The sequence below is a fragment of the Poecile atricapillus genome, chromosome 1, assembly GCF_030490865.1.
Source record: "Poecile atricapillus isolate bPoeAtr1 chromosome 1, bPoeAtr1.hap1, whole genome shotgun sequence".
NCBI classification, from domain to species: Eukaryota; Metazoa; Chordata; class Aves; order Passeriformes; family Paridae; genus Poecile; species Poecile atricapillus.
In genome coordinates, this window is record NC_081249.1 from 94,782,369 (window position 1) to 94,854,457 (window position 72,089).

Consider the following 72,089-nt stretch of genomic DNA (forward strand, 5'->3'; position numbering starts at 1 on the left):
AGCACCGGCCCTCCCTTACTCTGGGTTGTAAAAAAAGCCTCCGAGATTTCTCTTTTAGCACTGACCTTCTGAGCTATCTAATGATGAAGACAGGAAGAGGCTGCAACCAGACAGTGGGAAAAAAAAACCCTTTTGCTAGCAGGGAAATGTGTGAGTAATATACACACTGTTGGACGGTGGCCAAATCACTCTAGTAACGGCTGTTAGTTCCCCTTATGAAGAAAATGATCAAATGAGAAAGAGGAGCTGCAGTCGGGTGTCAGAAATGCTGAGTCGCAGCGGGAAAGTGCCGCATCCGATGGAAATTTACCCAGGAGCCAGCGACCTTCACACGCTGGGGACGAGGACTGAGGGCTTGTAGGGAAATCCTGCCCTTGCTCACCCACCGCTGTACTACCTCCACGTCACCACCCAGGCAGAACACACCCTGGAAAAGCAGACCAGGAGACGAGCTCCAAGACAGAGTGAGCTGCCAGGACAGGCTCCATGGCATGAAACAGGGTACTGCCCTCCATAGTGTGCAAGGATGTCTGGCCCCACAGCACTGCCTAGTCCTTGGGATTACTTACCTCAGGTAATTAATTGCTGCTCATCTGGCTCCTCCCCTGCTGCTTTGGACACACGGATTTGAAATGAGACAGCTGGGTCCAGTTGACTCATAGCTGGGGCTTCCACAACAGGAGACAGCAGGGACAAAAGGTGACTTCATAACTCCCTGCTTTTAGGGCTGTGCCTTGGGTCAAGGCAGAGCTTCCCCAGTGGCTACATGCCCTGTAGCCATTTTCACGATTTCAGGCCCCTACTGGAAACACAATGCAGGAATACTCTGGCTTCACCCTTGTCAGAGGGTCTCAGGTTTGGGATACGACCAGAACATCTCATCCTCTCTCCCACATACCGAGGCATAATCAATGGCTTTCCCTGCAAGTTCTCAGACTCTCCCTGAAAGACGATGAGAAGTGGGGGAGGATGAGCAATAATGCCAGAGGACAATGGATATAAGACAGTAAGTAAGAAAAGTAAGTTGAAAACAGAGGACAACTACTCACATCGAGCTCAAAGATGGAAAGAAGAGGAGAAAGAAGTAGCTGGTGCTGCAATGATGGGGATGCTGGCTAGATGGTGCTAGCACATGCTCCTGTGCTTTTGTTGTGAACTAGTACAACATTATTACTGCTTTTCCTTTAGACAGAGGTTTTATTTCCATTGCAAGAGCTGGAGAAACTACTGTCTCTTGATAGTATTGCTAATAGAGAACAGGTAGTCCCCAAGGGACTTCTTGTCCCTGTCAAAGTTGAAGGGTTCCTGGAATATGAGAAAGATAATGCTCTCTTTGCAGCACTAGGGAATGATAAGCAGCCGTCTCAACCCAGTACTCCCATGTTGGCTAAACATGACACAAAATATGATATCTGCCTGGCGTCATCCCTGAAATCACCCCTTCTCGAGCTGTGCTGCAGGAACTCGTTCTTAATCCTCTGGACTACACTGGATTAAGCTCTCCTGGCTGTGCTAATAGAGCCGGCTCCAGTCACCAAGGCAACAGCAGGCTCCTCAGCCCCCGCAAGGAGCGTATCCACATGGTGAGGTGAAGATCCTGGCTCCAGCACACCCAGTCCTGAAATCCACACACCTTTCATTTGTGTGTTGTGCTTTTTATTTGACGCCGTATCCTGCTTGTGGCAGAGCATCTGTAGGGCTCTTCAGAAGAACCAGGGCCAGGTAGGAGAGATCCTGCTCCTCCCGTGGTGAAAACCAGTGGGCTTCTGGGACACCTGCTGGTGGGCTGGTGCTTGACACACACGAGGTCCTGAGAACTTCAGGCCTGCACAAGGACTATTTCCAAACTCCAGAGCTTGGATTAAATGTCTGCTAGGTCTCTTAGTGATCATCTGTGATGAACAACGAAGACTGAGGGTAAATCAGATCTGGAATATAGGTTCAGACTTAAAACAAACTCCCTATATATTATGGCTCACACAGAGCCCAGCCACCACTAGAGGGAACAGAAGCTCACAATGAATGACAAAATTACAAGATTTCTCTCTAAAATGAATGCAGTCAATGAGAAAATACTAGCAGATGTTCTCCATTAGAACTGGAGATGAAATATAGACATCTCCTGATCTGGTAAAAGGAGGAAGTGGCGACTGGAAATAGAGAACAAGTAGGTGTTTGTATCTTTGTCTGTCCTCCAAACCCCATCTCCAAATCCTGCAGGCAGAGGATTAAAAGTTGATACCTCACACCCAAGTCTCCTTGAAGCTGTGATAGGAAATTAGGCAAAGCTACAGGCTAGGACAGCTAATATTTGGTGGAAAAGAAGACATCACCTCTTTTATGTGCATCAAAAAGAGCTTACAAGCACCCCAAACTCTCTCTTTGCAATGGCATTTGTTGCACACGGAAGCAAAACCAGCTGGGTTAGCTGTCCTGTTAGCTCTCTTCTGGGTGCTCTGTGAACATGTAGCTCTGCTCAGGGCTGCACTGGCCAGCCAGCCTTGTCATGCACAACAGTGGAAAAAAAAATAACCAATATGATCTGGTAGAAAGTGGAAGTAAAATTTTTTTCCAAGAGGTTAGAAATAACCTCAGCTTCAGCAGGCAGTTATCCAAAACTGAGAGAAATGTGAACTAGCAATTGAAACTAAACAGTACACATCCTTGCAAGTCCTTGCATGTCCTCAGGGTTAGTAAGGAAAGGGTTTTACCAATCCCTGCTGCTGACTGCTCCTTCAGAGCTGTTCATGCTGCCATAGGTATCCTTTGGTATGTTCTGGGACAAGAGCAGGGTGCTTTGCTGGGTACCCTGATTCCAGGCACCTCACAGCAGCTCTTCTGCTGGCTGATGGCGCAGAGCAGCCAGGAGCCAAAATGGATACAGGGCAGAGCAGTCCTCACACAGTAATTCTCCCTAAAATTTAAGGTCTGCTGAATAGTAGTATGGGAAGAAATTGCTGCCCCTTTTGTCAGTCATTTCAGTTTAAGTCTTCCCTTTCCTAGCTCATGGATTTATGTGCCTTCATCCTCTGTTTTACTATGTCAGGTGCCCTGGCTTCCAAAGACTTGCTCCTGATTCACACTGCTACAGCCAAGAGGAGAAGGACTCCACATTATTGTTCCCAGGAATGAATCCTGAAGGTTTCTTGATCTGTGAAGCAGCTACAGGGAAATTCGTCGTAGAAACAGTCCCGTTACTGCCTTTTGTCCACATGACTCATATTGATCCTGTTAAGTGCGACTAATGTATTTCCTAAGAAATACTTTCTTAGCTTTAGGCCAAAACTCTCTAGTCCTGCCTCCTTCTTATGCACAAGTTTTCCTCTAATTCCTATTGATGCTACCCTGCCTGGCACAGAGTGAACCATCTCCCCTCATTCCCACAAGCAAGTCCCATGCAGCCCTGTGCAGCAGGTATCAAGAACCTGCTGGTCACACTGCAGTGAGAAACTCAGTCCAGAGGCCCTCAGCTGAGCAGCAGCCATAGCACAGCTCCAAAGCTAGCTTGTGTATGTGGTTCCTTTCCAGCCTCTCTTTTCCCCTGGAGGAAGAGGAAAACCTTGGTTTAAATATGGCTACAGTTACCATGGCTGCCTTGCACAGAAATCAATGGAAGGGCATGAAATCTAGTCCAGTCCCTGTCATGGCACTTTTCAGGTTGGAAGTTGCCTTTGCTCTTTCCTCCCATCCTCAGGGCCAGTCCAGCTACCCCATTGTCTGCCAAGCACGGCAGCAAGATTCTTACCCAGCTGCAAGAATTTCACCCACAGACTGGTTTAGATGTGCACACATACAAGTGTTACTGATGCACTCAGGGCCTGTCTTCCTCTGTCCTCATCTTCAAATGTCAGTCCCATGGAGGTTCCAGGGCTGACTCACTCCAAGCACAAACTCTGGCCTGCCCATGACCTGCATGTCTGAGCAATTCTCCTTGGCCAGCTTTATTTCAGACTTTGGCTGCAGACAGGAATGATGTGTCCGGGAATAAAGCTCAACTCCTTTGTGACTGACAAGGAGGCTTCTGGGTATCCTCTAACCTAATGCTGCTGCTGAAATGGGCTGATGCCACAAAACACAGCAGTTAACAACTCTGAGGTCAGGGAAGTGCCAGCCTGCAGTTTCACATCTTCTATAGAGGCAGAATGACCATATACCTCTGTCTGGATCTCAGTTAAGGCTTGGAATATGGACAATGAAAAACCAGCAGGGTAGTTGAATCCCAGACCTGGAATTGGGATTCTCCCTAATCTTTTCAGACAGATGCCTCAGGATTTTTCCACGGGACCCTACACTACCCAAAGAAGGTCATTATTGCCTCATCCATCAGACACATCCCACAGAGCTGTAAATTCTCTTATCAAATGTTCAGTTCTTGACCTGATCACCATGGGAAGCCTGTTTCTAGAACAAAAGGTGTTTTCACAGCACACAAGGGTAAGAAATGAGATTCTTCTGTGTAGCAGATTACTAGCACCTTAGAAAAAACTTGCCTGTCCAGACTTCAGTCATTTCTAGGATAGGTCTTATAATACTTTGCACCCTCAGATGTCACTGGGAACTTTGCTCTTGATTTCTGTGGGGACAGAGTTTATTTTAAAGGCATTTCATCTTATCAGAAATCAAAAGCACTTCATACACTCTGTGCACATGGGCATAACTAGCCATTCAGGGAAATGCTGTCTCTGTAGGACAACCATGGGCTGACAAGACATCCACATGCATATAAAAATCACCACATCAAGGCATTAATTTTTCTGAAAATTTTTGCCTCCAAGTGCTATGCAAATTAAGCAGTTCACCTTCACTTTCCCCTGGTGGAAAATAGGCTGAATCAAGAGAGGACTTACAAACAGGACTTGACAAAGTGTGTAATTCTTTAGAGCAATTAGGGTCCCAGCATGGGACAGGAGCTGTGCACTTCACCACTCTTGCCTGTGTTCGTATCTTTACGTTCACTTGAGAAGTTTGACATTGCTCAACTAACAAAAAATGGCCGAAACATTTGAATGAAGCAAATGCCAGACAAAAAATGAACTGTCTCACAAGTCAGCTCTGAAGCTCTTAAGCCAACCCTCTTTCCCTGCAGCCAGCCTGATGCCACAATATTGCCATAGTTTTGACAGGAAGTCCCACCTGAAGAAGGGAAAAGAGAAACTGTGAAGCCAGGCATTACCTTAGCAGAACCACACCGACGCAGGTAAGCACTGGGGAGGTGGGGAGCCCCTGCTTGAGATATGGAGAGAAACTTGCCATATGCCCAAGGGCCTCACAAAAAAATCATGCACTTTAATATCTGCACTGCACATAATCCCTGACAGTCTCTAATTTTGAAGGGATACATAAATATAAATCTGAACAGGGAGTGGGATATAAAAATACATATGTTATTTTACTAAATGAATAACCTTTTTCACACCTGTTACCTCATGAGCGTATCTTTACCTACAATGAGATAAGAGTTGTGGTGGCTGTCTGTTTGGAAGCTTCAGTAGGAAGTGCTTCTGTCAGACAGCTTTCTTCCCTCTGAAGTTACAAACCAAGGCAGCTGTGGACTGCAATGTGATGGTCAGTGAACCTCAACAAGCCATGAGATGGTTCAAGCAGTGCAGACTAGTGATTTAGCATTGAAAAACATCAGCCAAAAGTACAGCAAAAGAGGATCTCAGAGAGCAGCAAAACAGGATTCTGCTGCAAAGCTCTGGTGAGGTGCAGAATATGTCACACCTTCCATGGCAAACTACTTTCCCTTCCTACTCTTGGCAAATTCTCTTCCTTCCCCAAAAGATTTCTCTTTGCAAATGAACAACAGGGGTGAGGTTTACACAAGGGAAATTCTTGAGCATGAAATGCAGAATATAAACCACAACATCAGCCTGAAAAGTCCAGCAATCCATTATCATAAGCTTACATGAGCCATATTTTCCATGTTTCTAAAACACAACCAAAGTAGCTAACATCTCTTATGTGGCAGGAATCCAGAGAAAGAGGCAAGCCAAAGCAAGACTGGGCAGACCTCCAGCAGAATGGGTTAGCTTCAAAAGCTGAAGTGCACTTAAAACTTTAAGGGGGAACAAGAGGCCAGCTTTAGATGTTTTGTCAACCATACATGGATTTCCAAGCTGATGAGAATTTCCTCTCATCAGATTAATGCTCCACCATTAGGCTATAGTTTCCTACATAGGAATGATGCCATTTAAGTAACAGGAGAGAGTTTCATCATACTATCAAACAGCATAGCTGATATTTGCTATTTCCAGTATACTCCCTGCTCCACACACAGGGTAAATTTTCCCCCAGTAGAGTAACTACTCTTTACTTAGCAGGAGTCCAGTGCAGAAAGAAGATTGCTTCTACAAATAAAGAGTGCTTGGGAAATTCTGAGTGAGACAGAATCTTGCTAGCATCTAGAAAGAAGTGGCACAGACACTGTGACAGTCTCTACTCTTGAGGAAAATAGCTCAGTAGGGAGTAATTTCTTGTCCCATCTGAAAACTATAATTTCCAGCAGTACCAGGTCATCTTATATGAGGCTGCTGATCCACTTGGAATTGGCTAAAACCCTTGAGACTCTCCCAGCCATGTTGTTACTCCAGTTACTGGTGGTTTTCATGGGTAGCTAGCTGGAACATGAGGTAAAGGCAATCAGCTAGCAGCCATCTTATCAGTATGGGGTTACTCCTTCTAATTGCTGTTTTTCCATGCCTTATTCATACAGATAACTGGTGGCAGATGTAAAACAAGTGAGAAGAAAAATAGGTCTTTAAAATTAAGATATTTTTTCCTCTGAGCACACTCAGACAAAAGACAGGGTTTCAGAGATTTTGTGGTGCTTTTCGGAGAGAGACAGGGAGAGACAAGTCATTTTAGGGAAGCTTTGTAAAGCCAAGTAATCCCAGCTTTAGTGATCTGCAGTGTGTATGTTGCATTGAGCAGGATAAAGGGGAAAGGGGCTACAAGCCTGTTTATATCAAGCAAATGCAGATAGAAGAGCTATTCACAACACAAAAACACTGTTGTGACACTTAACCTTGCTCTGCTGACAGCATCAGTGAAGGGAGCAAGAATTGATTCAGTTTGGAGACTGAACTCCTACCTCTATGCAGGAGTGAATGTAAGGGAGTAGGAGCACTAGGAAAGAGGGGAGGAGTGAAAAAGAAAAAAAAAATTGTTCTTCTTTTATTGAAATTGGCAGACAGCTCCCCTGGTGTCCTCACATGGGCAAAGAGCTTCCCCTCCTCCTTAGCAGCTCCCCCTTGTTCCAAGGTATTACAAACAAGATAAAAAATCTATCCAGGAAAGACATTTACACGATGTCTAAAATACAAAGAGTGCCTACATCAATACAAATCAGAATTTTGAATTGGCTATTCTTACTTCACAGAGTAGATTGCCCAGAAGTTTTTAGAATAACCACCTGCAGAAGTTTTGTGTTTTTTGGTTTTTTTTTTGAAAAGTAAAGAGGAAAAAATACCAACCAGAAAACCTCACTCAGATCCTAAACGTGTCCATTTGACCAGCTGTTGTACACACAGATGATTGAACTTTTTTTGGGGTGCACTGCAGGGCAAACTCTGAAGATTTAATCCAGAAAGATTCTGGGGACTTTTTCAATGTGAAGATACTGAAAGAAAATTTGTATTAGGAATCTTGTTTGAAATAGAGGCTGAGAAAAGATGGGCTGCATCCCCACATACTACTGCACATAGTCATACAAAAGATACTGAGTCCAGAAAGTCCCATGGAAAACTGTTCTGGAGTTTGTACACACTGGCTCCACAACATTTCAGAATGACCGTTTATAAGGCAAAATACTAATGGTCCATAAAAAAGTGAAAAGCCAGCACGATAATGGGCCATAGGGAAAAAAACCACCAAAAACAGGAGAAAGGAGAATTACTTGCAGTGTCCAAGGATCCTGAAATAGCTGGGAGTTTGCTATGGAATTTCCTAACTGTTAGCATGTGAAAGAGAAGCAGGACTGGCAGCCAATGAGTCTGAATGGCATATGAAGAGTTTGGGTATCAGATCCAGATTCAGAAATATGGAAAACAAACCCCACCTCCAGGGATAAGACCCATTGAAAGAGAAGACAAGACATTGGCAAAATGGTAGCAGAAAAGGAAGATGGGGGAGAGAAGGCACAGAGAATGAGAATGGCTAAAAACAGGGGAAGAAACGGTGGTGAACTGCTGGGGTTTTTTAAAATGTCAGTTTTGTTACAAACTCAGTGCATTACCTTGATTACAGGTAAACCTTACCATGCTTTTCCTCAGATTCCCATGTCTGTAAAATAGATACAGTATTTCTGTACCTCAAGATTCCTACATGGAAAGTGCCAGAAAGCTATTAAATATACAGTGTAAAATAGTATCAATTAGGCGTAAAAGGAAAAAGCCAACTCAAAAAATAATCACTGGTATCTGTGGAAAAATGTCATTTTGTGTGCCATAAAGAACTATTCCATTTATATTCTTAAAAGGAGGCATGGCTGAGAAAAACAGCACTCTCTTCTTATTACCACTGAAATCCCAACAGACCTTCCTACTGAAAGAACAGACATTGTAAACAAATAAATGCTGATGTAATTGTGAGAGTGATTGATGAAGGAAGATCAGGATTTCATTGTGTTCAGCACTGTGAACACCTAATAATCTCTACTCAAGAGCTTCTCATTTAGACTGCAAGCAAAAGACAGTAAAGGATAGAGTAAGCTGGTAAGAGATGTAAATACAGCAACAAAATCGCTTTTTCTGATTGGGTTTCATCTTGGTGAAAAGATAAGTGATCCCATCATCCTGGCCTCATGTTTGGAGGAATCTGGATCTGGGTATTGTGTATGAAAGCAGCCAGCAGTTCTCTGGTGTGGAGGGCAGAGGCTGTGTCAGGGAATTTGCTGAGCAGTAACTATATGCAAATTATTACCTCTGCAGTGGATGACAGCAAAGAAGGAATTTTGGCAACAACCTCTCGAGGATTTTGCTGCTCCTCAGGGGATCTTCTGACTCAATGAAGGGCACTTACAAGGTACATTATTTCATTATTTCTGCAGCTTGGGCACTCTTTTGCCCTGCAGCACTGCAGGGATCTTAGCATGCAGCTTGGGATTTTGCCAGTCAGCTCACTGGAGTACTGAAGCGAAGCAATGAAGCCAATGCAGCAAAAATGCTGATTGTACTACAGGCTGGGAGAAATCCTTTTCGTATTCAACTCACGGCAGAGCCTGTTACAACGTCATAAATCCTCTGTAGCAGCGAGAGAGGGACACGGGAGAGAAGCCCGCTGTCTCTGCTTTTCCTGCACAGTCTATTCTCAGCACTGTGCGTCACGCTCTCCTTCATCACTCTCCATCAATTCTGCACAGTTCAGGAAAATTCTGACATCTGGGTCTGCAGTGCTATGAGTTAGCAAAGGCCTTTTCCACTGCAATCCAAAGATTACAAAAGCCAGAGAGTTTCTTGCTGTCAAACCACATGTTTTTGCTCTGAGTAAATTTGACAGAATAAATAGAGAGCCCCCAAAGTGCCAATATTAAAAACAATTTTCAGAGTATAATAGCACTTTAAATGGGGAAAAAAAATCACACAGGGCTCTTGGAATAAATAAAAGCAGATGTAAATGTCAAATTCATTTCATGTCAGGAAATCATATATAGAGAGAGACGGGTCCACAGCAGTTATTATAACCACTGGCTAAGAAATTATTTTTGATTTCTGTGGAATAGTTGGTAGCTTTTTCCCCATCTCTTTTCCACAATAGCAGGAGACCGAGTTCACCTGTGAAAAGACAGAGAGCAAGAAGCAAGCAACAATAGTTAATAGCTGGAGAATATGGGTATTAATTGGATATGGATTTATTGTCAAATCCCTATTGAGACAGTAACTTAACAACCGAGTTTACAGCACCAGGCCAGAAATACCAAAAATGAGCAGAAGGAACATGAGCAACAGGAATATGAAGAAACAAAGTAATTTGTTTAAGGATTCAGAACTGTAGAGTGGCAGAGCTATCTTGAGCTATGACTAAGCCCAATGTGTAGAGTTATTAACCCAGGATTCCAGGATTTCCTAAACCAGCAACTCCCACTGGACTGTTGATACTCTGAAACTTAGGTTTAAATACACAATAATAATCTTGGAAGGATGATATCAAAAGGGTTTCAGGCAATTAGCACAGTTCTTTTACTGGGTGCAAGGTTGCCATCTGGAGAGCTGCAGCATTTCTGGGCTAGGGACACTGATAGTTCCACAGACAATTACTCTAACCCGTTGCTGACATAAAAGAACACTGGTGCACTCCTTTTAATTGCTGGCTTTTGGATTCATCATAAAAATAATGAGGTGAGAACTGGGAAATCTGTCTAATATAGGCTGGGAAACAGTCTAACTTTCATTGCATGTGTGGCATGCATCTGCATCAATGTTGCTAAGCATTCTAATGGCACAGAGATAGGACATGCCTCCTAAAGTGAAAAATAGACCCTTTTCAATATCATGCTTTGAAGGGTATAGTGATAAAGAGAGCTGCAGAGCAAGAAGTGCTCAAGTAGCAGTGCAAGAGCAGCTTTGATTCTGTTACCAAGTTCCTCTGGTCACAAAGATATTACATTACAATTGTATAACTCATGCTTTCTGTTTGCAGGTGGAAAAATGACAGGCTGTGCATCCTCCATCCTTGGAGATTTTCAAGACTGGATAAAACTACGAGCAATCTGGTCAGATCTTCAGCCAACCCTGATTTCAACAAGAGGTCATTCTGGAAACCTCCAGAGGTGTCTTCCAATCTGAACTATGCTGTGCCCATTGCAACATAAGGATTGTGTGGTGCTGCTGCCCGTGCTTAGCAGAATAGCAACTTCTGGCCTTTATTTCCTGGCCAGAACCAAGTATTTGATCTCTGCTAAAGACAAACTCTTCCATTTTTCATGCTTCACCAGAAAGAGTCACTGGGTATGGCTGCAGAAGCAGCTCGATCCCATAATGCAAGACTTATCCACAGGCATTTCCAGCTAGCTTAAATTGTGAGCTCTTAAACCAATGAGTACTGACACTTTGCATTGCACTGTGTGGACATAAAATGTAGCTGGGCATTTAAGTAATGAGCAGAAATTTCTCTTAATCTTGTCATATTCCCTTGAAGGCAGTCATGAAGTACAACACAGTTTATTCCCTAGTGCCTATCATGCCTCACCTTATGAATAATTCAAACATACAACTTTGCTTCCATTTTTTAGAATTCTGCTGATTCTTTTTTGTTCTTTCCGTGCCTATCTTTCCATTTACTGGCAAGTATTTTCTCTTCATTTGTGCATATAAACCACATAATAACACCAAGGTTATGCACTCTCAAGGCTACTCTTCCACACAACCTTTCCTCATGATGAGCAGTGCTTGTAAATGTACTGAAGCTGAGAAGAGACACAGGGAGCACGCTGCCCTAGTAAATTTGTCTGAGCTCTCACTACAATAAAATAACCTAGAATGTAGCGCAAAGAAAAGGATACACTATTCTGTGGATGTAGCTGACAAACCATCGGAATTTGCTGTGATTAGAAAAGCTTAAGGCAGTAACAGCTGTGTAGGCACTTTCCTGCTTCTCGGTGAGCACAGTTACTGCTGGTATCTAGTGCGGTGTCAGGAACACCAACAAAATACAAGAGTTCTCATACAAACATAGCCTGCCATGTGGGTTGGCACGGGGCTCAGTGAACTGTGTGGTGCAGAGGCAAATATGTTTGAAGGTTGAAAGAAGGCTCAGAAACTTCATGGCTCAGGCATATAAAGACTAGACTAAAGACTAGCAAAATCATGTTTCAGGGGCTCAGTTATGCTTCTTGTGGCGATGAGCAGGAGCTGTTCTGGCCCAGCCTTCCAGAGAAGTTAAATTAAGAGTAGACAATTTGTAGCAATAGCTGTCAAGGGGATGGAGAAAAGTGCAATGTGGCTCGGATCTGATTATGGCAGTGCAGAACTACTGCAAAAGAAAGGGCATCACCGTATCCTTAAGGATTAGGAGTGGGCCAGCTTTTATGAACATCACAGTAAAAAAAGCTGTGCCTTGACAGAATGGTGTGGAATGGGCAAGTACATTGTTGCTTATATGCAAACTCTATCAGAATGATATCTGAGCCAGGGCCATGTCCAACCTGCCTGTCACACTCACTGAAATAGTTCATCGCCCAGTTGAACTGCAGGATTATGAGCACCTTCATTACCTGACTGTGTTCTATTTGTTTCAACAGATGGAATGACCACAGAGACAGTGTGTCAGATATTGTCACACTCTCCACATCTCAAATTTTTGTCTGCAGCCCCAGATATTTCCCAGCAAAAGGCAACCTTCCAGTGAGCTGTCAGTGCTGTCACCTTTGTACAGCAGCAGAGCAGGAGTTGCACCTAATTAACTGAACAAAGTAACAACAAGGATGACCTCCAGCCACCCCCTGCTTAAAAGACAATGAAGCATGATCTGTAAATGCTATGTAAAGAGGGACTTGGCAGCAGCAACTGCCAATCACACTGGGAGAAAGTTTATAAGCAAAGGTGAGGAACTTATAGCATGAGAAGGCAGATCTGACCTAGCTTTTGTCCACCTGGCTGAGATACACACAACAACAAAGACAGGGAGTCTTAGACAGCAGCATGAAGCAATGGCCACACAAACAGGCAGGGACCCTGGTGGCTCTCTACTCTGCAGTGCTGGCACAGCGGGATAAGTCCCAGAAGGAGGGGAAGAACAGAGACAGAACAGCAGGGTCTTTTCTGAGGCTGAGCAGACAGCCCTCAATTGGCACAACCACAGAAAGCCAAATTTATCATCCACCCACAGACTCTGGGACTGCCGGCTTGAGCATCCTCATTATCAGCTCCGGTTCTCATAGGCAGCAAAGAGGGGTGGCATGTAGGGAGGAAGGAGGGTGAAGCAGCCTGGAAGCTGGGAGGACACAAGGACAACAAGGCACGGCAAGTCAAGGAGCTGGATACCACCGTGGGACCATGGTATTATCTCAGTGCAAAATGCCAAGGAGCTACTTCTGGAGCAGGACAATCTGTCCTGTAATGACAGGGTTAATTTTAAATTGGCAGAGAGCTTCCGGGACTTTTTCGCTTCCACTGTCAAATCTCTGGGGCTGGCACTTGCTAATTACAATAATATGAGGTGACAGTCACATGAGGAGTGATGGATGGCTGAGTAGGGCTGAAAATCCAGAAAGTCAGATCACAATGAATTATAGTGGCAGGGTGCAGAAGCCCCTTACCCAGATCTTCTCTTCCTCTCTCCCTTCTTTTTCCCCCCACCATCTGCAGCATCTCAAAAGCAAAACCGTAAAGAGAAATAATTCTCATGACTAGAATGCAAAATGGATGGAGGGTGCCAGGAGCTGGGTTTCAGTGTCACTCCAGCTATCCAAATTCACAAAGCACAGAGCCAAAAGGGACCAAGTAAGCATCTCATTTCATTTCCCACATACCATGGGCTGCCAGACAGCACCTGACTTTAGTGACTGTAAAAGCAAAATCATTATGAACTCTTAAGATTTTATTTTGACACAAAGAAGCCTACACAAAGAAAACACAAAACTGGAATAAAACACCACGAGCTCTGAGTGTTCCTATTCAGCATTCAGTTTGCATGGGCCTGAAAGGTCATGCAGAGATAGGGTCCTTTGCATGTAAAACTGAGATACTTCTAAGTCACATTGTCAGCTCTTTTCCCCCTTATCTAGCTCAGAAAATAATTGGCTTTGGTTCAGCCCATTCCCATAACCAGCAAGAGAATTACAGCTCCTGCCATTCACACATAAAAGGTCAGTTCAGCCCTGACCTCAGACTTACCCCATGGGTCTGTGCAGAGTTAATATGAGTGATTAGTTCAGATTTCCCCCTCCAGCACTTCACAGTGGTACTATGAACTGTTGGCCACTGACTCTGCTGGAGACTGCCATGTGAGAACTTTCTAATGATACCAAAATTCTCTGAAGGTGAAACCCACTCCCCATCCACAGCACATGGTTTCCACGACAAGTATCACATCTTACTGATTTCTTAACACTGCTCAGTCGGATATCTACAGTCACACCCCTGGAAAAGGTGGCCCATATCAAGCCCTAGGTCAGTAGCCCATGGATTTTGAAAATACTACATCTGTCTGCTGTGGCCGTTTCTAAAAGTTGTCCCACTGAATTATACTGAAATAAAAGTAACCGAGCCTTACATGGAAACAAGCTTTCTGTTGGACTTTCAAAATTAAAAAATATGTGGCTGGGGCCTCTGTAGTATCTCTTCTCAGATTATGAAGAGCTCCTTACTAATACTTGATGGCTTTTTGTAACTTCTACTTTTAAATGTAACATTTTTCCTACCCGTTTTATCTCAACAGACTTTCTCAATGCCTCAAGAATCAGCTGAAGTTACACATTTTTGAGGCCAAACTTAAAACAGGTTGAAAGACGGAAAGGGTAGTTTATCATAAACAAAATTCCTTAAGTATTAAGTTTAGTAGCAATTGCACTCAAATGTCTAATGAGACAACTGGAGAAAAAGTTTCTTTCTGGAGGAGTCATAAAGCTTTAGAACATTTGTCTCTGCTGATCTGGTGATGACTGCTCTTCCAAGAAAGGTCTCCAGCTGTATCAGGTGGGAACAAACAAAAGCACAGAGATACCCAAGTTTGAATTTAGCTCAAAGACAAAATATAGCTATTATATTATTATTTAATGTCAATTTGTATATTAAAGCCCACACACACATGCATGCATAAAAAGCATGAGTGATGAAAAGGGGATTAAGTTACTCAGCTTGATTTATAAAGAGGTCGTGGCAAAATGCTGCCTGCAAATCTGTGAGGAGGTTCAGCACTGACTCAGCCTGAAGCATCTGGCTCTCTCCTGAATCAGTGCCCCCTAAATTTCCTGTATCCTCAAGGCTTTTCAAATTTCTTTTGGCAACTTCACCTTCAGACACTGTACCCTGACTGTTTAGGCTTAATACAGGACTGGGGCTAAAAATTTGGTATGGATTTCAAGCTTACATGCTAAAAGAGATAGTGGTAACAGCAACTACAGCAATAAGAACAGACTTTGCTAGCAAAAACTACTAGCATGTCCTGACATTTGAAACTGTAATGGCAAACACTTCTCAACTTGGCTTTTCCTTATTGTAAGGATCCTGGAAGGGTCACTGTAATCACAGCTTCAGGGGTTGAATTTTTTAACACAAATGGTAAGAGTTACTACAACAGGGCAACTTTTACAGTATGTGGAGCAGGCTGGGGAGGAGCAGTTATACTTCTGCTCAGATGAAAGCCTGAATTTGATTAGGATTAAACCATATAGGAGGCTGTTCAATTTTAGTGTGTGTGAACCACAACAATGAAAAATGCATCAATTTATGTTCATAAGTAGTGCATAACTTCTTACAATATGTACATAATAGTCAAGTTACCAAGTTCTTCATGCCCATATTTGAAGAATGGCTGTATCAGAACTGGCTAAATATCCCTTAGTAAATCTATTTTAAATTACTTCTGTGGAGAGATCTGTGGAAGTCTGTAATGATGGCAATTGGTTCTTGAGTTATTTAACACCAGAATATTCTGGGTAGCCATTCTAGGATGTTTGTACAAACCCTGCTGTTGATAAGGATGCCTCCCCTTGCACAACTCAGCTCTTTCCCCATATCCAACTTTTCCCTGCTCAAAGATTTATGTGAGATGGGGAAGGTTTCTCACAAAGGTTTGTGACTGTTGCTTTTGAGCAGTTTTTGGAGGTTATCTGATCTAGCAATGATGATTAATCTATGAAGCTGTTGTTTGCTGATTACCTGATAATTGAGTTTTCAAAACAATAGATCTCAGACTCACAGAAGAAAAAGAGTTATCATGGCATCTAGACGGTTTCCCAGACAGAGAAAATTTGTTTCAGTTTTTCTTTACTAGTGTTTCAGTTCAACTTTCTTACCCTTTCCTCAGAGACTTTGTGACTTCAGTTTTGCTTTTCCTCTTTGCTTCTATTACTTAATCCATAATTTAATACTACGCATGCAGGAAGGAAGCTATTAAAAAGCAATTCAAAGGCTTATGTTAACTTGGAAAAATAACACTGCAGAGAATGCTTTTTTTTTTCCACAACAATATTCCAGGTGGTATCAGATCAGAATTTTCTACAGCTACTTCCAAGGAAAAAACAGCTCTGCAATATCTTCCAGTATTTTAAGTAGGAGCTTCCCTTTTGCACCAAAAGAGATACACAAAGTAGAAGTTGAACCAGCATCTCTGTAGGGAAGCAGCAGGAAGAAAAGGCTGGGAAAACGTGAGCTTTCCAGGACTGGAGTAGGATTTTAAACTCCGGTCTAGATGCTGAAGTTTAAAATCTCCTGGTAGCCTTGAGGTACTGGTGGACATCGGGCAGATCACTGGACCCACTGTGGAAAGGATTTTAACCCTTCCTGTCTTTCAAAAAGGTGGTTCAAAAGGCTTAATCAAAATACTTTGAGAACATCAAGAGAATGGAGCTACACAAAATATCATTAATAGCAGGAAAACTTAAAAAATTAACTCCAGCCTTCACCATATATATTATTCTGAAAGAAGAAAGTATCTCTGAGCTAAAAAGTTGACTAGGATATATCTTTACCCCTTATGAAATAGTCTTTCAGCAGCTTTGTCCTCCACAGTACCAAGGTTTCTGTAATCTCGTTTTAAAAAAACATATTAAAAGCACCCCAAATCCTCAGACTTTCATGACAACTGACAATGCAGGAAACGTAGAGATATATTTGTCTATATCTATATCTATATCTGTGTATATATATCTGTATCTCTCTCTCCTCTCTCTCTCTCTCTATATATATATATATAAATTTTCTGCTTTTAAAAGTTTGAGGATTTGGGGTGCCTTTATTATGTTTTTGAACATATATATGTATATTATAAAAGCCATGCTGCAAAGATGACAGGAAAAGTAATCTGGAATTGAATTCAATTTACAGTTCCCAGATCATGCAGCCTCCCTGACTCATCCAAGCCACTCTGCTTTATCAGAACTGCCAGCACCACACTGAGACAGTGTGCAATAAAATATGGAAAATATGTTCACAGTGTGTGACCTGAATAATGCTATGAGCTGTCATGAAAAACACTTTCTTCTCACAGTGAAATGCCACAATACAGTTCATTAGCTTTGAAGCAGACCTATATTGCTGCTGCTACTGCTACTGCTTCTGCCATACCTGTTTTGTGTACAGAGGATTTCAGGGCTCAGTATTACACACTCAGCCTCCTTCACCAGCCCAAAATGCAAAACTTCACTTCTGGCCATAGTCCTGAGTAATATGAGATGGAATCTCTCTCCTGTGCATCTAAATGGTGAAATGCTGTGAGATAACACCCTCATATGCTCCTCCTGCCCTCAGTGTGGGGTAAAAACTGGCTGCCCATGAGCCAGTCCTTTGCAGACACAGGAACTTAAGCAGCACAGATACTCCAATAAAACCACTTGACACTACTTTCATGCAACTCGGTTTGTAGAAACAGATGTAGTTGTACCTGTCACTGACCAAGTCTGAACCCTCACTTTTCTCATTGCAGCTCTAGCATCTTTGTGTTTGCCAAATAATAAATAAAGCTTTAGCATTCTTTCTCCTATCTTAGTATAGAGCTTGGGCTGGCTACTGTTATTCATTCAAATAATACTTCTGCACCTGGGATTTTAGTTCAAAGCACTGAAATTTTTCTGCATTTCATGCCTGTATCATGGCATGGCAAGAGAATACTGCAGCATTTCTTCTAAAGGCTCCAAAGCACTGAAAACACCTGCATCACTAAGTAATGGTACATCTAGTACCTTCAGTAGGAGAGAAACACTGAATAATTCAAGTTGGGAAGAACATTCCTCTTAGTCCAAACTGTGCAAAAAGTTGAGCTAACTCCAAAGTTAGGCCAGGGAGGCAGGGTATCAAGAATAATCACTTTTATCTGTCACCTCTGGGCAGGACAGAAATTAATGGTTTTGTGTGGATTAAATGCAACATTGCTAGGAGCTGATGAGGAAAAAAAATACCATACAATATAGATTCCACAGCAAGGAACTGATAATGAATGATTGATTTTAGCACCTCATATTTACTACTCCATTGACACTTCCTGCTTTTCCAAAGATTGGATGTGCAAGGCATGCAGCTGATGTTCTTAAAGTCAAATTAAAGGGTGGATAATTTCAGAGAGGGACTGATTTTTTAAATATCAGGGTTTTCTTGCAGTACAAACTGCAGCAGAAGACAACCAAAGACACCAAGCTGCAAGATCAGTTTGCAGTTCTTCTAGCCACTGGTTTTTGAACTGTTGTGCTTGATTGTGTTGTGGTCACAACAGAATAAGGCTGGCCAGGACATTTCTAAACTGCCAAAACTGCTACAGGGAGTTGATGTTCCACATCTTCTGCGTTCACTACCTTCCCTGCATTGCAGCCAAGCCACTTCTTGATCACTGTGCAGCATGAAAGTTCCACTCTATCCACTAACTGAGATCAGGCAGGGTAGACTGTATGTAAGAAGTGAACAAAGACACCTCAAAGCTTCACACACATGTCAAAGGTAGGCAAAAGACTGCCTAGTCTCCCTAGAGCCTTCCTTCCACCTTCTCCTTCCCTCTTGCCTGTAATATTGTGGGTTATGTAAGAACCTTGTTACAGGGAATTGTGCTTATAAAGGGTTATGTGAGGTGAGGATCATATGTGTATGATAATGTGGTTCTTCTTTCTGCTAAAACCTCTTCCAGAATGCCTCTTAGGCATATACAGCAGTGTGCAGTACTCCCTGAGGTGACTGTGTGTTTAAGGAAGTAAGAGGGGAGAAAAATGCACTACTGAGTTAGCTGAAAAATCTGTGTGAGATTGAGCAGCTCATGCACTCTGGTGCTCATCAGATAACTACAGGGATTTTTTAATCTTAAATTTCCATTCTTTAGACATTGGGTACCTGTGTCACTCACTGTTACCTAGGATCTAGAGGAGGGCAGCTCCAAAGAAAGGACTTTTCTCTGCTGTCTCCAGGCAGCTGGAAGTGAGACACTGAGCCACACCAGCAGTTCTCACCTGCCTGGTGCATGTGGATCTGCACTGACTGTGAGCACAGACAACTGAGATGTTACTGCGCTGCTCTGGAAAAGAGCCAACCACCACCTACAGTTTTGTTGAACAAGGCTTTGCTACAAGAAAAGCTATTGGCTAAAGGCACAAAAGCATCTGTCTGAAGAGGCTGGAGGCAGTTTTGAGATCTGAAGTTTGTTAGTAAATGCACCTGCCTCCTGGGACGCTTATGCTCCTGCAAAATTATGACCAGGCAGGATGGGTTCGGAGATCCCTAGAGAGGAACAAGTCCAGTTACCATCACAGGTATTTCTGTCAGTACCAGCAACAGAATAAAAGCTCATAAACTTTTTTTCTTATTATTTTCCTCTTTAACTGGGCATGGTCCAAAGGTGGAAGAGAAGTAGTAAAAGGATTTGAGAAGCTTGCAGCAAGAAGGAAACAGTCTCTGGATTTCACTAAAAGAGACAGAATCTGAATATGGTGCTGTTTCAAGGGTCACACATTTTATTAGTAACACAGCAGAGACAACACAGGCATGAAAATTATGTTAGATTGACTTTGGACTGTTTTACTTATTAAAACATGCTCAAGTTCCAGAGTTTTCTATGGGTCAAGTACACAGTTAAGAAAAGCACACAATTCCAGACTTTCCTGAAAAGAGTGGGTTCCTGAAAAAGAAATTGCCTAAAAATGTTGATTATAAACCCTTTCCAAGTGGCGAGTCAAGTTCTGAATTTTCAACACAGCAGTTCCTCAGCAGCAGCCTTTTGTTCCTAAGCCATGATAAAATCAAGGTAGCTTCAAGACCCTTGCTCCAAGATTTCAGTAGGCTCTGGTCACACATGAAGCTTTTCTCATTGTAACTTGCTTATGTGCTTTATCAAATCAAAGCATCTGCGGAGTCCACAGTTTCACAGAGCTCACACACAGCCAGAGCAAAATCAGCTCTGCTTGGAGGAAGCCAATGCCCTACTTCTCAGGGTGGGCTTTTTCCATGCCAAAGGAGTCTCAGTCACTTGGGCTCCACCTTCCCTCCAACCAAACCAACCCAAAATTTCTAAAGGAGTTTTTTCAAGAGGAGCAGTGAATTCCCTCACCTGCCCCAATTCCCTTCTTTCTAGGCACTGGCAGAATCATGACACACATGTTTAGGAAAAAGAGGATGGTCACACACACACAGAGGGTCACATTTAATTGCATGTTACTAATGATGGAAAACGGCAACCCCAAATAGAGCTTTAATTTCAAATAAAGTCATTTCCAAGCTTAACCTCTGTCCTGAGGGTGAAAGAGGGATGTCTGTGTCAGTTGTAAATGACATGCAGCTTGCTGTGTACAGTAGCTCTGCAGTAAAGGATATCAGATGGTTTGTGGTGGTGGGAAGACCCTGCTCTTAAGGACTGCAGTCTTACTGTACTTGCAGAATTCCACCTTAAAAGTAATTGGACGTCTCTGTAGCTCAGAGAAGGTTTGCTAAGCAATGACACACTGTGCTTGGATCTGAAAACATAACATCTGGAAGCCAAATGTTAGAGGCAATATAAAAGGGCCAGCCCAACAACCCAGAGGGGCACTTCTAAGCCAGGAACATCTTCAGGATGGACATTTTCCTTCTCTGTGTGTTCCTGCCTCTGGTGACTGTGGCATGGGGCCAGTACAGTGACTATTACTATGGTCCCTATAATTATGGAGATAATGATGAATGGGTCAATGTGTACCGGCAAGGTTTCAACTTTCAGTGCCCACATGGGCAGGTGATCGTGGCCGTCAGAAGCGTCTTCAGCAAGAAGGAAGGCTCTGACAGATTGTGGAACTATGCCTGCATGCCAGCATCCCAGAGCCTCGGTGAGCCGACAGAGTGCTGGTGGGAAGAGATCAACAGGGCAGGAACCGAATGGTAGGATAACCCCAAGCATCCCTGGAGGGCACAGCCCTGATAACCCCTGTGGAATGCGGGTCTTAATACTGTGGTCAGAGCAATGCAAATGCATATGAATGCCATGATAACCAGCAGGCTTCAGTGCCTTAAGACTCATTAATCACAATGCACGGAGCTGATCAGCCTCACATTTGCCTTCCCTGTAGCAACTTCTTGCTGGAGGGTGTCAGTGTGCTTTACAAATGCGATGTCCTTTGGTCACTCACAACCTCAGCTGTGATATGGTCTGTCTCACTCTTGTTTCAATGATAAGGAAAATGAGGCAAGGACCTACTTCAGAGGAGAGCATAAAGTCCCTCTTGCAAAGTCACACTGAATCAGTGACTATTTGGGAAACAAATTGCCAAACTCCTCACTCCATCCTCATGCTCTTATCACTAGAAAAAATAATCTCTGTATTGCACTGGCTCTTTGCTTTGTGTTTCTGTTGCTAAGCTTTTTGGCTTAGGTGTAGACAAGTGCTGTTTTTTAGTTGTGCTGTTATTACAAGAGCCAAAAATCCACACTAACAAGCAATGGTGGTGGCATAAATATCTGCATGGTGATAGCAGATCACGTTAATTTCCTAATACTGTCAATTTGCTTAACTAAATGTTACATTTTCCATCAACCTTGGGGGGAAAGGTGATCACATTATGTGGCTGCAATAATTTCTGGAAATTGTACAGTATTTAATATTTGGGCAGAATACCCAGTATTTAATTATTTTCTGAGTTTTTTTCATGAAATGGGAAACAGAGTTTTGGACAGCTCTGGGATTAAAATGTGCTTTGGACAGAATGCAATGCATGCAGGAATGAGTATTTTTGAATAGTTGAAGTGGTTTTGTCCCAGGAGTTGCAATGAGATTTTTTGAATTTTGTTATATGGGAATAGGTTAGCAAGGAAATGTGAAGTTTCTGATTTTTATATGATTCAAATTTTTGTTCTGAATTATTAATACTCTTTCATTTACCATGTGACACATGCCTATGGCTGATGCAATTGCTAAGGGAAAAAATGATTGACCCTATGTTTAATTTTGGAATAAGATTTGAAAAAAAACAGGGAGAGCTGCAAAACAAGCAAAAAGAACACATTGTGATAATTCTGGATGGCTTCTTATTTTTTTTATACATTGATGCAATTTCTATTTTTTGCATAATAATAATTTTGAATTATTTTTGAAACATTTCTTTTGTTCAAAATAAACCTATTATTCTCTTTCTAAAAATCCCTGGCAGCAATTGCTCAAGTTTACTTCTCACAAACAGGATACTGTATAAGTCTGTACAGAAAATTTTCTTCTGCTATGTAACCATTCATCACTGTGTTCTGTATGCTTAGCATGACTACATCCACAGTGCATTATCTGAATCTTGTTTCCTTCACCTTTTAAAAAAATCTTTTCACTTTGTCCTCATTGTTGCCTACTTTTTTCTATAGTAAACCCTATATTTCCTCCAAATGTATTTCTTTTTCAACCCCTCTTTAATTGCTTATCTCTGTTTTTCTCCCTTTACTAGTTTTTTGAGTTATTTTAGTACTTCTTCATTAGCTCACCTTTCCAGTCCAACTTCCTTTCTTTCCTTTCCTTTCCTTTCCTTTCCTTTCCTTTCCTTTCCTTTCCTTTCCTTTCCTTTCCTTTCCTTTCCTTTCCTTTCCTTTCCTTTCCTTTCCTTTCCTTTCCTTTCCTTTCCTTTCCTTTCCTTTCCTTTCCTTTCCTTTCCTTTCCTTTCCTTTCCTTTCCTTTCCTTTCCTTTCCTTTCCTTTCCTTTCCTTTCCCTTCCCTTCCCCTTCCCCTTCCCCTTCCCCTTCCCTTTCCCTTTCCCTTTCCCTTTCCCTTTCCCTTTCCCTTTCCCTTTCCCTTTCCCTTTCCCTTTCCCTTCCCTTCCCTTCCCTTCCCTTCCCTTCCCTTCCCTTCCCATTAGGGAGCACATATCCATTTGCAAGGGTAAACTTGTGCTCCTAGTTACTTGGGCCATTTCCATAAATCCTAGCTATTTTTGCCTGGTTGGATTCTGCAGATTTCAGTTTCCCACCCCCAGGGCTGAGCTAGTTGTATCTGCAGTGCTTCATGGAGAGAGGTTTGCAGTATGCCAGCACATCCCTGGTCATGCCAACACTGCTGCCCAAGAACCCAGCAGTCTCATCCAGACTGGAGTGAAAGTTAGGCCAGAGTAACCTCAAATCAGTGTGATGGCATGAATATATTCTGGGGAACCTTTGAGAATCCTGCCTTCCCTCTTGGCATTCTTACTTCTCATAGGTGCCCCTCTTCTCTCTCTCCCTTCCACATCCACCTCAGTGCTATTTGGAGCCATCCCCAATTCTAAACACATTCACTCAATATTCAAGTGGGACCACAAATGTGAGTCACCATCTGTACCAATAGCTCCTGTTTGGCCAGCTCTCTTCCTTGCTGATCACCCCACAAGCTGGTGGTTGAGCAGTACATCATTATCTTGTCAGCAGACACAGTACTCTGCTGGACTTGCTAGTTCATTTCCCATCTTTGTAGGATGGACTGAAATGTTCCTTCTTTAGCTCTGTCTCACAGAGTATTTTGTCTCACCTTACACACCACATCCAGGGATAGTCAATTGCTTGTACCACCAGTAACTACAAGTCTGCCAAGTTTTTGCTAAAATCTTGCAGAATCAATTAGGTCACAAAAGACTGGAAATCATTGAGTCTAACCTATGACCAAACACCACCAGGTCAACTGAATGGCAGATCTGGTCTGGCCTTAAACACTTCCAGGGATGGTGAACTCCACAATCTGTCCAAGCTTCCAGCTTTTCTATGCTGTGGGAGCCAGTGCCAAAGGCTGCTACTCTGCTGCACCTGAGGCCTTTTACTCTTTACCCTACCTTCACTGAGTAATGAGAACAAGCTTGCTGCATCCTTTGTAAAATCTTTTACTTAATAATAGGTAGCAGCTATGCCTTTCCCTCACCCACACAGCTTCACACATGCTTTTGCTTTCAGGCTAAACACATTCTTCTAGTTCTCATCTGGAGGTATTATATTCCAACAATCCTAAGCAAGTACTGATCATACCTACATCTCTTCTCTGAATTCCCTCTGGTTTCTCAGCCAGAACCCTAGTCAGAAAATCTAGTCTGGCAGAAACACCAAAAAAATAACCTTTGACAAATTTTGCTCATGGCATTTCAAAATTCAAATGGTGATTTTCAAATTACCATTCCTGACTTCTGTGCAGCTGCACAATAGAGACAAACTCAAGAGAGGTTTCTTTAGAAAAGACAATAAATAAAGAAAACCTTAAGAGAGAAAATGAAGAGAGAATATAAAAGAGAGAAGAAAGAGTCTCCAACTCATTATTTTCTTTCGGTATTTGGGGCAAAATGACAGAAATGGATGTGGGGACCATAAGGATAGGAGAGTTTGGAGCAAGAGAGGACCACTGGCAGAGCTTCCTGGTAAATTTACTTCCTTCACTAACACTAGGGATTATACAGACTTAGACAACTGAACCATAAAACTTCGAATCCTCAAATATGAAAAACTATTCAACAGAAAGAGGACAATGACACAGATCCACATTAGGCATCTAATGCCTAGTTATGACCTTTGCCTCTTTCCAGGGTCAATGGACATAACAGGTACTCTAAAAACTGTTCTCTGGGGCACCCCATCTCTTTCACAAGCAGACTCATGAAGACCAATCCCTTCTGACCACTACCTAGAATTCCCTAGTGGCCTTTCAGATTACATCTAACTATGGTGCTTCACTGCATAAATGACCTCTGAAGTTAATCATATATGTCCATATGCTTCTGAAGAGATTATGTGCATTTGTGCTTTGCTGAAAGGACACAAGAAGCTTGTGAACTGGTTACAAGGCTAAGGGGAAATTGTGGCAATAGATTGGATCAGATGATAGGAATGCCTTCTCAGCCTCACTAATCTGTGAATAACTTTAAAGTTAAGTACATGTACAAAGGCTTTGTTGAATCTGTTTGAACACCTTACTCCTTCAGAGTAACGTTAACTATCTGCTAACCAAGATGATATTCAACAGAGAGAACAACTGGGAGCAGGAAACAGTTCCTGGATTATTTGGAAATACTCATGCCTGGGGTAAGGAAAAGTCTCCAGAGCATATCCTGATTCTGCAATTCTACTATTTTTTATGCTGCAGTTTCTCAAAGAATCCTATCTTCTCAGGGAGCACAAATTTTATGTTCTTATCTCCATTTGTACTGAAGAAATTTTGACCTTGTTTAAATATTTCATCACCTAAGGTCTGAGTGATCGAGGGTGAGACTATTCTTCGCTGCTTTGTTGAATACTACAGAGTTGTCTCTATAGACCAGTCTCTGAACAAGGGTTTTGAGAAAAAAATATTTTTCTTGCCTGAAATCTATCATACCAAAAGACAGGGTTCACACAAACAAAGGAACAAAAGCTTGCAAGTGAAGACAAGCAACTCTTCCCTCCAGGAAAATAAGTTTGGTTTACACTACATGATCCAGATGAAACCATGCCATATCCTCAATATACTCCCAGAATATGAGGATATTGAGGATATTTTGCTGTAAAGCAAAAAGGAGAAGCATTTCCAGCCAAGAGCTATTTACTCCATGTTTATTGCCTCTTTTCCTTGTTTAGACTTCTGAGAAAGTGTTTAGATGAGACTTAGAAAAAACAGATATCTAGATTCTCCTTCCCCACTCCCATTCTCTCCCTCCTTTGCTCACAAACTAGGTGCAAAGAGAGACTACTGAGCAAAGGATCATTCTGTTCAGGCTCTGGCAGCACACCTTAGTATATCAGTAGGAACTATTTTTGTTTCCAGTCTCTAACCAATCCCAAATTTCAAATCTGAGGCTGTATTACCCAAACCAAATCCAGCTGCTCTTTGAAAACGTTCCCATTTGTACTGTCTACAAAAACAAGTTAATTTTCTTCAGAGCCCTAAGTTTATGTTAAAGGACTAACGCTACAAGTCCATTTAGCACAGCTGCAGTGGACTGAGTCCAGTGGGAGCATCTGAGGAGAACAGGAATTTTCTGTAGAAAAGGAGGCCTCATCAGCTACTGTCAAGAAGAAATTACCAGGGTGAAAAGGGCCTTGCCTTCCTGTGGTCAGGGAGCAAAAAGTAAGTTATAAATGCCCCCTGAATTAAAGAAAATATTGCTGAAGATGTTACAGAGGTTGCCTTTGGCATGTGGAAGTCATAACAACATCTCAGCACCTCACAACAGATCTTCCAACAGATTTGAAAGACTCCTTGTAGAATTGGCTTTTGGAGAGTGACATGGCCTAGTCAAAAGTCGTTTCCTCTGACTGGATGCCAGAGTTGCAAGTGTCCTGAGCCTGCCCTCAGCCTCTTATGTCTCCCCATTCACCTGTAACAGACTGACCACTGAATTTGTTCTCACCATGCAATTAATACTATTGCACAGAGGGAGGACATTCCACAAAGCTCAGGAAAGCAGCATAGGGCCTCCCTTCCCCAGGGACATGGAATGACACTCTCAGGTTACCCTGTTATTAGGAACCCATCACCCTCAGTGCAGCACGACCCAGTGCCTACTGAGCTGTGAGTCAGCCTCTGCGTGTTTCCAGAGAGCTTCACGGAGCACCAGCCCAGTCAGTGCAGCAGGAATTCACTGCAGGCTCTAACAGCACCACTTCTTGCAGCTGGACTTGGGCTTCCTGGGCAGATTTGTAGTGAACAGGCTGCTTCTTTGGGTTATCATCCTCAGAATAACATGGTGCTGATGTAGCTGAGGAACAGGGGACCACACAGCACCAGCATTAGAAGGGGCACAACACTGTGGGGCTTTGCTTAGCAAAGAGCAAAATTAAGATGCAGGCATAAGTATGAAGAGTCACCAAAACTGATCCCATTGCTCAAAACAATTCTATTGTTGTAAGCAATGTTTGTATTCAGTCTGGCAGATACCTGTTGAGTCAATGAGGAACATGCTGAAGTTGTTATTGACGTTTGCAAATAATGTGGCATAATTTAAGAGGATCTATAGGGTGAAATATGTCATGCACAGATCCAAATTTCACATATGCATTTTGGGTGGGTTTGTTTCATGCCAGCTTTTGTTTGATCTCACAGGTAAAAGCTCACCAGTGAAGAACAAAAGCAGTTCTGACCTGAACTAAATCTGTAACATGGATACATGCCTTGATTGCTTGCCATGACACACCTCAGCTATACAACACTCATTAACCAGTTCAGAAGAAGATTTGGCAGAGGAGAGGCTTTTCACAGGAATCACAGCAAGCCAGGAAAGTCTCAGATACCATATCCCTGTTACTACACAGAACTCCCCCCAGAATGAGGCTTTCTGTGGAACACTGTCATTTTCCATATCTGTACCCAAGGCAAGGGCAACTTCCCATCCAAGTGCCCCTGATCTTCACCACCAATCTTCTCACTCCCCACTACCAGCCAGCTCACCTCCTCTTCTCCCAGCACCAGATCCAAGAGGCAACTCTTCACACTTCACTACTTGAGCCAACTAGAAAACCTATCCACTGCCAAGTTGAATCCTACACAACCCCAGCCAGTTTCTCACATTCTTCTGCATTCACCTTGTAAGAGGCATTTTCCTCTCTTCTTAGCAATGTCAGGATTTCAGGAGTGAGGAGAATCCAGTCACATTAACTCTGAATACTGAATTACCCTTTATAGTAAAAGTGCTGAAGAGTGGGTCTTGTGAAAAAAAGCATTGTTTTCACTTGGCTATAAATCAGAGTTCCTGAATCACTAGTTTTTATTCACCCTGCTTGCATCAGGATTTGCTGTGACAAAAGTAGTGAATTGGACAGAGAATGAAAAAATTCTGACCTATTAAGTGTTGTTCTCAGATTAATGCATAGGGCAACTGACTGAAAAGGTGTGTGGGGAGGGGTTGTTTGTTTCCCTTGAAGAATTACTTTCTGCTTGTAGGAAAGTGGCCAGTTGGGAAAAGGAAAGAGAGGGAAATATTTTATATGAGCTCGCAAATAAGCACTCCAAGTCCTGAGAGCATCTCTTCATTTTTGAGGGAGTATTGAAAGGATTTTACTTGAAAACTAGAAAGATTAAGGCAAAAAATTTTACATTATCTCAAAGCTAAAGAAAAGTACTTCAACATCACTATTAACTTTCTTTTCCTAAACCTAATACTGAGCTTGAATAATAGATTACAGGACCTTGTGTATATGAGACAGAAGCAAAGAGAGAAGTGAACATGATCATTAATGTGTATTTCAAATTTTACTTTTAAATATGTTAAAATAAAGCTGCAATTTAATTATAAAACATTGTTTATGTCCAGGTATACTTTCCATCTAAGAAACTAATTTTTAAGGCAATACCAATTATATTTTTTTAATCAAACTTAATCCTAAAATCTGGTTCCCCAATATGAGTGCATGTAAGCATAGGAGAGTCATGCTAGGTAGGTTTGTTTCTCAATTCACTACAGAGAGAAGTGTTCATGAGTGACATCTCTTTCAAAATTAATCTTTCCATCACAACTGGACTATATTAGTGGAAAATAATGTGTCAAAAAATAAAAACTTTTGTAGGACAAAGACAGTGGGAAAGAGGACAGGACTTCCCAGACTGAATGTGAGCAGGTGGGAGGAGAAAAGAAAGAAGAACCTCCCACGAAGACAAGTATGAGCAGGAATATTAGACCCTGATGGGTGGGGATGGGAAATTGTAGAGCAGTGTTGAGCTTCTGAGAGTAAACACAAAGGAAATGGAGAAACAAAGTGCTCCCAATATCGCACCTATGCAAAAGAGCTAGAAAATCTCCCAGGGGCACAAGGACTTGAGCAGTGCAAACGCAGGTAACTTGGAAGGGTGAGGGATGGAAATTTTGTTGCTACTTTACACAGTTCAATGCTCATCTTGCAACAGGTACAACCAATCGGCATATTGCTGTGTATCAATCATTCTTCCATCAGGATAACACCAATCATCTGCAGCTATCCAACATGTTTACACAGTCTTAGCCATATGTTCCTATGTGCCAAAAGTCAGAACAACTTCCTATCAAAGTCCTGCTGAAATCCTCTGAGTGAGAGGCAGGCTGCCACACTCAGTGTGATACCATGGCAACTCAGAGTCCCCATCACGGCTGAACTCTGGAGGTCCTTAAAAGAGTCTCACAAAGCACAACAAGTACATGTGGCCCCATCAGCGTGGGAGATACAGGGACACAAACAAGTGTAAACACTCTTGGCTGAACAACAGAGCTCAAGGGAAGAGAGAGAAGAGACCCTTGGGTTCTAAAGTGGAAGCCGAAAACTAGGCAGGGAAATTCATCACTGCACCGGTCAAAATGGATGAGTTTTTCAGCTTTTGCATACAAACACTTCAGCCTCATGCTGCCTTTGCAATAACACCTCTGAGCACAAGTGAATGACTTTCCTAACACCAAACTCTGCTAGATGATATGTTTTCCCTCCTGGGAACTTCAGGTAGTGAAAATAAATCATGAGGTCATTGAATGAAACTGAGGGAGATTTTTTGGTATTTGTTAATCATACATACAAATACCATTTTGGTATTTGTAATCATACAATTTACCTCTGAAAGTGTCTTTCAGATTTTCAGATATATCATTGTAATTGATTCTATGAAATCACAGAGAAAGTTTGCTGCAGGTTTTCCTTGATGAAAGGGAAAGAAAGAAAGAAATGGAAAAGGATGGAAGAAAAGGCATTAGTGTAATTTTCACGATAGGGAAACAGTGAGTCCAGGAGGGTGCTTGAGAGAAGGAGCACTCAATAGCTGAACTAATGACCTGTCTGTCTTCATGAGCTCCTTGTCTTTAGTCCCCAAGACTATATTCAAGCTATTCAAACTGATTACCACTTGAATTACTTTAGGTATCAGTGTTACGGTGTTGCAGGGTGTTCAGACAGAGGCATGCATGCTTTGAGACCATGTCTATTCCACCTCAAGGCAGTGATTCACACGTATGTATGATAGAATTACTGAGCTCACAGAAAGCATGAAGCAGCAGATTTTTCTTTTGAAAATCCAGTCATAAATTTTATGTGCCTTAAAATTACATAATATCTGAATCACAGTTCTCCTTATGTGATTGTTATCAAATAATGATTTCATCATAAGCTTAAATGTTTTTAATAAAGAATTCCTTCTCCTAGAGATACATAGTTGTGAAAGAAAACAATTAAAGAAATTAATGAACTTATTTTATAAAATAGCTTCTCAAAGTTTTTACTTTTTTGGTTTTTTTTTGGTAAAGAAGTAGTTGAAAAGGTTAGTTCAATGAAGCCCAAGTCCTCAAATACTAACAGTCATAGACAAAAATATTAAAGTCAGTCTCATGGTTTGTAAACAGTTGAGAATACAAACACCAGAACAATCTTCTTTCCTGGTTAACATATTAGAATGATTAAATGCTTTAGCCTGATTAAATAGTTTTAAGTGCAACATAAATGTAAATACATTGGTTACTGCTGTTTCTTATAGAAAATAGTTACTCTAGAGACAGCAAGTGCAAACAGTGTTTCTCAGCACGAAGTCAAACCCTTAACTTGCACTCTATATCAAAAAAGTTAATGCTGTTTTGAGAAGTGCTTGAAACGATCAAGGAATCTAATACCATGTTTTCCTTGTGTGTTCTCTTCTTTGCCCTCATTATTAGGTATCAAACCTGCTCAAACAACGGGCTGGTGGCTGGTTTCCAGAGTCAGTATTTTCCATCGGTGCTGGACCGTGAATGGCAATTTTACTGCTGCCGCTATAGCCGGAGATGCCCGTACTCCTGCTGGTGAGTTCAGGCAGACACCAAACCTGTGAGCTTCTTTCCCCCAACAGTCCCTATCAATGTCTTTGGCTGCTTGACCTGTCAGAAACCTTGTCTGAAAAAGAGTTAACTGTGCTTCATGGAGCTAAGCACGTTATTTCCAGTCTGTTACAGGATTCTTAAGGATCCGAGGCTAAGGGAAGGGAATAAGGGTGCAGTTACACTGAACAGCACAACTCAGCAGCTGGCCCTCAATGAACAGCTCTGGGGATCAGCATCAGCCTAGCTGAGCTGGAAACCATGACACAAGTCTCCAAAGTGGAATGACATTTTCCCACTATAAATCCAGCACATTTACTGGAGTAGGAACATCTAAATTTGTGCCACAATGACTTACAAAAGTGAACTTATACCTCAGAAGAAATGTTAGTAGTGCATACAGCTATGCTTCCTGTCTCAAAACTGTTTAGAGTCATTTTGTCAAAGCCAAAATGAGCTACTGATCATAAACCCAAAAGAAAAAGGTGTTCTCAACAGAGAATCACAACTGGTGCTGGCAATTTAACAGAGATTGTGGAAAAATGAGCTATGCATCCCAAGCTTCCCAGCACACCACAGGTGTGGTTTCTCTAAATTAATACCAAAGACAGGAGCAGAATGTGTAGAGGCAGCTCATATTGTTCCTGTCCATTCTGTTCAAGGGAACTCATAATCTTATGCTCTGGGATTACATTCAGCTAAAATTTAGCTGTTTTCAGCGATATAAAGAATAACCCATCTCTATTTAAGAAAAAAACCCAAAAAAACTAGGGGATAAAAAAGTAAACCTGTGATGAATCTTTTTTCCCAGACCTCAGCTTTGAAGGAAGCTTCCCATTGAGATGCATACAAACTGTTTATGTGCCTGTTGGTCTTACTTGGCTGGCTGGCTACTGGCCAAAGATAACAGCACTGCCTTGCTTTTCATCCTTCAGTCTCCTTGCAGCCAGGAGGAAAAGAAATGTTTTTATTATTATTATTTTTAATGCCTTTAAATTGCAGGAATTCTGTAACAAAGTCTTTGAATATTCTTCTGAACATTCCTCTGCCTCCTTTCCAGCAGACATTGCCTATGGATGTTCCCTACCTGGGAGTTTATTTTCATGCCTGCCAGGCTCTTCCCTCTGAGGGAAAGTCACTCAGACTTTAAGCAGTTCTTCCAAAGCTCTTGTAACCCTGTAATATTGCATACATTTTCAGAGAGACAACAGAAATTTCTGACTTTTTTTTTGTTATTGTTGGCAGTTCTGCTTCCCTCAGATGTTGTCTTGACAACTGGGAACAGCTTTGTCTCTGCTCTGTAAATTGGCATTCAGAGTAAGGTAAATCCTAATATAAATGTTTGGGGTTACCGAAGCCTTTAGTTTTCATCTCAGCTGCAAGCAGATTCCTATACTGTCCTTCCATTTCCAACAGTGACAGCTCTCCATTTTTGTGCTTGGGAAAGAAAGCCTTACATAGTTCACCTGCAGTTCCATGCAGAAAATGCAGCATTTCAAAAACAGGTGAAGAGTTTTTCCCTCTAAGCAGGGTAGAAATCCCATGTACTCGCACTCCTCTGGAAGGGGAGAGCTGTAAAACTGGTGGGAAGCTGTGTCACCTGGCTTGTGAAAAGCTTCTGGTGCATAGTCTGTGATTATGGATTCATTAAGAAAACATTCTGCCTTTAGGGTTAGCAAGGTGTATGTATATACATATATACTCTTTCCACATACAGTTACCCAAATTAGGATGATAGGGTCTGGATGGACAGATCCTAATTAAATGGGTTAAAACATGGTGGTTTAACAGGCTCAGAGGGCAGTGGTTAGAGGGTGATACCCTGCCTGGGTGCTTGTCCTGCTTAATGTCTCCATCAATGACCTTGAGGAGGCAACAGAGCACATGCTGGCCCAGTTTGCATGGGACACCAAACTGGGAGGTGCAGCTGATGTGCTTGAGCGCAGGACTGCCAGTTCAGGGGGATGTCAAGAAAACTGCTTCTTCTATGAGGACAGATTGCCCAGTGAGGCTCTTTGGAGGCTTTCAAGACTGAACCAAATAAAAGCTGAGAAACCTGGCCTGACCTTGTGGTTGGCCCTGTTTGGAGCAGAGAGCTGTAGCAGAGACTTTTTGAAGCCCCTTTTCACCAGAGTCATCCTGGGGTCCCACATAGGAGGACTTTTTTACTGGAGGACCCACACCATGTAGATAAGGTCTCTCCTCCAAAACAGTGGTCTCTTTTCTATCATCTGCTAGGAATGGTTTATTTTCTGGTTTACTCTCTTACCCTGCCTAGACAGTGTAGTAGTACTCTGGGAGAGTACTGGTTGTTATGGTAACATAAAACCAACATGAACTTTACCGGGGTAGTGTGAAACCCCACGCTTTGGACTCACTTTTTCTCGTGAAGTCACAGATGTGACTTGTCTGAATTTTTAAACTCCAGTGTACAGAAACCAAACTTCCCATCCCCTAAGCTCAGGAGATCTCACTCAGAACCTAACTTTCATTGGCATTTCCAAGTCATTGTCACAAGACCTTGTTCGCACATAACTCTTCTGGTCTGTATCTTGCACTGGTTAAGATGTATTTGACAGAAAGAATATGTTTTCCAAATGAACTGCAAAGTAACTCTCTACCATGAATAAGACCTCACATTGTATATGCAAGTAGGACACAACAAAAATGTGTGTATAGTGTATCATTATTTATTGCAGTTTCTGGTCCAAACTATAACAGTATTTGTTCTGTTCCAGGAACTCATTGTAAATAAAGTAACTGTGGAGAAATGGCAATCAAGCTGCTGCTGACTCCTATTTTTCAATCAAATAGGCTTATTTTCATGCAAAGGCTTCTATTAGTATATAGCTATGTGGAAAAGTAATGCCAGGAAAGTATGCAATGATGGTGCTACCTTGTGGATCGTACATTACACAGGAAAATCCATATTCAAAGAAAATTCATGCTTGACTTTCAAGCAGCCTTGACTTTCAATGTGCAATGTATCCCTAAGTATGAAACCAGATGTGGGCAGAAATGCATTTTTAAGAAAACAGACAATATTGAGGTGAGACAAAATTCTGTTTCAAATTACCTCTCACATTGGGTATTTGATTCCTTCTTCTTCCAGTTGTCTCCATACAGACCTCTCTGGTAAATATAAAAACAGTAGAAAAGCTGATCTTATGTATGGTCTTTCTTGTCTCTTCTGCTTCAGGACTACATTCCTCCTGAAGTGAGATGATCCTACAATGAATAAAGACAGCATTTTCTTTATGTGCATGAGCCATGCAACTGATTTGTTAGAATTTATCCTAGTTTTTACACCTAGAATATCCCTGCAATTTTTGAAAATGGATAGTTATTTATTGGAATACTAATTTATAATACCATCATGCTGACTGAAACCAACACTTTACTTTCACTTTGCTTAATAGAATGACTGAAGTCAAATACATGCAGAAGGATTTTATTTTTTAGCATTTATATCCTTACTCTTTGAACCCAATAGTTCTGTTTTACAGCTCATCTTCTCACCATTAATTCCCAGTTTACCTCTACAGTAAACTCATATTGAAAATAAATGTACTAATCTTTTCCAGTCTCATAGTTTTGCACTTGCTTTGTAAATTTTTTTACAAGTACTTAGTTTCTTTCTTCATCATGCCAAGACTTGTCATGGATTCTGCACATTTTTAACCTACTGAAAATAATTAGCATTTCTCACAGGAGGCAGAAAAGCTCTCTTTACTTTACCTGGCTAGGGAATGCTACCACACTAAATAAACTGTGCGCTGATTTGCACCATAAAGAAGCAAATCTATCACAGATGCAGAGACAGTGTCACTAAGTGGTCCCATTAGAGCCCCGATTTTTCTCTTTGCCAGGAAATGAAAGCTTGACTCCATACTCTGAAAAGCAAACACATGTCACAGAGCAGCCCCAAGTCTGCACAGACTGTTTATGACTGTTTCCCAACTCCAGACAAGGAGCAGTTTTAATGCCAGAAGGTCTGTCTGGAGCTTTGGCTGCTCTCTGTCATGGTGACACTGTCCAGGCAACAATTACATTTTCCAAGAGTTATGGGGTTTAAAGTACTTATTTGTTTTCCTGATTCAACCTGCCACACAAGACATATTGAAAATGATGTGATCCTATCCAGGTTTCTCAGAAGAGATAACCAGTAGCAGAGATGCAAATCCAAGAGGTGAACTCAGAATAGATGTCATGGAAACATGCAGGCCTGGAGAACCCAATTTCCCTCCCCTCTTTTTCCATTTTTTAAAAGCTATTTAATTGTTTGAGGGCGGTTGTTTTTTGTTGTTTTTTTTAATATTACTCATCAAATATAACCTTACATTTCAATCTGCAGGACCATCTTTCAGAGACATTTTAGGAGAAACACATTTGATCTGATATTGGAAATCTGGCCAACTTGTTTTGGACCTATTTTCTTGAGGGACAGGCACAAGTTGCCTTGAGCTCTCTGCTGCTGCTGCTTGTAGCTGCATTGCAGAAGCTCCTGCAGGCCTGGAAGAACTCTGCTCCCACTGTGTCAGCCTCGTGGCTCCTCAGCCCCAGGAGTGCTTTCAGTGCAACACGGTGGGAACAGGAGCAGTGATGTGTCTGTCTGAATCTGTGGGCTCAGAGCCTGGAGCCTGAACTCCATCCCAAAACACATGACATGGCCACACAAGAGAACTTCTTATCTCTAGAGGAGCTCCAGGACACCTCTAGTTCCCTGGCAGCCGGGCAATCTGGGATCTACACAGAGCAGCTGCTGGAATTTCTGTAAAACAGCTAACTAAGACCTTCTTTGGCTTTTCAGCATAGGATGCATTTTTTAAAGCAGATGATCTCTGTCTTCCAGCTGGAGGAAGAGTTGAAATTGATTAAAGAGGCATATAATTCCCGTGTTCATTGCATCCAACTTGCAGGCTTGTGGGTCTTGAAAAAAAATTTCTCCTTTAAGAAGGACATGCTCTTGAAGTACTTGTAAATACCATCTGAAAGTAAGGCATTTTAGGGGCACTCCTTGTCCTCAAATGTCAGAAAGTTAATGTCAAAGCTTATGTTTCCCTCTAGAAATGGAACAGCTCTTTCTTTTGGCTGGGGCATTGTTAGAGGAAGAGTTCAGTGTCAAAGAGGGAAATTAAGGTTAAAGAGAAGCCATTCATCTTGTTAGTACTGTAAGTTGCACAAGAACTGAACAGTGTAAGATATTCCAAAACCATGTACTTATTATCAGGGAATAAGTATATTCCACAATTGGAGCCAGAAACTGTTCTACCTCTATCTCATATTTTAAGACTCATTTCTTTTGTCTGCTTGGTTTCTGAAAGCAAGGCACACCCACAGTTCTCATTTATTTCTTTAATCAGCAGGCTGTACATACTATGGCCATTGGTGTACTTGATCTTCTTATTGGTAAATAATAGACTCATAACTATTTCTAAAGTCAGTTGTTAAAAGACTGCCACGGATCACTGTAGATTAGTACAAAACATTCTTCTCAGTGCTAAATGAGTAACTCTGTGTTTTCTATTAATCTCTACCATAGCAATTCTTCACCATGGAAGACAAACAACACAGCTGTTTTCAGATTAAAATAAAAACAACAGTAACCCTGGTAAAGATTTAATGCCTTTTTTTCAATACATATGCTACCCTGAGCAAGATTTATAGGATTATAGTGAAATATATTAGAAAAACGTGTGGATGGTTGGAGCAATGTAAACCACTGAAAAGATAAACCACTTCACATCAACTCTATTCTAGCTAAAAATGCCATTATGAAAATTCCTTTCTCTGTCAACTTTTCCCGCTGTCTCACACACAGGCCAAACTACTTACAGCCCTTATCACCAGATTTCCTTCCCCAGACTTTAACACAGAATTACCTTCTTTCTCCTCTCTCCACAATGTCACTGGTGCTTCACGTCTCTTGTGCCCAAACATCATACACCTGATACTATCCAGAAGTAGATTTGAAAAGCTGAACCAGAGCTCCTGTTTTCTGTATTTTGTTGCAATCAGATCACACAGACTGAAAAGACTACCACTTTAAAGTCTCACATTACTCTTTTCTCCCCTACAAGTCCTTCCCTAAACTTAACACCTATGTGTGTATCTGGGTTTAACAAACAATTCCGCTAAAAGCACCCTGCTGGCCCCTGCCCCTCAGACTTCGTTTAGCACCAAATTTCTCAGTGCCTAGAGCCCAAAATTGCTATAACACACATCTTCTCACAGCTGCTTTGCCAACCTCTTTCCTAGAGCCCCCTGCCACCTACCACCACAGGCTTGGTCATACAACACCCCAAACTGCAGCAGCAACTTTGGGCACTTGGAAATTCCCAGGCTTCTCGCTGCTCCCCTAGCCCAATTCTTCTTGCTATGAGTTCAATCCCAGCAGTGCTTACAGGGCACTGTGAAGGTTACTGTGGGTGACTTTTCCCAAATGAAAAGCCCACAGGCAGGCAAATCCTCACTAACTAGGGCAAAAAGTGTCTCACATTTGTTTTGTGACTCCTCTCGGATACAAGCCATACATTGCCACATGTGCCTTACAAATGCTACCATGTTTGTAAATAAATTATGTGTCTGTGGGGCCATGTGGGTGGCTCACAAGTTCACAAGCTCACATTTAACATTTTCAGTTAAGTACTTGATACTGAGGGTACAGACCAAGCTACAACAAAACCTGAGGGAACCACTGTCCTGTGCCAGACAGACCACTTTGGGAAGACCCTCAATGGCTGTCTTATATGACCTTTCTCCCCTTTATGATGAGAAAACCACATAGTGACTATCCCTTTGCATTAAACACTAGGGCATCTCTAAGTACAGACCAGGATTCATAAAATGGAGATAATGGAAAAGGAATGGGACACACTACCGAGCCCTGCTACATGGACAATCAATTGCATTTTCTTCTAAAGGACACAGTGCAAGCCAGACAACCTTGAAATGCAGGGGCTTAGGGGAACAGTTTCAGAAATGAGTACAGCAATCATCAAAGAGAAATTAATTATCCAGGCCACACAGACTCATGTGAACTTGAACACTGCTGTCATAGCACTATTTATAATTCTTCTCTCCAGAACAAAAGGAGTCAGTGGGCATCTGCCAGTGAAACAAGACACACTTCAGAGCAGCTCAAGTCCCCAAATAATTTATTTTTAGTAATTGCATAGATTTGTTTTTTGAACGTTTCTTAGTGGAGGAGCCTTAAGAGGCTGCATGGTAATGTGGAGAGTCAAATAGAGAGGGAGGGGAAGATGACAGCAGTCAGAAAGAAAAGAGAGGGAAGCTAAATGAAGACTCCCAGTGCACTTCAGAATAACACTGCATGCCTTTGCAAAAGGTCTGTGAGACCACAGCAAATCAGAAGTTTGTCATCAGATCTACTTTTCAACTGAGAGGCCCATGAAAGAATTTCCAAGAACTGGCTCTCAGTTCTGTTTCTGAGTAGAGCAAAAACCAGCTTTTTAACCTTGTCTTGCACACAGTCTCATCTGCCCAGCACATACTGCTGGTCAATATTACAGAACATTTTCCTTGCTGAGTGCCAAACAGATGTTATGAAACACATTTGGTAGAATGTATAAAAACACATATCTTAGTGGTTTCTCATAATAATAGCTAAATAAAGTGTCAAAACCTGGAGTTGATTGCAGAATGTGCATTAAATGCTGATCCATAGCTGGTCTTCATTTTTAAAACCTTCTATGACCCTGGATTTTCTGAAGATGCTCTATAAGACACTCCGGCTTCAAATTAGTAAACTAAATATGGGGACTCTCCTCTGGCTGAGTGGGAAGTGTTTGTGGTTTCTTCTCTTTCTCCTATTCTGCAACATCTGTCTGCATGACCTGTGAAATACTTCTGTTATTTCTTACCAATGGCAGAGCACTGCAAGGGCTTTGCTCATCCACATGTCCTTGGTCAGAACTCTGACAACAGACACTGTGACCAGGCCTGAGCTTCTGCTTCCCAAACACATTCTGGGATGGGTGTCCTTGCACTATAACTCAGAATCTGTGTGTGACTGTCATGGCCAAAGAACAGGAGGCATGAGAACAAGATATATTCAATGAACTTGATTGATTAGACTTGAGGTGCTTATAAGGTCATGCTTGAGTTTCTATATGCAGATGCATTTTTCATTTGTCAAGGAAAAATTATTTGTTAGGAATGATGTTCCAACTGAATGATCTTTCATATTCAAAAGCTGAATATGACCTGGAAAGCAACCTAATAGCCCAGAGCAGCTCATTTTTTAGGTAAACTTTTGCTTCTGAGTTCTGCAACAGTTACAGGTTTGGGCTCCAAATACACCCAAAGCATCTCATAAAAACTCAAATCCATCCTGTTAACTACATTCCTAGTGAGTAAAAGATTTAAACCTGTGCTTAAACTCCACTGATTTAACAAAATCTGAACATGTGCAAGTGCTGGCTGGAATGTGCTTGAATCACCTTCAAGCATAATTCAAGTACTGCTGCTGGGCTGGATTAAGTCAGGAAAAGATTGTCAGGATTTCTGTAAGGGTGTTTTAACCCTGTTAGTCTCAACAAGAGTTGGGCTGTTTATTTCCACAGGGACAGCATCTCCCTTACAGGGAACCTGATGCTTCTCTTTGCCATTTCAGAGTGAAGGTGACAATTCCAGTAGAAACTCCCATGTAGAATGGTGTAATACAAGGAGTGCCAGGTTTCCATTCAGACTTCAAATATAATATTGACAGAAAGTACTGGTCAAGGTTCCAGCCCCTTTCAGAATCTGCTCATTATCTGTAAAATGAATTACAGTATTACTTGCCTATTTCCCAGGGAAGCAGCAATCATCATTTGCTTAATAATTGAAGAACCACTTTGAGGTTCTGCACAAATATTGTCCAGGCCCATATTTTTACATTATAAATTAGGCAGAAAGAGGAAACAACAAAGAGTAATGGATTAATTGTTACATTCACTTAATATAATTCATAAATGGAGAAACGCTTAGAGTCATTTGACTTGGCAACGTTTACTGCAGTCTACAGCTGCAAACCAGAGACTCACAAGAGGCTGGAGCAAATCCCTGCAACAAAGACATAAGTACTAGATGAGCTTTATCTTCTTGTTCAATTTGCTTTTATCTGAACTGCAGATTTTATCTTTTATCAGAGCTGCAGGTGTATATGCATATATTCCAATACTGCAGTTTGCTCATAATTGTTCTAAAGTTGCTGAATTTTATTCAAATACCTGCCTGAATTAGTTGCATAGAGGAGAAAGGCAGTCTCATGAGACTGTATCTTGCGGTGCTGTTAAGAAACAAGAACTTTCAAAGAAGCAGGAGAAATCTACTGATTGAGTTGATCATTCAACTGGACTCTTTTATAAGATGGTGAATTATATTATCTTCTTTTTCCTTAATGTAAAGGTTAACAACAGAATATCCAGGACACTATGGAGAAGATATGGACATGATGATGTACACTTACGACTATTACATCCGTGGGGCAACCACAACTTTCTCTGCTGTGCACAGGTTTGTTTTTTATCACTTTCATGAGAAATTTTTAAAAGTCTGTCTTTTCTTTTTCTCCCCCAAAAGTCCACAGCTACATACCATCTGCTGTGGTACTCAGCATCAAGGTAGTAATTCTGAGGACCAAAATTCACAGTACATATGATTCCTTGTCCAGAGTGGTGTATCAGCAGCAGGGCATGCTAATGGTGATCATTTGCCATGTCCATTTGAGCAGTGAAAATAACAGCAGTGGTAGGTTGGGCTGAATCTGACTTTCACAAAATGCAACAGACCTCAGTATAGTGTCTCACCTACCCCTAGTTGGAGCATATTTCACTGAGCTCAGTAAAAATACCCTACGGACATATTTTGGTCCACTTTTCAGAGAAACAGGGACTCTACCAGCATGCTAAGTTAAGACCATACAAACTGCAATGTGAATGCTTTACACTGTCCAATCCATTTCTGCACGATTCTAACAGATTCAAGCCACTCCAGGAATTCAGGCAGTGCCACACACCTTGATCCCTTTCCAGAAAATGAGTTAACTACATTTTCTTGCTCTGGTCATTTCTTGGCATTTGCTAGTCCTCTTGGGAGAGGATCTATGGCTAGTGAAGTCATAGTCATGCAAATGGATTCACAATTTTTCCATTCAGTTAAAAAGGAACGTTTCTCCCTTTTTTACTATGCACAACTGCAAAGTTTAAAAATTTGGGTTTAGCATAAATCCCACACCGTTGTCTACCTAGGGCTACAGAGATCCTAACAGAGCAGGTTTAAGAGTGTAAGCAGTCACTGATCCCTGGGAGAGGGATCTTGATTCTTTCAAGCTGCCCTCTAATATATCAGTCGTGAGCTATTTCTTTGCTGATGTCTTTTATTAGGCACCTCAGTCCAGTATATGAAAGCATTTGTTATCAAACATAACACAGACAGCAAGGCAAGGTGTGCTGCACTGCTCTGCCAAGATGGGCTACATGAGAAGGGGGAGAGAAGAGAGAGGTGGGACTTCAAAGACATCAATATTTTCAGCTGTCTCTAATAACACTCAAAGCAACTAAAGTGCTTTTGTCACTGTAGTGCTCTCAGCTTGCCAAAGTTCACTTGAGGGATCCCTCAGCCAAAAGGTTACCTAAAATAAGGAGGCTTTTCCAGAAGTGACAACACATTGTAAGACTGCTGCAGGTCCATAACTGTAATTTCATAGCTAAAACACGTTATTATCCTGTTTATTACCAAATGGAAGCCATGTCTGCAAATTCTTCCTACAAGCGGAATAGTAACATTCACAGATACTTGACTCAAAGGTATCTATTTATCTCTTTAGATAAAGAAACTACAAGGTCATAAGGGACAAACCCATTCCAGGCTTTTCATCTTAAATATTCCCCAGTGCTATCCTTAGTCCTTGTTACTCATGGTTGTGGCAGGGAGTAGGGGAAATAATGCAGACAGTTCATTCCCCTGCAGCTGGAATCCAGACTCCATCGGATGTGGACCAGGGTAAAGTCTGGAATCACAAGGACAAGCCTGGAAAGCAAAGCAGCCAAGGTAGCCTATGCCTCTGAGCACATTTCTGTCTCTGAATGCTGAAGGCAGACTTCAGAACAGGGTGGCAGTGGAGCAACTGGTTAGGAGCAAAGGCAGCACCATGGGAATGTACATCTGGAGCACAAGTCCTCACAGGACCACAGTGCCTAAAAGAGGAAGCCACCAGCACACCTTTGTCTTATCTCTGCGCTGGTGGCAGTCATACACCTGCAATAGTAACAGGTTGAAACTACAGAGAAAATATTTTGTGTATTGCAAACTAGAAAAGTTTTCTGCACCAATGAACTTTCTGGCCCTCAGCTTCCAGGACAACAAGAAACAATTTGTGCTGCTGAGAGAATGAAGTGAAAAAAAAATAAACCTTGCTACACCAGTTCAGAATTCAGACTCAGGCTGTAATACTCCTCCTGAGCAGTATGAATCACAAAAGTCACCAAGATTTGTCATCCTTAATGGTTCTTTGCACCTCATGAGGCAGAACAGGAGCAGGAAAAAGTCTTTTGAGTCTCAGCCTGCCTAGAGCATGCACATTTCCACTTGTCTATGTGAACATTTCTTAATTGCTCTTCATTTTCAAGCACATTAAACTTGTGTCCAGAGTATTTAGTTCATGATGGACAATGTTCTTGAACTAACAAGAGGCAAAAAGAAGCCTCTGAAGGTATTTCAGTTTAAGCTTTTCCAATCAGTCCAAACAGGTAGGTATTTTTAGACTCTTTCAATAAACTTGCAGAAATCATATCTTCCCTTCCTACTCCCTAAGACATTAGCCTCCATTGAAGTCACTGTTGATACAAGGATATTTGAAACAGCATGTGATGCTTGTGGCAAAGGACGTGGAAAGTTTAGAATGATGTTATCCCCACCAACACTTCTGTAATCATTCTCTATGAGTTTCCATGCCTCTGTATCAGGAATGAATGAGTTATTGTTGATCATCAAAGGTTTTAACTGCTTGCTTCTGAAGTACAGACTTCAGAAGTGGTTACTATTTACATTTTCCAGACTAAATAGGTCAAAAGGAGAAAAGAACTGTCTACAAAGGCAGCTGGAAAGAATTAGAAAAGGCCTGAAGTATCTCTGGGAGCCTGTTCAGGAGTGTGGTGATAACACTGATGCAGACAGGATGACCTAAGGACATAAATAAGGGAACATTTGCAGGAAAGGGCAATATCTTTTGTTAGACAGACCGATACAGACAAATTTCAGAGGACATGGGCTATGTGAAGCAGGTTGTAAACAACTGAAGCTGCCCACGTACACATCATGCACATTGCAAACCCTTGGCAAAATAGATTCCAAAACTAAACTCACAAACCAAACAACATAATACCTTCAGCCTGAACTCTGAAACATGCCAAGTGATGATGGTATGGCTTCCTGGTGGAGCATTGTTAGGTGGCTGTGATCTGGTTGGGTCAGTCTCCTGAGTCCAGAGAGCAGCACTGGAACATTCACAACCCAACCTGCAGCAAGTGTCTTGGACAGGGAGATGGGAATTACCAGGTGTTCTTGGTAAGAGCCACAACTTGTCCTTTGCTATGTAGTATAACAATAGCACATGCAGACTGTCATAAACTCATTTCTTTGACAAAACTGTCCTCTATTCCATTTATTTGGGTGATCTGGATAGCCAGTTATTTCTAAACTGCTCAGGCATCATCACTGAAAAATATTTCAACAGCCAGGTACCCCAACAGTAAAGTATGTTTGAAATACCCAGACAAGCTGGACATCCACCAAGCTCAGCTGAGCTAAATTATAGGCTATTTAAGGTCCCTAATACATTTCATATGACTGATGAAAGAGGATTTTGTCAAACTCAATATGAATAGAAATTTGTGGAATTTTTTTAACTGAATTGGAAACAGATTATTCAACAATATCTGGAGATAAAAGAAATTTCTCTATACATCAAAAATTCAAATGTGACAGCACATGACAACTGGAAAGCAAAAGTGACAGTTCAATATTGATTCCCAAATCCAAGGAAAATACATTAATTTAGCAACTGGGAGGGGATGACAAACTGGTGTTAAGGATCTGCAAAGGCAAGTTCAGATATATTCTAGAGTAGGCCTCATAAGGCAATTCCTGATGGCATCTGCATCCCCATTGGTAAACTTGTAAGGGATGAAACAGGCTGAGAACTACTGAATTAAGCACACAGCAGCAATAATACAAAGTAATTGCCTGCATCCTGAGAAGCTGGGCATTTATGCTTGAGCTCAAACACAAGTAACAGGGGAGGAAAAGGTAATATGCCATAAATGCATCAACCATGGACATACATGCTAGTGTCTGCCAGTCCACACTGAAATGACAGCTTCAGAAATAATACTGTTCCAGTATTATAAAGCATGTTATTAATGCAAGCAGCTAAAATACATATTTTTTAAAGAGCTTGACTTTCAATTTCACAATGTCCTATTTTAGAAAAACTACTTGACCTAAGATTTTGAACTGAAAGTCTCACTGGCAACAGGTGCAAACTTTGCAGACCTTAACTTTGACCAACATAATCCTGCTTTCCACAGAGGCATCCTCTTTATTTTTTTATCTCTCTTGGTAACTTGGTGACCAAAAAAGTAATAACTGTCTTTGAAGAGCATGCACATAGACCAAATAAGGGATTCTTAAAATAAACCTAAAAATGAATCTTGCATTTCATTAATCTTTGGTAACAGTTTCACGAGGAAATTACAATTTAAAAACATCTAGGAAAGATTTAAAGAAAACCAAAGCTGAACACTATATAACTGTTACATCATACTTGCTGATGAGCATGACACAGACCCAGTTCCAAATGACACTCTGGATAAACTTGTAGCTTAGTAGCACAGTAAATTTCCAATAAAAAAACCTCAGTTAACAAAAGATGCAATGAGACATTTTATACCTACAGGGTAGGTACAAAATTTATACCTACAAGGCTTAAGAGTCAAATTAGTTTTATTCCAGAACAGTGTTGCCCAGTCAATGACACCATGTAAGCACAGTTAATACCAAAATCTGGGCTCAGGGGCCTCAGTACACTCCTGAGAGGCAGCAGTTTGGCCCCAGTTTGGTGCAGGGGTCTTGAAATACAAACTCCTATTAAATCACTCTAGCAGCATTATCTGTCCCATGCCTTAGCTTTAAGACATCACTATTAGCAGAATTCAAGCTATCAGAAACCCCTTAGAGGACAACCCAATACCAATATAAATGGCAACTGCCATCTTCAAGGGCTGTAGTTTAGATCTAAGTTCAAGTTAGCCAGTATCAAGAAGCCTAAATTCAACATTCCCTTCACAGCAGGACAGTATTTGATCCTCTGAACTCATACCTATTTGTCAAAGGAAAATTTAATGCACAATAAGCTAAGGAGGAAATTAAATTTGTAGCCTGTTGCAGCTATTGGACACTAAATCACTGGCCTTCACTGCTGAATCCCACTGCTCCAGTCACACTTCCTACTAACCATTGTTAGGTTTCCTATCACTCTCTTGAGAGAGAATACCACTCATAAACTGGGAAGAGCATAAACTCTCCTTACATTAAAACCCATCACTCTTCCTCACATGTGATTTGATCAAGGATGAAAAGTGAATTTTATTTCTCTCACTATTGATTTCTTCAGATCTCTATTAAAGGACACTAACTGGAAGACCTAGTAAAGACATATTAAAAAAAAAAAAAAAAAAAAAAAAGTGAAATTTGCTGCATGGATAACTTCCCTCTTAGACATAGCTTGCAAATCACCCAAGTACTTTTCATTTTTTACACATTGCTGAACAATATATGACCTGACAATAACTTTTGACAGAATCATCCTTTTCCTCTTGGTCACTGATTAAGTCAGTTCAGAATTGATCACCATCAGGATTCATTGTCTTCTGAAGGATACTCAGAGACCTACTTATTCAGAGAGCTGATTTTCTTATCTTGTAAAGGAGTGTGAGGGAAATGTAACTATCACACATAATTAATGTTGTTTCAGCTCTTAAAAACACAGAGCACTCAGATGAAAGTTGGTTAATGGCAGACAGATATTTTTGTTGCCATAATGCCTGATATAAAGTTACTCTTACTTGTATAGCATCTTCTGCAGTTCTGGCTCACTAATACCTCTCTCTTGTCTCTCTTTCATGCAGGGATCGTCAGTGGAAATTTATTGTCTGCAGGATGACAGACTATGACTGCCCATTTCAAAATGTTTAAAAAGATTGAGTGTACTCCACTTGGAAAGCTCGGGGACAGACAGGGTGGGATGAGGATTAGTGATTACAGGAGAAGGTCAATTAGGCTCACAAAAGGGTACCAAGACTCATCAGCTGTCTGCTGAAGACATAATTCTTTCCCTCTGGAGCTAATACATAAATTGCCAGCATACATGCTTGCAACAGTGAATTCAGAGGATTCTTTCAAGCTGCACTGACAGTCGTATCCCCCAATTAAATTTGCTTATGACATGCATACATACATCTATTCCCAGCTCCACCTGTGCTCCTCACAGGACTTGTTTATGATACAGAAATCTATGGCACATGCAGAGTTACCTTTCTTATATATACATATAGCCATTCTAAACACATACAAATTCCTTTCACATAGCCTCTATATAAATGGCTTCCCAGCGCAGCTGCTCTGAATGAGGTAGAAACCTACTATATACTTCTCAACATACGCTAGACTTTCCTGTCTTCTACTTTGTACTTGGAACCAATCCAGTGATCCCTACCAGCTTCTCAGAGCTGGAAGTGTGCAGAAAACATAGTTGGAAGGTGTCTGATGGGCTGTATCTGTCATGACCTGTTACAGCCCTTAGCATAACTCCACTGCACAAAGGTCTGCCTACACGGGAGAATTCTGGGTATTTACAACAGGAAGACATCAATATCTGATAAAAGTGAGAGTAGCTCTACCAATAAAAACAGAGGTCTAACCCAGCTTTACTGAGAGTCTTTTTTATATTGTCTTAAAAATCTCTAACAACAAAACTAAACAAGAACTCTGCTCTGGGCAAACCCAGGAGTAGGTCAGGCCACTCACTCTCAGTAAAATATGGATATCACATTCTTCAGGAGTCTGATTTTTAGGTGGATCTGGCTTCCACTATAGGTGCCTCAACAACAGCCATCTTCCATCGGTAATACATTTTTGGCTTAGAATAGACAAATAAAGTTAGTGACTTAGATGACCTTACTTCCTCCAGTTTCCAGAATCTATTGCCTATAAAGATCAAACTGACCATGTTTCAACACTGCACAGCACTTGTGCAGCTGCAGTCCAACAAGAAAGAATATTCATCTGTTTCAGGAAGATCTGAAGTAGGATTTTCACTCTTGAACAAGCCTGAATGGAGGGTTCAGTCTCTTAGTTGATGAATTCAATGGTGAACTTAGCAGCGGCTTTGGTGGTGCTGGCTCAAGTGCCATGACTCCACGTGCCAATTTAAGGCTGCAAAGCTTCATAGGAAACAATGGTGTCTGCCAGTGAATTTCCATATTCCAAGCAATTTTTAGCTTACAAGCATACCCTCTTGTCCAATAAAAAAATTTTAGGTTTTGCCTTGCTGTAGCCCTGTTCTTTATTGATTTTACTTACACCAGCTTATTAATTTGCATACAAACAAACCCTCTGTCACTCTCAGAGACCATGAAGGTGATTAGGGAGTTCTGTTAGAGACAGTTGCTGAGAAATGTAAATAACAGTGAGAAAGAGAATTTGATAAGCATAGGGAAGCTGGAGAAGCTTGTTCACTAACATTGATAGACAGGCAAAGGAAGCCAAAGGAACTCCAAACAGTAGAGCACTGGAAGAGAAGGCACTCATTCCAGGGAATCAGTGGAAAAGGCTATGCACTAAAATCAGGCATAGGAGGATCAAACCTGGGAACACCTGCTCTAGATGGAAAGCCATCTCCCACAAAACTTTATCTTGACTACTTAGGCTGGTTTTCATTCTGCATGCACACCATGGGCTTATGAAAGCCTCTGAGGGGACAGTACAATATCATAAACTGATTTAAATTTACAGAGCCACAGAAAATAGCAGTTCTGGTCTCTTGTCCCGGAGCTGCAGTGTCATGTTGTCCCATATCATAGAATCATTAAGCTTGGAAAAGACCTCCAAGATCACTGAGTCCAACACGTGATGGAATGCCATCATGAGAACGACACCATAGCACTAAGTGCCATGTCCAGTCATTTCATGGGAATGTCCAGGGACGATGCCTCCACCATCTTTCTGGGCAGCCCATTCCAATGTCTAATCACTCTTTCAGTGAAAAAAGTCTTGCTGATGCCCAGGCTAAAACTCCCTTGGCACAGCTCAAGGAGAAGAGCCTGACCCTCGTCTTATTGCACTCTCAGGTAGTTGTGGAGAGTGATAAGGTCACTCTTGTGCCTCCTGTTCTCCCAGGCTGAGCAACTCCAATTCTCTCAGCTGCTCCACACAGGACTTGTGCTCCAGACCCTTCTCCAGCACCATTGCCCTTCTCTGGACTGACTCCAGGATCTCAGCATCTTTCTTCTCGTGATGAGTCTAGAACTGGAGACAGAATCTGAGGTGTAACTTCACCAGAGCCAAGTACTGAGGGGCAGTCACTTCCCTAATACTGCTTGAAACAATATTTTTTATACAAACCAGGATGCCATTGGTCTTTTTGGCCACCTGGGCACACTGCTGGCTCATGTCTCTGTTCTCCCTCATCCTTGTCCCAGTCCCTTGTTTCCACCCGTGCTCTATTCCCAGCTCCACCCTAGCAGTGCATCTGTGTAGGATACATTTCACAGGACTCCTCTTCAGAAAGTTAAGTAATTCTCAGATGAGGAAAGGCGTGGGTGGGAAACAGAATGTATCTTGGGGGAAGGCAGAAATGGGATGTGGACCAAAAAAAACCCCAAAAAGCAGAACAGAGGCAGAGAAAGAGTGGTTCCTGTGAAGTCCTAGGACAGCTAGTTTGCAAAACTAGGAACTGAACTTAGCCCTTAACTAAGTTTTTATCCAAGTTGCAGTATCCACTTCTAATGTTGATGTAACCCTTCTTTATGGGAAGACACTGTTCCAAAGCTGTTAAGATTCCAGCCCAAATTTCTTAGCACAGAGTGAGGTGATGATGAGCCTGTCTCACAAAAGTTTGCCAGCTTCAAAACCTCATCAAGTTTGCTTTAACTTTCCTAAAGCCATTCAGCGAGCCTTTCAACCTGCTTAAGACACCTTACCAAACCTGAGCCACCTTTCACTCCTCCTGGCACAAACCAGATGCCATTGCAGGGAAATGAAGAGCTGTGCCCAGTGAGACCAAGTACAGCCCAGCACAGGTGCGTGGTGCAGGGAGCCCACCACACTTCTTCATTCTTACGTGTTCCACGGCACAGAAGCACCACACCTGCACTTGTACTACAAGGAGTAAAAGTCATTCCTCACCTGAGAGCAAACACAAAGCCTAACATTTTAAATAAGCCCTTAGTCTTTAATAAATAACACATCAGGAAATAAAGTTGTATTTATTTAATAAATAACAATATGGATTGAATTCAAACATCTGAGAGAAAAACATTCCTTTGTAAATGCTGAGTATTGCCCCAGCCATGCTACAAGGGCTGCAGATGGCACACTGTCAGCAACTATTTTTAGATAAACTAGGGCAGGAAAATCTTCACATTCACAAAGGGAAATGCAGCAAACTTCAAGAAACAGAGAGAACATTTTGAGCTTTTCTAAATGGAAATAAAAAAGGTGGAGTGAGGTGGCCTGGCTGTGGAAGAGAAACACCAATGGGCACCAGACTCCTTTGTGGGTCTCCTTAAACCTGAAACTCAGAAAAGTCAGATGCTAAACCAAACCCACATCTTCCATTTGATCCACTTGACTTGAGGAAACATTTGAATAACTGAATAGCATAAGTAATCGGGGAAAACAGACAGAGACAAAGAGAAGGACTTGACTGCTCTTGTTCCTAAATCACAAGATTAACTTAAAAAACATGGAACTTCTGTTAAAAAATAAAAAGAGTGAGATGTATTTTTTAACATACTCTGATTTCTCGATTTGCAGAGTGTATAAGCACTTCCAGTATTTTTCACTTTCAATAATTTTCAAATGCTTCTAACAGTATTTTCAATTACTTCTTAACAATGCTGAGCCTTGAAATGCATTTCTTAAGTGAAAGCTGAGATTCTTGTTTAATCACTTGAAAACGAGAGGTGGGACTTCATCACTTTCTTTTTATATTTTAGGTCCTGTTTTACAGGACATCAAATACTATGAAATTCATGATAAAAACACCTTGGTAACACAGCACTGATGAAAAAAAAAAAGAAACCAGCAAATCTGTAGCCATATTGAAATAAGGCCTCTTTCCTGTAAGATCATGAGAGACCTTTCAACCTCTTCCAGCCCAGTATTAAGGATTTTGTAATATGAGATAAACCTGGCAGAGAGTCATGGCATTACCTAAGCATGGAGATGCCAACAAAGCTGAAGGGAAACCAGTCTGTGGGTGAACCAGAAGATCTGGCAGAAGACCAGCTGGCTCTTTGGAAAACTTACTTAGACTTGACCCTTAACTCACAGCCACTGATTTTTTTCTATTTTAAAACTTGATTTCAAGTCCATGCTTATTGCATTAGCAACAGGTTACTGTATTGGCCTGCATCTTTAAGGCTACAGTACTGTTTGCAATCAGAGAGTATGAACATCACTGGTAGTGGCACTTCGTGCCAGAGTTGTTGGCATGAGCCATAGGCAGAAGGAGTTCTCCTAATAACACATTATCAAACATAAAACAGTACTTGTGCTTAGATTTACTTTTCAAGACAGAGTAGTTACATGGGGTACTTTATTTCTGCTACTTTATTTCTCACATTTCAGGGTTCTGGTATGTGTTCAGCTGATGCCCTGAATAGCAATCTGGAACTATGCTTGAAGAAGTTTAGACACAGGGCTGTCCACATGCTGAAAATAAAAGACTAAAACAAGTACCTGCAGATCAGAGCCAACAGGCTTGTCTTTGTCTTTCTGAGCTCCATACCTGAACAAGATCCATTTCAGTCTCACCCAGCTTGTGAACCTTGGCCAAAATCAATGGAGTTCAGCCTTAAGAGTCATGCATGTAAATACTTTGCAGGATGTCAGCTGGTATGTCTCTGCAAGGAATGCTGGATAAACTGGAACTCAGGTTAGAGGGAATCAATCAAAGACTGTGCCAATATACACATGAATGGCCAAGGCAGCACATATTCTGTACATACTTTCTTAAGACATAAAAGCCTGGAATTGGTTAGGCTGCTGGACCGGATGGTCATGTTAGGTCACTTCCAATTGAAACAGTGTATTCCCTTCTATCCTGCTTGAAAAACCTGACTTAACCTCATAAAGATCATGACTCACTTCGCTTTAGGTTATCTTTAAATCATTTTAGAAGAGTAAATGAAGTTTTCCCAAGCTTAACATTAAAGCCTTCTCATAGGATAAACGTAAAAAAAAAGTTACAGCTACATTTTTGTAGAATGTGAGTTTCAATTTACCCGCAGGGCCAAATTCTCCAGGTCTTGCCTGAATAAGACAAATGACCACACTGCAGAACCTGATTCCAAAGAGATCATCCCAAATCATGAAGAACACAGAAGATACGGGTGCAGAAGAGATGGTTCTATCTCAGAGAAAAGAGAAGAATGACAAGAACCAGAGTGAAAATAGTGCCAGAGATATGAAGCCACCTGAAGAATATGCCATCATATAATTTCTTAAAATAAATCCCCAATTACCTATGCTCCTCTATTTTAGGAGATTAGATGACTAGGATAAGTTAATACCAGCAAAGAATTTGGAGAAAACTCCCCAAATAACTTTGCAAAGAAAAAAGCCAGCACAGTACTTCAAACACCATCCTTGAAAATCAGAGGAGTTGCCAACTGAAGCAGAACCAACTGATAATATTGATATAATTCTTTTAATCTGTGTTTGGAGCTCCCTTAACCAAAGGAAACAGAGAGATGAGAACTGAAGGAATAATCTAACAATGAAGCGAAAGTGGAAGGAGGAGGTGTGATCACAGATTAAGAAAGTGGCAAGAAAAGAACAAAAGCAAATAAATTCTCAACAAACTAATGAAAATCGGCCTTTGGCACAACCTGTGGCCTCTGAACTGAAACTCTACTTTTCTGTGGTCGTGTGAGGCTGCATATAAGGTTTTGCTTCAGTTAATATAAACATATTGCTCAAACTACCTTAAAGGTTGAAATTACTTAGTACTCTGGCTTGGGTTCAGACTCCTGTTAAAGTGAACAAGCAATTCTGGAAATGGATATATTCATCACCAAAAGATGATCCTGCTAAAATAAATAAATAAATTTGGACCATGATCTCACATGGAAGGTAAGATGTAATAATAATTCCTCCTTTCTTTATCTTTATTTTATATATTCAGAGTGAATTTGACACAGAAGTTGATGTGGCCTTGAAGAAACTCTTATCTATATAACAAAACACTTTTCTGTCACTTATTTCTGCCTTCTTCTGGGTCCTAGGGGAACTCCTTGGAGTCTAGGAGAACTGCTGTCTGTGGCTTATCCAACAACAGCTGCATTGCTGAGGCAAGCAGCAAAGGGCATAAGTAACTCTAGCTGCCACCACTTCTCCTCTAGAAACTGACTTATAACCATAAAAGTAATTCATGATCAGCAATGAAGTAGTTATTTAATTGTAACAAACTTTGCAGTTGTAACCTTGAACTGTAGCATCATCAAGAAGAACTTTTTCCCCAAGGATTTTATTTGCTGAATGCACCGCACTGGGTTGCAAAAAGTCACCTACTCCAATTCAGAGAGAGTATTAGATGAGACAAGACTGATGAAACATCCTTCTGTAGTGCTTAGAAATATTAAACATGAACATTTTTAGCATCAAAACCTGCAGCTTGCTCTTTGGCTGGTTCAACATTACGTGCTTTCCAGGTGCCTCTGACATCTGCCTTTTCTGCAGATGGGAACTACAGCACACACATCACAAACTCTGCACTTAACACTGCAGCACAGAATACATTTCACTCACAGCCCAATAACCTGAACCATCATTTGCAGTTACTTTCTACACTATTTAACAAAGCAGACAAGACGAAAAGGGCTCTGAGTAATTAAGTGCTGTTTGGCAGGCACAGTAAATGCATAGATCTCCATGACATAAATTTTAAATGGTGACTGAGAGTGCTTTGGTGCTCTGCACCCACTTCATACACATACAGCACAGTCCCAGGATCACCAGCAAGAAATGCATATCATGGCTTCAGGTCATCACTTTTCCCTGTTAAACCAAACCAGCCCCTTGGTGCCCTGCCTGGGATAAATGAACTGAATTCCTCAGCAATAGGGGAACACCTCCTGCTTGGTGTGAGCTGAGCACATGGTAACGCTGCTTGCTCAGGCCCTACCTATGTCACTGCCATCGTTCCATCCAGCCTCTGTGCTCTGCCCAGACTATATGGAATGAGTTTGCCCAGGCTACTGTCAAGCCCCCCAAGATGTCCATTTCACCTTATTTCCACCCACACCATAATGAAAACTAAAGACTAAACATTACTAATGTAAAAACATTAGCATCAACAGTGAAATCTCCTAATTTATACTTACGACTGGTGTTACTCCATCCCAGGTACAGAATCCAGCATTTCAACATCTTAAATTTCATCCTATTTATTACAGTCCAATGCTCCAGTCTATCTAGATCCCTCTGCAAGTCTCTTGTCCCTGAAGAGAGTGAACAGCACCTCCCAGTTTGATATTGTTAGCAAACTTGTTAATTGTACATTTAACTCCTGCATCCAGACCATTGATAAATATATTGAACAGCACTGACCCTAGGACTGAACCCTGAGGAACACTGGTTGCTGGTGCCTGGTCTCCAGCCAGGTGTATCCCCATTCACTACAACCCCCCGAGCTCTGCCCTTCAGCCAGTTCACCACCCAGTACACCATGAACCCATTCATCCCACAGATGAATGCCCGAAAAGAAGTTGTGGAGGTCAGTACCAACAGACTTATTAAAATCCAGAGAAATACACCTACCACCTTCCCATCACCCACCATGCAGGTGATATTTCATAGAAGGAAATCAGCTTACTCAAACAGTATATGCGTGCATTTGTTCTCCATTTGTCGTGTCTGTTGATCTCATTGTTTGAGTTAGATTTAAACAACTCTGCCAAGTCAGACACATTCACTTGTACCACAACACTCAAATTCTATCTACATATTCAATAAAGTTAATAACATATTTCCATATTTTGCTGTATGAATACCTGGAAAGATAATGAGCTGTTGTTAGACTTCTGTGAGCTGAAAGTTTACAGCATGAATGTATTAATGAATTAAGCCTTTTGATCAAGAAAAAAGAAAGAAAGAGCAATAGACTCACATGTGTTTTTCTCCTGCCTGATGTATTAAAAAATTGATTCAGCCTTCAGTCTGTTGCTTGGAAGGCCATACCAAATAAATAAAGAAGGTAATAATGCAGTGTGGGATGAGGAGAAGTAAACATTAAAATATAAATGCTTCCACAGAGCCAAACACCCTGGGTAAAAAGGATGAGCCATGCAGGACATACCTGAATTCCCATGCTGGAATTTTCCTTTATTTCGTTTTATCAACAAGGGTCTTAGCCATAGCTATCATAGAGAACAGACTGCAGTGTGCTGCTGACACATTGGAGCATCTTGAAATAAACTACCAAGGGTAGTCGAATTCCAGTTGGCCAGAGCATAGCACTAAGGATTTCATAATGTTTCTCCTGTTAACTCGATTAAAAACTACAAATACAGCCTCAGAGAAAGCTGTTATCAGACAACAGACTATTTTCTACTACTGGGTCACCCTTTCTGCTGAGACCTAGATCTTCCTGATAGAAAGCCTAATGCTGTTTGACACTCTTCTAGAGGAAAAGGAATAAGCCCATTCTATCATGATCAGGTACATTTCTGTATCCCAGCTAACTTGTTCAGCATTTACTTGGGTGTTGATAGGCATTACTCTGTGGTGCACCATGCATGGCACAATGCAGATACACCCCCAGTGTTCTTCACTCCTCACCCCTCATGTTGTACTGTACTTTCTTGATTTATGTGTGGACAGTGAAAAAAACTGTTAGAAATTGAGACTGATAGAGGATGGGAGAGGATAAGAAGGTGACATCTGCCTCATTATAAGCATCAGCTTAGTGCAATGGCCATGGTCCCCCGTTCAGCCATATATTTGAAAGCCAGAGCCAGTCTGAAATAACATAAGCCCTCAAAGGGAGAAGGACAGATAAAATATATACTCCAAACCCATGTGCAGCCAACCTGACAGTAGGGAGAGAGCTGATGTTTTCTTTAAATGATGTATGAGCACACTGATTATGTAGGAACACTCCAATTAAAAACAAATCAAGAGGGAATATTCATCATGAGTCTTTGCTAGAGAAGCAGTTAATTGCCTGAAATCTTAAAAACTATACAGTGAATGTGTGGGCACAGGATAATAAACCTGAAGATAATTCAAAAAAATAATTACAACTACCTTTTCTTTAGAGAGACGTTGGGCTGAAAGTACACTGCAAAAACATCCATGTCATCTACCAGGCTTCACCTAGGCAGAGGCCTTTAACTGATTCTTGCTTACTCCTTCAACAGGAAGGGAACAAATCCATTATTCTGTTTAGAGCATCATGCTCCAACAAACTGTTCAAGCTGCAATTTGCATCTTGAATGCTGTGAAAGGCAAAAGAAAATGTCTGTGTCATGCCAGAGAATGTTTCACAGCAAAGAGAAAGAGGGGAAAGAATGTGTGTAAGAAAGAAACCTTCACAAAATAAGGGAATCTGGGGGAATAAGCATCCATAGCAGGACTGAGATGTAGTTAGCCTCATGAAAAACCCCTTATAAGTCACCATGGACAGTACCCCTATGAATAATCTTTATGGAAAGAATTCCCAGTGGTTAAAGTGCTAGCCAGGAACTTGAGAGGGTCCTGCTTGTCCATCCACCTTTCATGTGAGGAGAGCAGGATCGCTTATGTCACTTATACTCTCATGACACATTGCAGAATAGGACTAAAGGTCATTCTATAACCTTTAAGCAGGATGATATTCTTAAAAACTCCACATAGGGATGTTAACACATGTTTTCAAAGCAATACTTTCATTGTGCCCAAGCTGCTAATTAATCCAAGCACATACTTCAGCTAACACAGCTTGCCTGACTCCAGGATATCTCAATCAACACTAAGACTGTGCTTTGTTCCACGTGTAATTTGGACATATGAAACATGCCTGGTGTCTCTCTGAATCCCATCTCTCTTTCCATGAGTCAGGGATAGAAATCATCACTGGCATCATGCACAAATAAATGTAATGACAACAGCGAGGCTCTAAGATATTATGACAAGGAGAAGGTTGGGAAACCTCTCTAAATATGACAGATCAGATGAATGTCAGTGTGAGTGTGCTGGCTCCACATTCTGGCACTTTGTGTTTGCCCAGAGTGCTGATACCAAGGGCATCCTGCCTGGCTCATCAGAGCCCTGCACTGGTCCCTCCAGAGCCAACCCAGCAGCATGGCAGCTTCCCAATCAGCACAGCCACCCCAACACACCAAACAGCCCTAAGTTCCCTGTTCAAGTGACCATTTCTTACCTATCAAAGATGGATTTTTCTTCTGGGAGTGAAAGCAGGTTACAACTCACGTGGCCAGCACACCTACCATGACTTTTGTTGCCAGGTCAGATACCATATGCAATAGTGTCAGTGAGCCAGTTGTGAAAAGGACTTGGCTGAAGAGATAAGCTGCACTAGTGGTCTAGGCAAATGCCATCTTTTTCAGTCATTCCAGTTACAAATTTTCTAGAAAGGCTAGATTCTTTTGGGACAGAGGAGGGGGGGAGAGCTACTCTGCTGTCCCTGAGTTACTCAGGCTGGACTTCTCATCCATGGAATATTGACTGCTAAAGTACTGTAGGCAACACACACGGTATAAAGGACACCTTTCCCAGCTAACACTGCACCCCTCCACTGCTGCAAGGAGGGAAAATGTTCTCGAAGGATCAAAGTGTAACTTGGATTAAAATGCTTTATAGACACTGAACTAGGGAGCTGCCAGACATATCACCTGTGAACAGATTTACAACAGCACTAAGACCCCAAAGACAGAGAAAGCAGCTTGACAATTCACATTTTCAACAGTAAAAAGAAATTTGCTTTAACAAAGATCAAGTTTTTCATGTGGAGAAGAGGGGCTTCAGCTTGTGAGCAATGCAGGCCAGAAGTGGAAAACTGGAAGGCAAATTCTTAATAAATCAGGAAGTGGAAGGCTGGAAATTAGTTCTTAATCCTACCCACTGCTGTCTGGTGTACAGCCTGAACCAGAGCACTAGCCCTGGAAACACCTGTAAAATCGAGTCCTGCAGGTAAAGATCCCTAAGAACCTTGCTGAGTTTCAAGGTTGGAGCCAACAGCAACTGAACATGTGAGTTTGTGTCCAGCAGCAGAAATTAGTCTGGATTCCCATGGAAAGTTCATACACATACAGAAATCAGGTATGTCTGACTGAAAAAAGCTGCTTGGTGGACTTTGAAGGGATGTGCCAAGGCCCTTACCTGGGCACTTGGACTTTGTGTTTCTTTTAACACACAGTGCAATTGTATGTGCATTTCCTATAGCAGCACAAACAAAAGAGACCAGACTCTGGGCTCTAAGCTCTTGATACCGTTCATTTAAAGAACACCAGTTTGGAAAGTCCCAAGTCAGATGCTGAAGGTCAAGGCTAGATGTAACTGGAAGATGTTGTGTAAAGCTGCTTGATATGGTAGCCAAGAAAATGAGAACCCTTTTTAGCTCCCTGTTCTCAAAAACTTGCCTCCATAGATAGCTAGTGACGTATGGGCAGAGTCCCTGCTCTGGTTAGCACAGCTTCTCACAGAGCTTAGAGCAGCTTCTGAGTGGGGAGTACTGTGACCTAAGACCCTCGTGCTGGGACTGGCACTGGCTAGAGGATTAGACTAAATGCTCACAAGCCAAGTCATAGTGCTTCATAGCTAATGATTTCTCATTAAATCATACTCCTCTATGGAGGAGGCTGCTATGTTTTTCTGAGGAGGTTTTTCTACTTTTAAACCACAGAGTGATTTAAAAGGGGTAACTCAATAATGACAATAATAAAGGCATGAGAACACGGTAAAGGCACTGCATTTTTATAAGGCCAAACTATAAAGATATTTATAACAGTCAGTACCCTTATAATCTCCAAAACATAACCACAAACAACCATGAAATTAATATGCTTAGGCAACTGCTGGGCTTAATCCAGTGCAAGTTTAAATCAATGGAGGGACATCAGGGACACTGGACTGTGTCCAGAAGTGAGCAAATGAAAAGCAGAGGACACAGAGTGGTGCTCCAAACAGCATTAATACACTAGGCTAAGCACATCAGTCACTGGCAGACCTTCCACAGGAATTCCCAAGCAAAATCCTTAGCAAGGCAGAAATTGCCTCATTTTTGAGTTATTCTTGGCATATTTTTCAGTACCAAATCTAAGGTCCCCAAACCATAACTAAGCCTTTCCACAGGGCTTAGTGGGTTTACCATGAGTCAGGTTTAGTATAGCATCATTCCCTTCTTTGCAAATCCTGTTAAATTGTTTCCACTCTCTCACCACTGTGTTTCCAGTAAAGGTGGGTTAGGCACAGACTAAAGGAAACAAAAATCCAGAATCCCAGTTGCCTGGCACTAAAACATATGGATAGCTTCTGCAAACAGTTTAGATGTTTTGACTGCTGAAGGCCTGTAGTTGGGATGTTTCAAACAAGAGAAAAGCTTCACAATTCTTTGTTTGCCACTAATTCTCAGTGGAGTATGTCTCCTGAGATTTCTCCACTTCCATGAACATTTCAGTAGGTGTTGCATAAAGAACATCTACCCCTGGATCTCCAGGTAGACAATAAATGACACACATTGTACAGGGAGAACCCAAGAAACATGAATATCTGTTAAAGGATACTGATTTAATGAACACAATAATGATAAATAAATATTATGTGCACAGAGGGAAATGGCCCAGTGTGGTGAAGTGCTGTGCAGATACAAAACAATTTGGTTGCCAACTGAGAAATGTGGCAAATGCATTAGCTGTAAGAGTTATATGTCTTCCAAAATCATCTTAACATAAACTATTAATTTCCTATTCTTTCCCTCTAACCTGGTTAATAAGGCTGATTAAATATTTAATAGGTAGCATAAAATATGCACAACACCATCTTTCGCTGTGTGGTTGTCAGAGAAAACACACATTAAAAAAAAAAAGAACAGCTTACAGAACTTTGCTAAAACACTGGGCTCAAGCAATGTCTATTGACACATATACATATTTCCCCCAAGAAAGTGCAACTAGTTATTCAACATTCTTATTAATGGTAACTATAGTAAAGCCCCAGTAAACTTGGAGGAATGTCTTCCTTTTTTAAGATAAGGTTGAGTGTACTAGATGTAGCAGTATGCTGTGCTTAAACAGAGTGAAACCTGCAAAAGATGTAATACATCTGCTGGAATTTATGGTGTGCACAAACTCAGTAAATTGTTGGTCTTGAACAATTATAAATGTTCTTTTTTTGATGATTGGAACTAGATGCATGAGCTCTATTTTTACACAGGTTCACTGAAGGAGAAAAGCTGTTGACTATCAGCTGATGTGCACACTCATCAGGGACTAAGCGCAGTCAGGGCACATTTCCCTGGTCTGCAGTCAGTGCTTAACAGCTCTGCTAGCTCAGGAGAAGTCTGTGATAGAGACAATGAAGGCAGACAGCGCTTCCTTTGGGAAACACCAGATCAACACAGCCTCTCCTGTAATACACTGCTCACAGATAAGAAGCTCTGGCACCATAACTTGAACAGAGACCAAATAAAGATTCACACACAGACCCTGGCTCCTGGGACCATGCCACAAGACATGGAGTCAGCCACCCGCTCTCCTCTCTGAATCTCTGAGTAGGCTCCAAGCCTTGATTCTCTGGCTTTAGCTTTGTATGTTTTCTTCATTATAATCAGCTTGACAATGCAGGGAAAAATGTCAGGGGGATTTGTTTTCACTGTACATGGACTCCCTCCTCACCTGTTACACGATTAGGTGGTTACATAAATGGCCCAAGTTGTCACATTCCTCACCCGGGCACTGACCCTTGAAATAAACCAGGCAACATGACTCTGAGGAGCTGGAGGGTCTATTTGTGTGAGGATTTGCTGAGCAGGGCTGCAGTATAGTGTTCTTTCCATTTTCCTGACTGTGTTCATCAGTGGATCATCATTTGCAGACACAGACGTTCAGATAGGCACGATACTGAGAGTTTCCATGTTCTGTTCCAAAACTGGATGCACATCAATGGAATACCCATAATGTTTCCTTCATCTTCCTTTTTCCAAGTAAAAGGAAATAGGATGATCAATCACAAGTGCACCAGCTTGGTTTCTTGTTTAAAACAAATAGATGACCTTGAATAAGGTTTTCTCTCCCATCCTTCTCCTCACACTGGCTACCTGATTCAGAGTCCACAGAAATCTCTGAAAACTTTTAATCCAGACTTCAAAGGGCTCTACAATCAGCCCTTTTTCATCTTCCCCTTTCAAACATACCCAGCATTTTATGCAGCACAATGTATTCAATAAAGCTGGTGCCATTTGCCTACAGATGGCAAAGCATTTCACAGTCATTAAGAGCACACAATAACAGAAGCAAGTATTATTCAATGGCTGATTCTATAGCTCCTGAAAATGAAGTGTTTTCCTCCTAAGTGAGGAGAAAAGATTTATCCAGAATCACACTGAGTTAGTGCCATGACTGCAAAAGAAGTCCTGCTCTCTACCCTAAGGAATGTTTTGTCTCCTTGCATACTGGGTTCATTTTGAAAAGGCTGTGAAGGCAGCAGGTAGTGAACATCATCCTTGCTTCTCATAGCACCTTCTATCACATAGAGGGTGATTCTCACAGGTTGTCCTCTAACACACTCTCAGAGCATATTGTCTAATTCTCAGAAAGGGCAAAGCACCTCAGCAAGGCTGATGGAAATGCCAGTAGACCACCCAGTGATCCCCCAAGGGATACTTGCCTCTGTGCTATAGGTCACTCAAGCATAATTGTCTACTAATTCACTCAACCAGGAGCAGCGCTTGTTTAGAGATTGTGTATTCCACAAACTAATGCCCTGTTATCCTGTGCACTACAGACTTGCAGATCTACACAAGCAGAACTCACCCACTTGTTTTTTCCCACCAAAAAGAAAGCTCTTTTCTTTTCTTTCTTTTTTTGTCATTTTCAACAAATATAAAGAAATTATTACAAATGTAGGCTAAAGTGAAAGCTAATGTACATTGTTACTAATCCTTATTAGTATAAAACCCCCTGATAGCTCCTAATCAATGATAAAGTTCTGACCTGCAATTACAATTTATTCCCTGTCTCTACTGAAGTTGAGTTTATATGAAATCTCATTACATCAATTTGCAATGTGCTCCAGTTTCTCATAAGATATTGGATCTAACTGGTCTACTATATTATTTCCCAGAAAAGAAGTGACAGAAAGGGAAGGCAGGTATTGGGTTATCTGGGGGGATCTCTTAGAGAAGCTATGTGACATGATATCTTGCAGCTGTTTCAATGGATGGTCTCTCTTGCACTTTTCAAAGACAAATGATACACCAAACAGTCAAATTGCTGCTCACTCTATTCCAGCTTACAGGAAGTCTGGGATTTAGAAAAAGGCAGGACATAGGGGATTTGAAAGCTGGCTGCAACTCCTGAATTTACACTTAAGTTCCAAGCCCATCTAGAACCCAAAGCAAAGCTCTGAGAAAATGCAAGCTCTCATTCCGAAGAAGCTAACAGGATTATATGTCTGTACCAGAGTCTCTATCTTTCTGTATTTGTCCATATGTGAATGCTATGTGTTTTCTAGCACAGAAACCACATTTTCAACATTCTTGTCTTTCATTTATTTACTTGTGCTTAATCCAATCTATGACCAATTCCTCTTGAGGTTACAAAGGGTGACCTCAGTCCATTTAGAAACAACCCACATATATTTCAGCTTAGCACATTTGGTAGCATCATACTCACTTTGAAGGATTCTTTATCTCCAAAATGTAACATTTAACATTGATACTTGTTTCTTGAAAGAATAAAAAGTATATAGGAAATAATATGCAAACTCAATGTAAACTCAGCTTACAATAAAAGCACAGCTGCTTCACCTTATCACACATTCCCAGCCCATGAGGCTTTTGGATGGATTAAATCAGAGCTCCCTCATGGGCCTGAACAAGTAAGTAAAATGCTATTAGTTAAAAATAAGTCCACCATACAGGTGAAAAAGAGAAATATTTTCCTTGCTTTCCTTTGAACTGAAAGACAAAAACTGTCTCTCAAGTGCACCTTAGCTCACAGATGAGCAGACTGACAGTACAATCAGCAGATGACAATGACAGTACAGCTATCTGGTTTAGTTAACATCAGCCAGAGCAGATCATGAAGCTAGTAACAGGAAGAATAATTTTCTTCTTATCATGTATCCCTTTCTTAATCTAATCACCTACAGAACAACTTACCTACTTCTTTCAGATCAAAGTAGTTTTATTAAATAAAGCTGACACCTTACAAGGTAAAAGTTTCCAGTGTTGTTCTTAAATGAAACTACATCTCTAATAGCTTAACTGCAGATTTAGGTTTTAAAAATGGGGAAGCAACACCAGAGCCAATGCCAAGGCAGTCTTTTAAAGAACATGTGTTGGCATGCAAACACACACACACTCCACATGCTGCCACCAGAAACATTTTGCTTCAAAATAACAAGAAATGAGAACAGTAAACACAAGATTCTTGGAATGCAGAAATTATAAGGTACTTTGGATCTGTTACCTTCTTTCCTGAGCCTTGCAGTATTTTTACTTCAAATACACAAAAGTAGACAACAAAGAAGGTATTTGTATAAATTTTTCATCAGTAGGGATCTCCAAGACAATATTAGGTCAGTCACATGGCAGTGAGTATCAAGAAAACCCCTTCTTCTTCCTTTCTGCTGTGACCAAGAAAGCTATCTTAGCTACATGTGTTGATAATGAATACAGAGAATGCATAGCTTTCTGATATATTCTTATTTTTACATGTCGAACTCCCATATCTTGACACTCTCACATTTTGGGAGCCAACCCAGCAATTTAATTTGTATAAGCACCTTCCCATAATGCTTCAGCCTAATTAGACTAGGAAAATCACTGTTTGGAAAAGGTGTATTGCAGTCATTTGGCCTCTCAAAATCATATGGATTTTAAAAAGGCCTTGTTCTATGAGGTCTTGTCAGGGGAAGTTGTCCCTAGCCTTCAGCTGTTAGGAAAAACAGCTACTCCTACCTCAGGTACAGCTACAGGCCAAGCAGGTCATTAAAAATAGCTAATGACTTAGTCAGCCACCAAACCTTGTCACTTGCCCCATGCATCCTATTACATTCTCTCAGCACAGTGGAATTAAATGTAATTAGCTCATGACAATCAATCACATCCTTTCATCAAGGAAGAAAATTAGGGGAGTAATTGGGTAAAAGATGATTTATATGGCCCTTTCTGACACAGGAGAAAAGAATAGTTTTTACATAATAACAACATCAATTTTTTTCAATATAATCTAAATTTCTGCCAAGCCATAATTCTCACTTGGACTTTTCTCACATTATTAAAGGTTATAAAAAGGAAGAAACAAATTATAAAAGAGTGTGGGGGTGTGTAGATACACAAGGGAATAGTCACTCAGTTTGTTTCCTAGACAAAATAAATCTTTGTAGAAAATGGTAGGTTGGAATGATTTTCAGTTAAGAATTGATCTCATGAAACTGGAAACTGTCATTAGCAAAATTACCCTTGGGCCATGATTTTGCTGGTACCCATGGGCTCCTTTTTGTCCTTCTTATCTTCTATTTTACTGTAAAAGTGCCAGCCTTCTTGATCATTTTATAATGACAAATACATCTGTAGCAGAGATGAAGAAATAAAACAAAGATGGCATGAAAAATAAATTGCACAAAAATTAGTAACAGCTACTATTACTGTACAAACTAAAATTAAACTGAGGGAAAGCACTTGCAAAGATGAAGAGAGAACAGGGAGTTAAACTATCTGTGGCAATGAGCGATTCACCATGGCCGCAAGCTGGTAACACTTCAGGTCCACATGGTCAATCTAAATCTGGCCCAGTTCACAGTGATCAAAAGCTGGTATATACTAGTGTGAAGTTTGTCTGCTGTAGAAACCAGCTGATGGTTTAAATCTAATTCTTCTCAGAGAGCAGAGGTTGGTAATATAAGGATGCTGTCCAGGAAGCTCAGAATACTGATGGTTATTTGCCCAAGCAAAACCTTTCCTGCTTATTTGTTCTCATCACAGCTTAAGGGGAAGCTTGACCAAACAAGTGGACACTTCAGAGCCACATCTGACTATTATTTGTGCATTGAAACTGTAGTAACACACATCCCTTCCCCATTAGGCAATAAGAATATAAATAAAGAGAATAAACATGCAAAATTTCTAATCAACTCAGAGGCCATTTTTTCTGTCCCTGAGAGGAAATTCACAAAATATGGTACTTACTCATACAACATTTATTGCCTTTCAATAATATCAGATGAAACACAACGTCTCTAAAACCATAATAATATTCCCTTCATTCCCCAAATGCTGGCTTTGCAAACTCAAGCACACATTTAGCATCAAATTAACTCTTTCTTCTGGCACCAAGCAGTGCAGTCTGCAGTCCTGCATGATGTGACACAGCCACAGATCCCTCTCTCTTTAGATGAGGGTCATGTCATGGCTGTCCATAAACCTCTGAATCTGATGGACTGTCATCACAGGGTTAAATCCTTGCTGACTGTATGGGAAGCACGTAATATTCAGTTTTCTCTCTTATGAAGAAGTCTGTTCGGAGAGCTAGAAGGAAGCACAATCTGTAAATATTTATACTGTTTGTCAAAACTACAATGCACATGGGACTCAGAATGCATCCCACGAGCCAGCCTGCACACTGAAGTAGTTCCACGTTCACTTGCCAGAGAAGAATGGCTCCCTCACACCCCTGCACCACTTAGCCAGAACCTGTTGAAGAAGCCAGTCACAGAACCAGCCTTACTACCCAGCAAATGTAGGTAAGAAAAGGCTGTATCAGGCATTTCACCTGAAAATCACCTGCTCTGGCATTCATATCCGGGACCTTCCAACAGTGTCCTGATTTATGCTACCATGGCTTATACACAAAGTGTAGGCAGACAGTTCAGTTTCATAATTGTACCCTACACATAATGAAACTGAAATGAAAAGCAACCACGTCTCTTACTTCATACTTTAGTATCCACCCTGCCTCAAATAGGAGAGTGCCAAAGGAACAAAAGAGAGAAATGAAACATATACTCTGTGTACAACCCTTGGTCACTGATGAAAACCTCAGCCCATGGAAAAGCTAGAAGCATGGTAAAAAAGGTTTTCTCTAGTTATCAATTTGGGAAAATTGTATATTGGAGTTTTAGAGTGAAATGCACACAAAAGCAGCTGTTAACAAGATGCTGACAAAGTGCTGTGAGGTGCAAATCAACCACTGCCGCTACTGTGGACTGCTGCTTCTAGATATTCCTCTTATAGTGCTGTGAGGCTACACAAAGAGTGGTCAGGAAAAGCACAAAAGCTTACACACCACAGCACAAAAGAAAATACTTGTTCAAGTGGAAATTTGCAGCGAGGATGGAAGATAGCTCCAAATGTTTCTACAGCCTGCTGATATTGCTAACATTTGTCATTCAGATTGATCTACTGAGAAACTAATGTTAAAACTTGCTGTTGTAACCAATTTGCATTAGAAATGTAGAGTAAAACAATGAAATCTTCTAGTACTTAATGAAAGTAGCTCTACTCTTTGTAATTTTGCACCTTATTTGCCTCTCAGATCTTTCATATCTCTTCTTATTATCCATTCTAAATAATTCTCACCAAGAGTTAAATTCAGGAAGTTTTTATGGAATAAACACTGATTGTGTGTCATAGGATTCCAAGCTTCTCAGCAAGCTCATTTATTTGCAGGCTGGCTGCTGCTCCCAATTATTTGTAGGTGTTATTTGCCTTCCTCTAGAAAAGCAGTGGACTGTGCCAGCTCTGTGCTCCAGGGCAGAAGCTTCCAGGGCAGAAGCTGGACAGAGCAGCGAGCACCATGCCTGCAGCCCTCACACAGAGAGCTCAGCATCTGCTGCCTACCATTTTCTGCCTTCAGTCATATTTCTGTGTGTTTCCCCATCTTTTCCATGAGTCTCCTTCAAAAGCTGAAGCAGCAGTAACACATGCAGGTACTGCTGTGCCCTGTCAGGAATTCAGCTGGCTTCACTGGCATCTTTCAGCCAGTTAGCCAGAGAGCATTTGCATTTTCGAGCTATCACCCGCAGCGACTTCACCAAAAGAACAAGTATTATCCAGCACTATTCAGCAGCATTAATCATAACACAAATCCTGTTCTTCAGCTCATTTACTTCATCCTGGGCTTGTACTGGTGCCTGACTCACACTTAACCACAAATTCCCTCTCTTCTTCACCACTGAATACTAAATTGATGGACACTGGGGATACCAGCAGCAGGACAGCCTTTCATGCCAGTTGGCACATCCAGAGCTACTGATTTTATTAGTGCCTCTAGCAACTTAGAAAGGACAATCTCTAGGGTCTTGTAGCAGGAATGCAGCTCCCAGAGTTGCTGCTACCCTGGCTGCCTTGTAGTGTTTTTGGAACCAGTTCTGGGGCTGAAGGATGGCAAAATGACACCAGGCACAGCTCCAGCACAAAAAGAGGCTGCAGAGGTTTTTCTCTACACTGCAGGCAGACTGGAAAATGAGCTACCTGCAGAACCTACCGCCCTGTATCCCACAAGTAAAGAGAATTGCCTGATCAGTTTCCTGGAAATTTTACTTTGTTTCTTTCCTGAACCCTGTTCTAAGATCAGATGAGAGTTAATTCTACAGGGTAAGACATAGTTCAAACTAACACTCAAATGTATCCAAGAAGAAGAACAAAGCTCTGCTTGCAAGCTTGGCATTTTCTGATGGCAACAGCTTGTTTGCTGCTTTTAGATTTACAGCTGTGCACAGCTGTTAGTGATCAAGTGCTGCAGAACACCCAGGAGCCACCCAGCTATTCTCATGTCTATTCTGTGCTTTGCACTTATTTTGTTCCTTGGTAGGCTGCTCTTATGGCCCAGATGTTGCTGTAATACAAGTAATCTGCTCTGGAGGCCTGGTGGATGTTGCATGGGTCAATATGAGATGGTTTGGCACTGGGGGACAATATAAATAATCAGAAAACATCCAAGCCTGACCTACAAACTTAAGGGACACCTTCACAATCATATTCCTTCTATCAAACAGGATTTTTATATTTGCATTAATAACCTTGAAATAAGTTGAAATAAGCATTTCAACTTAACCTCACATCAGAAATAAAACTTAAATATACATATCACAGTATGATCTAGACTTGCAATATGGGAAACCTTGGCTGGAGGCAAGAGAATGAAAAACCCTCAAATCATGAACTCAGAACAAAACAAGTGGAATGCAAAAAGAACCTTTAAACAAGCATGGTAATATCCTATTTTATTTTAAATTATGCAGAAAAAATAGGAGCACAGACAGAAAACTCAGATGCATTTTCTTCACTGTCAAACCAAACTAGCCTGCAGATTAATAACTGAAACAAGTATTTTTCCAGCACCCTAAAATGTTCATTTTTCTCTTCATTAAATGCACACTAATAGTGCAACTGTTGCACCAATGTTAGTTTGTGTTTCTTTGATCCATTAATATAGATTGTCAGCAGAGATTTTTACTAGATTTCTTCCTTGATATATATACATTTCATGTATAAATGCATAAAGAAAACTTCCTCATATCCTGATGGTTCTCTAGAAAAAGTGATGGTAGAAAGAGTGACTCTGGTGTCAGTGCAGCTCATATCCTTTCCATTTCCTTTCACTAAATTGCATGTCTAAGGGGAGGTTAACACCTACCACTCTGACCTAGCAATAGGCATAAATTTTGCGATTAATCCCTCAGGGCTGAAGTGAAGCCTAAAAATTTAGTTCTCCACTAGTTATGGAGAGGAGAGGAGAGGAGAGGAGAGGAGAGGAGAGGAGAGGAGAGGAGAGGAGAGGAGAGGAGAGGAGAGGAGAGGAGAGGAGAGGAGAGGAGAGGAGAGGAGAGGAGAGGAGAGGAGAGGAGAGGAGAGGAGAGGAGAGGAGAGGAGAGGAGAGGAGAGGAGAGGAGAGGAGAGGAGAGGAGAGGAGAGGAGAGGAGAGGAGAGGAGAGGAGAGGAGAGGAGAGGAGAGGAGAGGAGAGGAGAGGAGAGGAGAGGAGAGGAGAGGAGAGGAGAGGAGAGGAGAGGAGAGGAGAGGAGAGGAGAGGAGAGGAGAGGAGAGGAGAGGAGAGGAGAGGAGAGGAGAGGAGAGTTACTTGGTTTGCTTCATCCATCACCTCTGTTGAAGGTGAGATTTCATTTCTCTGCTTAGTCTAGCAATATTTCTAATAAGAAGCATGATTAGGCAATCACTGGGAAACAAAATCTCTTTGGAACAGAAGGATAATTCTTCAGAAAGGAAAGCACAGTAGGCCCCATGAGAGAGGTCATTTCTGATTCAGAACAATTAACAGTTTAGATATAACTTTTACAATACCCTGTCATTGTTTATGGCTTATGTGAGAACTGGATAGCAGGGAGAAAGTAATCTTTATGAATTCCTTTAAAACAGATACAGTCAATTTTAGAATAATCCTGTGGCACGCACATTGTGTGAGAGGTAGAAACATGGTGGAAATGTTTAGTAAAACTTGTGACCACAGATACAAATTAGTCAGGAAATAAACATAAATTGCAACATATCTGACCTCCAAGCATTAGCTTTTTAAAAATCATGAAGGATCCAAAATGCAAATAAGGAAATGAAAATTACTTCACTTATTGCCTTTTAGCTAATGTGTAGACATTTTTGCAAATGCCATGAGGTGCTTCTGTGCATTCTTAGGGATCTAATATTGTTTAGAAACCTGACATCCTTCAATTAAGATGCAAGTTCTATAAGCAAGCTGCTGGGATTGTGATGTTGCCAGTGTATCAGTCTGTACACAGCCATGTCATGACCTGACAAGCACTTAAGTTACAGCTTCCCACTCATCCCCTACGTTTACACCACTCTTCAGCCTCACAAAGTCCCAGCTTCTAAACTGGAATCGTCTTCAATTCAAGACTCTAGCAGGAGTTTGGGATGAAGAAATGAGCCCTAGACACTGCCAAGTGGCATTTTATGCTTTTAGATTGCAGCACTGCATCTCAGAACACAACTTCTTAGGATCATCAGAAACACCTTCCCAATGGAAAACCCTTGCCCTTGGTGCAGTGCTGACATCTGTAGACTGCTAGGGTGCCTCCTCCCCCTCCTTCTGCCCTCACCTCAGAGCTCGAGGTGTTTGTCACACTTCTTTCCCTCACTCCTCCCTGCAGGGCAGCATTTAGTCCTTTATCCCAGTCTCTCCCTGTGCCTGTGGGGCTCAGCTGTGTCCTGTGGTGGTCGTTTGGAGCTGTCTGGAACAGGCTGTGCCCAGCAAGGGGCACCCCTGTGCTCTCCTCAAAGGAGTCACCCTGCAGTCTCTGCTGCCAAAACCATGACACCAGCATCAAATACAGCTGTTATTGTCAATAATTTTCATTAGGGACTGGTCCATGACTGAGAGCTAAGAAGTGTGAGCTGGTGTGTTGGAGAGTAAATGATCAGTTCCCACCACAAACAGTTCTAAGGTATGCACCAGGAGGCATGTCACACTAATAAGGAAAAGATACAAACAACCTATATTGACATTACTCACTATTTATTTCCATGGCTGACCCTCTGCTGGCCTTCCTCACCACCAAGCAGGTATAGTCACAGAGCCCTCTCAGGGACAATTATCCACTGCTTCAGCAAAGTGAGAGATGACTTGATCCATCAGGTTCAGGGCAAAATCACAACATTTTATTGCTATCATATCCCCTGGTTGTGAAGGTCAGTCTTCAATCTGAAGTATTTGGTATCACAAACCTTCAAATCTGGGAAAAAGAAAAAAATCAACAAATCAACTGAATAACTGAGCAACTGAGAAATTTTTAAATTTTCACCCTGTACTTATGACACAGGCTGACAACTGTAGAGCTGTGCTGCTACAGTAACACTGCCATAATCTACTTCTAGGTGGTGTGCCTCCAGAAAGACAGTACACTGGGCAAATTTATACCTGCTCATCTGCATCTACCATTAATGTGGGTGTGCAAATATCTGCTTCTACCATCACCACTCACAGCTTTCCCTGCAGTCATACTGGATACTGGAAACGCAGCAACATCTCATTTTGGTGTCTTTCTGTATTTTCATGCCAGTCACTTAGGAACTCATTGTGTAGGAAGAAAAATAAAGTATCCTCCTTTAAAAAGAGCCATATCTCTATCTGCCATAAAGATGGCAGACCTCTGTTTTTCCACTCATCAAATATGTTTCCATCACACCACAACGAGCTTTTAGTCTAGCTACACACTCAGGGAGCGGTTTTGTGTCCCCACTGCCCTGATACTTTCCTTATTATGATAATAAAAAAAAAGCCCAAACCCAGAGCATCAGCTATGCAGAAACTCTTCACCAGAAATCCAATTGCAGCCATCCTAATGCCCACAACAGAGGACATTAGAAAGCTCTTAGAGGCAGGAACCTTGGGAGCAAAATGAATAAATACCATTAGGCATCAGGTGAAAAGTGTCCTCCATTGCCTGTTCCTGAAGCAGCTTTTCCCCAGTCATTTCCACCCTCAGCAGGTAAAACAGCATGAAAGCAGAACAGCATGAAAGCAGAACAGTGTTCTGGCTTCAAACTACTGCAACTTGTACCAGTATTTGCTCTAAGCTTGAGGTAAAACTTCATACTAGAAACAGTTACTAAGGCTTCTTACAAATGTAAATCATAGGCAAAGTAGCCATTTCAGCAGGGTGTTTATGTACATTTGAACAGCTGCTCTAAAGTAACAGCTCTTTCATCCACACAGATATTTCTTGTGTCTTGAAGCTGGGATGAAAATTTGGGAACAACATATTCTTGCATGGAAGAATAGCACTACTTGGTAATTAAGCACATTATGATTCACAACACCAGAGGAATGCCAACAAGGCAGGATTGTCCTCTGATTAGGATTTTAAAAAAGAAAACAAACCAGGTTTCTCTATGGCTTTCTTGTGAGACTCTTTAAGGCTCTATTCTCTGCCCATAAAACAAGAAGAACAGTGCTCCCTTGTGAGACAGAGAAATTGATCTCATTTGTAGTGTCCAGACTCTGCTGTATATGTTATTAAATATTATTAAATGCTACTAATAAAGCTGAGTTTATTGTGCTGGCAGGTGCAATCAACAAACATTGTCACAACATCTCAAGAATGAAGTGGAAAACATAAGAAAAAGCAAGACCTGTAACAGAATGGATATCTGTGCTGGGTTTAGCTGAGAGCAGTTAATTTTCTTCCTAGTAGCTAGTATGGGGCTATATTTTGAATTTGTGATGGAAATAGTGTTGAAGTTTTGAGCAGTGCTTGCACAGAGCCAAGGCCTTTTCTGCCTCTCACACCACCAACGAGTATGCTGGGGATGTACAAGAAGTTGAAAAGGGACACAGCTGGGACATCTGACCCCAACTGACCACAGGGATATTCCAGAGCATGTGGCATCATGCCCAGCATGTAAAGCTAGCAGAAGAAGAAGAAGGAAGGGGGCACATGTTACACATGATGGAGTGCTGCTTTCCTGGAGATGGCTGAACACCTGCCTGCCCATGGGAAGTGATGAATGAAGGAACAAACAACTTCCATGTTTTGATTTACTTGCACACGTTGATTTTACTTTACCTATTAAACTATCTTTATCTCAACCCACGGATTTTCTCACTTTTGCTCTTCAGATTCTCTCCCTCATCCCACAGGATGGGGAATGAGAGAGTGGCTGCATGGTGCTTAGTTGCCAGCAGTGATTAAACCGCAACAAGATCCCTGAGGAAAGCATGCTTTGCACAAATGTTTGAATGTTCCTGGACCATTTGTGATAAATGGGCTGTAGATTATGGAAAAAACAGCTGGGTAAAAGTAACT

The 72,089-nt window shown here is 41.4% G+C and overlaps 1 protein-coding gene and 1 long non-coding RNA gene across 2 annotated transcripts; both read left to right on the plus strand.

Moving 5' to 3' along the window:
- Positions 1-4,683: 4,683 nt before the first annotated feature.
- LOC131590761 (uncharacterized) lies at positions 4,684-11,496 on the plus strand. Its single transcript, XR_009280205.1, has 3 exons — positions 4,684-5,197; positions 8,931-9,024; positions 10,639-11,496. It is a non-coding gene; the product is annotated as an uncharacterized LOC131590761 (long non-coding RNA).
- Positions 11,497-20,645: 9,149 nt separating this feature from the next.
- DPT (dermatopontin) lies at positions 20,646-47,419 on the plus strand. Its single transcript, XM_058861040.1, has 4 exons — positions 20,646-20,981; positions 30,662-30,787; positions 40,214-40,321; positions 45,994-47,419. Exons 1-4 carry the CDS (start codon positions 20,683-20,685, stop codon positions 46,058-46,060), a joined length of 600 nt encoding a protein of 199 aa, XP_058717023.1. The 5' UTR covers positions 20,646-20,682; the 3' UTR covers positions 46,061-47,419.
- Positions 47,420-72,089: the final 24,670 nt, after the last annotated feature.

Excerpts from the sequence above, each read along its gene's own strand:
- DPT (XM_058861040.1), top strand. The coding sequence starts at position 20,683 with ATGGACATTTTCCTTCTCTGTGTGTTCCTGCCTCTGGTGACTGTGGCA. Across the intron at positions 30,788-40,213 it reads AGATGCCCGTACTCCTGCTG|GTTAACAACAGAATATCCAG; the intron begins GTGAGTTCAGGC and ends CTTAATGTAAAG. Across the intron at positions 40,322-45,993 it reads ACTTTCTCTGCTGTGCACAG|GGATCGTCAGTGGAAATTTA; the intron begins GTTTGTTTTTTA and ends TCTTTCATGCAG.